The sequence below is a fragment of the Macaca mulatta genome, chromosome 5, assembly GCF_049350105.2.
Source record: "Macaca mulatta isolate MMU2019108-1 chromosome 5, T2T-MMU8v2.0, whole genome shotgun sequence".
NCBI lineage: Eukaryota > Metazoa > Chordata > Mammalia > Primates > Cercopithecidae > Macaca > Macaca mulatta.
The window spans coordinates 51516124-51588212 of record NC_133410.1 but is presented as its reverse complement, the minus strand read 5'-3'; the positions used below and the strand labels follow the sequence as shown (position 1 = coordinate 51588212).

General features: G+C 40.3%; 1 long non-coding RNA gene across 1 annotated transcript; it reads right to left on the bottom strand.

The window, feature by feature from the left end:
• Window positions 1-27272: 27272 nt before the first annotated feature.
• Window positions 27273-65195, bottom strand: LOC114678303 (uncharacterized). The gene is made up of 4 exons (XR_003729640.2): window positions 65065-65195; window positions 41970-42072; window positions 40313-40404; window positions 27273-28482 (listed from the first exon to the last, which is right to left on the bottom strand). It is a non-coding gene; the product is annotated as an uncharacterized LOC114678303 (long non-coding RNA).
• Between the last annotated feature and the right edge of the window lie 6894 nt (window positions 65196-72089).

The window sequence follows — 72089 nt, the reverse complement described above, 5'->3', positions numbered from 1 at the left end:
TGGAACTTCCTAGAGACTTGCTAAATGGTTGTGACCAGAATGCTGATAATGATATGGACAGTAAAGTCCAAGTTGAGGAGGTCTCAGATGGAAATGAGGAACTTACTGGAAAATGGAGTAAAGGTCACTTTCGCTATGCTTTAGCAAAGAGCCTGGCTGCATTGTGCCCCTGCTCTAGGGATCTGTGGAATTTTGAACTTGACAGTGATGATTTAAGGTATCTTGCAGAAGAAATTTCTAAGATACAAAGCATTCAAGATGTGACCCGGCTGCCTATAACAGCCTATGTTCATATGCATGAGCAAATAAATGACCTGAAACTGGAACTTACATTTAAAAGAGAGGCAAAGCATAAAAGTTTGGAAAATTTGCAGCCTGGCCATGTGGTAAAAAAGAAAGCTAATTTTCAGAGAAGGATTTCAAGCAGGCTGCAGAAATTTGCATCGCTAAAAGGAAGGCAAGTGCTGACAGCCAAGACAATGGGAAGAAGGCCTCAAAGGCATTCCAGAGACCTTCTTCTCTTTTCTTTTTTCTTTTTTTTTTTTTTTTTTTTTCTTGTAATAGATAGCATCTCGCTAATTTGACCAGGCTGATCTCAAACTCCTGGCCTCAAGTGATCCTCCCATCTCGGCCTCCCAAAGTGCTATGATTACAGGTGTGAGCCACCATGCCAGGACTTCAGAGACCTTTGTGGCAGCCCTTACCATCACAAGCCTAGAGGCCTAGGAGGACTGAATGGTTTCTTGGGCCAGGACCAGAGCCCCACTGCCCTGTGCAGCCTCAGGACACTATTCCTGGCATCCCAGTCACTTCAGCTCCAGCTGTGGCTCAAAGGGCCCCAGGTACAGCTCAGGCCACTGTTTCAGAGGCTGCAAACCATAAGCTTTAGCAGTTTCCATGTGGTGTTAAGCCTGCAGGTGCACAGAGTACAAGAGTTGAGGCTTGGGAGCCTCTGCCCAGATTTCAGAAGCTGTATGAAAAAGTTCCAATGTCTAGGCAGAAGCCTGCTGCTGCAGGGATGGAGCTCTCCTAGATAACCCCTACTAGGGCTGTATAGAAGGGAAATGTAGGATTGGAGCCCCCACACAGAGTCCTCACTGGGCCACTGCCTAATGTAGCTGTGACAAGCAGGCCATCACGCTATAGACCCCAGAATGGTAGAGTCAGTGGCAGCTTGCACCCTGAGCCTGGAAAAGTCACAGGCACTCACCACCACCCTGTGAGAGCGGCCCTGGGGGCTAAACCCTGCAAAGTCACAGGGGCAAAGCTGCCCATGGCTTTGGGAACCCACCCCTTGCATCAGTGTGCCCTGGATATGAGACGTGGAATCGAAAGAGATTATTTTGGAGCTTTGAGATTGACTTGCATGAGGCCTGTAGTCCCTTTCTTTTGGCTAATTTATCCCTTTTGGAATAGAAGTATTTACCCAATGCCTGTACCCCCATTGTATCTTAGGAGTAACTAATTTGCTTTTTAATTTTACAGGCTCATAGGCAGAAGGGACTAGCCTTGTCTCAGATGAGACTTTGGACTTTTTAGTAATGCTGGGATGAATTAAGACTTTGGCAAACTGTTGGGAAGGCATGATTGTATTTTGAACTAAGGCAGAGGTTAGAAAAGTTTGGAGGGCTCAGAAGAAGGCAGAAAGATGTGGGAAAGTTTGGAACTTCCTAGAGACTTGTTGAATAGTTTTGACCAAAATGCTTATAATGATGTGGACAATGAAGTCCAGGCTGAAGTGGTCTCAGATGTATATGAGGAACTTCTTGGGAACTGGAGAAAAAGCCACTCTTGCTACGCTTTAGCAAAGAGACTGACAGCATTTTGCCTCTGCCCTAGAGATCTGTGGACCTTTGAACTTGAGAAAAATTATCTGAAATTGGAACTTATGTTTAAAAAGGAAGTAGAGCATAAAAGTTTGAAAAATCTGCAGCCCAACAATGTGATAGAAAAGAAAAACCCAGTCTCAGGTATTTCTTTATAGCAGTGTGAGAACAGATTAATACACTACTGCTCCAACTAACACATCCCTGGGGACAGGGCAGTAAGAAAGAAGTAGCAGCATCTGTATCAGGAAAGCAAAGACTTCCTCCAACACCCTCAGCAGACCTCTGTTCACTTTTTATTGGCAAAATAGTGTCAGAAGGCCACATCTCTGCAAAGGTATCTGGGAAAATTAGCATTCCAAGCTCCATAACAAAGGAAGCAGATGTTGAAAGATTGCTGAATGTAACAATATAGATAATATCCTTCAAATACCTATTCCTGACCAATGAATTCCTATGGTCAGCCAGACTTGGGTCTTAATTTTTTATCTCAGTGTCAGGGGACAGTAGTGCTCTGTAATCAACTCAAGGACCACATGAAATAGAACTGCCACTCCCAAAAAGACTAATCTTACCAAAGAAAGGGTATAGAAAGGCACCCTGGAGAGAAACCATTAGCATTACCACAATAATTATAAAGATCAATAAAATACACACACATATGCACACAAACACACACACACATGCACACCCAAGCTGCAAAAAGTTGACAATTCTTTAAAAATCACACCATTAATTGTGTTTCTCTTGTAGGGCAGAGGTACAGAGAACAGGATCACTTTCATTTCTTTATGCAGCCCCCAAAAATTGTTGAACAGTTGCAGGTGATTTTTTTCTTTTCTTTGGGTTTTTTTTTTCAGTATCTTACAACTAACAAAGAAAATTTTATATTATTGATAGTAATATAACAAACCAAATTTTGTTAAAGGAAGAGATAGGATTAATCCAGATCTTTTAAAAATTATGATCCCACAAATTATCATCATGAGGCAATATTTATTAGGAAGGTTATCAAAGATAACAAAAACTGGATAAAGAAATAATCATGAATAATGAAAATTAATCTCTCCCATTTAATTTTCCCTACATCTGTCTGGATGAAATTACACCTACTAAATATTGACTTTGCTTCTAAGGCATGTGACATATTTTATTTGACACAGATCACTACATTTAACCTTCGGGGTAAGGATGGAGCCAGCACATCTCACTCAGTGACACAGAAGAAAGTGATGCATAAAGAGGTGAAGTGATGAATCTGGGCTCAATTTTCACATAGTAATTGCCTTATAGATCCCTCTGCCACCTCTGGGATGCCTGGGTGACTGAATTTGCTGTGGCTGCTTTGCAACCAGTTTATATTCCTACCCAAAGAGAAAGGGTTCTTCACCTAGGGCATTGTGAACCTGGATGAGAAAAAGATTCTTTTTTCACAAACCCCTAACTTAAGTTTCTTTCCATCATAATGCAGGACACAAGCCACAGTACTTTTAGCAGTGCCTATGAATTTGCCACCAATCAAAAGCCCAAATATTTCCATATCATATCACATTGTTTTTGGTTCCTCGCCATATCATTTACAAACATCTCTACTTCGAAATCACAGCGGCTATTAGACTAACTGTAATATAACCAGATTTCAATAAAATTGGTTTTCTTTGTAATCCTATATATTTCATTTGATACATTCAAAAACATTTTTCTGACTTCCAAAGGAATCCATGGCACCAAAAAAGGAAACAAATATTAAAATCCTCTACATAGAGGTATCTCAAGCACTGGGGCATATGTAGGGGCCTCTGAAGACCTTCCTAACACCTTCCTTAGTTCTTAGGGGAAAAAATACATTTTCGTTCCAGGCCTGCCCTGGTGTATGACCACAAAACATCAGACCTGTGGCTTGGTGTACAGGTTTGTCCCATGTTATAAACATGTCATCATGTTAAAAACGTGATGACTCAAGTCTCAAATCTTCATTTGGTGCTTTTCTTCTTCCAGGCATCTCTCAAGAGAAACTTCTACTCTCACTGCTATCAAGGAGCATCACACATTGACTGGGTTACACACAAAGCAACTGCCATTTCTCCAATGTAGCCACAGACACTGCAGCAGTACAGTAGCTCACAGTCAACATCCAAGACACAATCAATAAAACTAGAAGCCACGTAAAAATGTTAAAACCTATCAATGTTTCCTCTTTACCTGTTGAAATACTCCCTTCCTAGAGAGAAAATTACAGGTATTTCTCCTTTTTTCCCCCCAGAGATAAGGTCTCTGTCACCCAGGCTGGAGTGCAGTAGCACCATCATAGCTCACTGCAGCCTCAATGGCTCAGGCCATCCACCTCAACCTTTCAAGTAGCTGAGACCACAGGCATGCACAACATGCCTGATTAATTTTTTTGAGTTTTTGTAGATACAGGGTCTGGCTGAGTTGCCCAGGATGATCTTGAACTCCTGGCCTCAAGTAGTCCTCCCAGTTTGGCCTCCCAAGGGTATTTCTTCTACTACACAAATTAGTGGTCACTTTTGGTGTTTTCCTATGGGTTTTGATGTCAAACAGAACTGGTTTTGAATACTAGCTCTTCTACTATCTACTATGAATGATCTCAAGCAGCTGTCCTTCCTGAGCTTTGGATTTTTTCATCTGAACAATCTTCAACAGGTTACACATTCATTCATTCATGCACGCATTAGCCAATAAACACTTTTTCACCTTGTGCTATAAGCTGTCTCTATGAAGGTCCTTAACAGATAATACAGAAACAGAAGGAACGCAAATAAACCAGTATCACACTGTGTGAACCTGAACTCTCAAAACCTGAACCTTGAACTCTCAAGACAAAAATCCACAAATCATTCAGAAATAGTGGGCCCATTTCATTATGTCTCAAAACTTGGTATAAGACAAAACAGGGTTTCATAGCAGCACAGAGCAGATAGGGAGGAAGGAGATTAAAGATTCAGCAGATAGGCCAGGCACAGTGGCTCATGCCTGTAATCCCAGCACTTTGGGAGGCTGAGGCAGGCGAATAGGTTAGGAGTTCGAAACCAGTCTGACCAATATGATGAAACCCCATCTCTACTAAAAATACAAAAATAAGCCGGGCACGGTGACTGGTGCCTGTAATCCCAGCTACTCAGGAGGCTGAGGCAGGAGAATCGCTTGAACCCAGGAGGCGGAGGTTGCAGTGAGCCGAGATCATACCACTGCACTTCAGCCTGGGTGACAAAGAAAGACTTCATCTCAAAAAAAAAAAAAAAAGAAATCAGCATATAGGTCTCAGAACCAGGTTATGACAGCCACTTGAAGAGAGACCCAGCCAACATAGGTGCATGGGCTGAGTACAATAAAAACAATGTCAGTTGTTGAAACAAATGTCCATCAAGGAAGTCCAAGAGAAGAGTGGAGGAGGGCTCTCAGCATGTGGGTAAAAATAGCGCTATAAATGCAGGGGAAAGAAAATAGTGACATTATAACATTTGTCCAGGATAAAAGCAGAGCCTTTGTGACCTAGCTCAGAAGCTGAGGCAGGGTCCTGGCTCTTGGGAAAAGGCTTGAAAAGAATAAGGCAAGTTAAGAGGCACCAGAGCTGACAACCAGAGCAGGTAGGTGACGCACACAGGAGTAGACATCATGAAGCACAGGGAGCAGAACTGGAGCCCAGTAGTCACTGGAGCATAAACCTGGGCTTAGAGTCAGCCAGTCTAACAGAAACCTAGAGGTGTATTCAAATTCCAGGTTTAGGAAAACAACTCATGCTAAGCAGAGAGTAAGGAACCCAAGACTATGACGTCCTGCCTCCATGACAACTGGCTTTGAACCTGGGTCAGGATGAGCTTGGTAGGTAAGAGGCTTCCGTGGTACCAGTTGTGAAACACCAGAAATGGCAAAGCAGAGGAAGTGATGATGGGAAGGGCTTGAGCCAACCAGTGGTTCAACTTTAAAATGTGGTCAAGAAAAGATGCACATGAGGCTCCCTTATCACTTTCCTAGTCCACTTACTCCCAATCAAGGTCCTTCCTATCTTGGAAATATCTAAGCACCCAAAGGTCTACTGTGCCAGGATTTGCCAAGAAAATGCATTAGCCTGATTACAGTGTGAAAGCTTTTAGAGAAGCTCTGTGTTAGCAACTAATAGACGTTGCCAAAGAATATCCTGTGAAAAATATTAACATATCAGAGATGAATCCATTTCAAAAAGCAGTTTCTCCTCAAAACTAGCACACAAAAATAATGAGAAGTAAAATAATCTGTTATGTCCAGTATTGATATGGTTTGGCTGTCTCCCCACCCAAATCTCATCTTGAATTGTAGCTCCCATAATTCCCACATGTTGTAGGAGGGAACCAGAAAGAGATAACTGAATCATGGGGGCAGTTTCCCCCATATTGTTCGTGGAGTAGTGAATAAGTCTCATGAGATCTGATGGTTTTATAAGGGGCTTCCTCTTTCATGTGCCTCTTTCTCTCTTTGCCTGCCGCCATGTAAGATGTGCCTTTCACCTTCCACCATGACTGTAAGGCCTCCCTACCCATGTGGGACTGTGAGTCCATTAAACCTCTTTCCTTTACAGTTACCCAGTCTTGGATATGTCTTTATTAGCAGCATGAGAACAGATTCATACATCTAGATGTAAACAATTTGGGTAAAATGTCTGCAAACCTGAATCATGAGTTTGTACTTTAAAAACTCCGTCTACCAGCTGGGCGCAGTGGCTCATGCCTGTAATCCCAGCACTTTGGGAAACCAAGGCGGGCCGATCACTTGATGTCAGGAGTTTGAGGCCAGCCTGGCCAACATGGTGAAATCCCGTCTCTACCGAAAATACAAAAAATTAGCCAAGCATGGTGGTGCATGCCTGTAATCCCCACTACTTGGGAGGCTGAGGCAGAAGAATAACTTGAACCCAGGAGGTGGAAGTTGCAGTGAACCACTGCACTCCACCTGGGCGAAAAGAGTGAAATTCTGTCTTAAAAAAAACAAACAAAAAAACTCAGCCTACAATCCTTCCCAAGGCCAACCAACATCCTCTGTTATGACAACCCAACCTTATACATCATGCCAAGCAATTCCTTAATATTTTTATTGTGATCTTTTTATATGACAGGCCAAAGTTGGAGATGCCTTTTAAAGTTGGGTGACCTTCATTTCAAAGAAGGAAACATGTTGAAGTTACAAAAATATGCATTATTTTATCATAAGGAAATTACCAACCTTAAAATGGTATGTCACTGTACTACAAAAAGAGTGGAAGGCAGTATGCAGAAACAAACATATTTGTATAAGGTTTCTGAGATTATGGTAATTTTAAATTTTTTCCCAAAAAATTTTTTCTAATTTTTCTTTAATGCTGTTATGTCATCTTTCCAAGAATATATATATTCAAACACTCTCCTTTCCTTGACTTAGTGTGAATTAGAAAATTGACCTGATCTCACCTATGAGGAACTATACCATGTGATACCAACACCATAACTTAATTTCAAGTTACTTGGCCACATTTGCTCTTCATTTTAGGCTGTTACATATCCACCACTAAGGAGTTCCTCAGACTTTGTTGTCTAAATGCTCCCCTAAAGTACTTTAAAATAAAATTTAAAAAATTTAGAGCAAAAATTCCTGGAAATTGTATAACATCCCCACACACACACTTCTTATGACACTAATACTGGAAGTCACTGAAGGTACTATGAGGGATCCCTCTGGGACTGCAGAGGGCACCTTTTCACCTGACCGTCACATCTGAGAGTCTAACAGCAATACTATTATTTTCCTTTAAAGGAACAATTTACCTTATGTTCGGAGAAATATAAACTTCTGTTTGATTAATACAGCAATCCCCAGAGGTTTCTCCTTCTAGCATGAAGTTTAGGCTGCTGGCCAAACATGTAAGCTTAAATTCTAGAATCCCATATAAAAATGTCTATTTGTTCTTTCAAAAATGAAAATCTTTCCAATCAAAAACTGATTTTGGGCAGTATCTGCACTTGTAATTGGCAAATAATAAAATGACTACAGTAAAAGTTGCTTTCTAATTTGTAATATATAACCAAGGATATTAAGCAAACATGTCTGTTATAGGTTAAATTATCTCCCCCAAAAAGATATGTTGAAGTCCTTACACCTGGTACCTGTGAATGTGACCTTCTTTGGAAACAGGGTCTTTGCAGATGTATTCAAGTTAAGATGAGGTCATTGGTGTGAGCCCTAACCCAATAGTCCCTAACCCACTGCTGTCCTTATAAAAAGAGGAAATGCCATATGAAAAGAGACACACAGGAAGCTTGCCATGTGACGACAGAGGCAGAGATTAAAGTGCTGTAGCTGCAAAACAAGGAATAGGAAGGATTATTTGCAAGCCACCAAGGGCCAGGAAATGCAAGTAAGGCTTCCCCTCCACGTTTCTGAGGGATCGGGACACTGCTGGCATCTTGATTTCAGACTTCAAGCTTCCACAACTATGACACAATAAATTTCTGTTATTTTTGAGCCGCCCAATTTGTGCTACTTTGTTTCAGCAGCCTTTGGAAACTGATACAATATTTCTTCATGCCATTTTTTTCATCTATGTGAGATTCTTGGTCCATTTTTCCTTCAAAGTATCTTATTCATTCAACTATACTACAGTTGAAGTGCTAAAGAAAGAACCTCATAATACATGCAATGAATGGGTTTAGTATTTAATATGTATAACAAATGGTCCCTGTTGCTAGGATTGCCAGATTAAAAACAGGATGCTTCATTAAATTTTAATTTCACATAAACAATGAACAATTTTATAGTACAAGAATGCCCCAAATCATGCATAGGGCAGACTTATATTAAAAATTATTCATTGTTTATCTGAAATTCAAATTTAACTGGGTGTCCCACATTTTATTTGTGAAATCTGGCAGCCCTACATACTACTTCATGGATGGAAGGCCTGCTTCTGGAACATTCACTTACTTGCCATTTGTTTCCAGTCCTTGAGCCAACAAGACAAGCTACCACATTTTGAATGCTACGCAGCCTATTTTTCCTCTTCAGATTCAAGTTCCTCCAGTTTAATTTGTGGACACTGTTAACAATTATAAATGGATGATGATTGCTACAGCGAGTTTGCTTTGGGTAAGCATCATGACATCCATACAGCTTTTATAAAATGCTACACAATCAATAAAAAGAAATTAGAACCATCAATTCTAGGTGTAAAGATGTAATCAGCTTGCAGGGGCATTTTTAATTCCTTATTTCAATATTGTGACCAGGTTTAGAACATAAAATGAGCATGAAAGGAATTTTTAAGCTTTTAACCATCACTAAATTAATTATTTTTTACAAAAATATAATATATCTCTCCATGGATAATGCTGTTATTATGAGACTTTGTAATCTGCTACTTCAATCTGATTTCTTATTCTCCCCAGACCACTGCTCCTTCATCTGTAAAATGAGAGAGGTAGAAGACACAATTCAGGGCCCCTGTCAGGATTCTGGAGTTTGCCGCAGGCTTAGTCCTCCTTCTTCTCTGTCTATTCCCTTTTGTCTTCCCTCAGAGGTGACCCCACCTCCCAGCAAAGTTCTTCTTCCCTAGGGTGGGAGAAGGCCTTTTCAAGCATAACAGAAACCACAGAAGAAACTTATTAAATTTGACTGTGCACATCAAAAGACTCCATGAATAAAATTAGAAGGCAAAGGACAAACTGGAAAAAAATATCTGCATTGTAAAATATAGAAAATTTTTAACACGCCAAAACAATATGGACAAAGGACATAATTTACATACTTAAGTGTGCATATACACACACAGAAACAATAAACATGAAAATATGTTTCATCTATTGGTAATTAAAGAAACATGAATTAAAGAAAGGACCATTTGCCTATCAAATTGACAAAATTATTTTAAGAAAACAACTCAACGTTAGAAAAGTGTACTCTTATACACTGCTGCTGTGTAAGATGATACAATCATTTTAGAAACCAATTTGGCAATTCATATCAAAGGTCTTAAAATATACAAATGTTTTGATTCATCAATTACACTTCCAGGAATTATGTTCGAAGATTTGGCTAAGACCTCATTCGCTATATTATTGGCGACAGCAGTAATTTGGAAACAACCTGAATTTATGTTTGATTCAATGAATCAAACATACAACCATATGGTGGAATACTATGCAGCTATTAAAAACTATGTGATACAATGAGATATCATCTAACACCAGTCAGAATGGCTATTATTAAAAAGAAAAAATAACAGATGCTGATGAGGTTGTGGAGAAAAAGGAATGCTTATACACTGCTGGTGGCAGCGTAAATTAGTTCAGCCATTGTGGAAGACAGTGTGGCAATTCCTCACAGACCTAAAGACAGAAATACCATTCGACCCAGCAATCCCATTATTGGGTATATACCCAAAGGAATATAAATCATCCTATTACAAAGATACATGCATGCGTAGGTTCACTGCAGCACTATTACAATAGCAAAGACATGGAATCAACCTAAATGTCCATCAATGATAGACTGGATAAAGAAAATGTGGTATATATACGCCATAAAACACTATGCAGCCATAAAAAATAATGAGATCATGTCTTTTGCAGGGACACAGATGGAGCTGGAGGCCATTATCCTTAGAAAACTAACACAGGAGCAGAAAACCAAATATTGCATATTCCCACTTATAAGTGAGAGCTAAATGATGAGAACACACGGACACACAAGGGGAACAACACAAAGGAGGGTAGGTCAAGGGAGAGGATCAGGCAAAATAACTAATGGGTACTAGGCTTAATACCTGGGTGATGAAATAATCTGTACAACAAACCCCCATGACACAACTTTAACAGAAACGACAAACATGCACTTGTACCCTTGAACTTAAAAAGTTGCATAAAAAAAAATGTGATAGAAGAGTACTTAATGACATGAAATATTTTCATAGTATATTAGAACATTTTAAAACAGCTCACCAACAGTATGATCCCATTGTTCTAAAAGTAAATATGTATACATAACACAAAACTCTAGATAAAAGAATAGAGGAATATACAAAATCATAACAGTTAAGTATTTCTAGGCAGTGGGATTATGAGCTTTTTCCCCCTACTTTCCAAGTTTTCCACAATAAGCTGTACTACATTTTATGTTAAGAAAAATAAATAACAAATACCGTATTTCCTAATTCATTTATCTTGTCTTAAAACCTGCCCTTTCTTGGGCTGCACTTGGTTAATCTAAAAAAACATGCCTGTTAATACACTGGTTTGTAAAATAACGCATTAACCTAGTGAACTACTTTCTAATGCTTCTTTGCAAAAAGCAGAAATCCCAGTTTGAACTAGATTAAGCCAAAAGAGGAATTATAAACAGTAAGGTCAAATAAGAATATTGAAGATCTTACAATAAATAATGTGACTGGTGGGGGGGTCACAGGGAATGAAAGTTTCCAAAAGAAGAGTAAGTTCCAGAAAAGAGAAGGCTTGCTAGGAAAAATATAATAGATACTCACCACACCAGTTAAAGCACAGGTTTCATTAGCAGGGCACTGAATAGTTTCTCTGGTGAACTTCTAGTCTTAGACTGGTTCCCAAATAGACTCTGAGGTGGAAAATTCAGTGTTTTCAGCAGCACTCTACTCTCCACCTCACCTGTAAGGAGGTGAAGAAGCTGCTTCACCTGTAAGGAGGTAAATAAGTTCCTTTACCTGTAAGGAGTTGAATAAGGCAGGAGGCAGCAGAGGGAGAAGCTGATAGCAAAGCAGCTGCAGCTGAGATGCCAGCCCATCTACAGGAGGCTCTGGGTTGGGATGGCCCTGCAGAAGTTGCTCCAAATTGAAGCAAGCAGGTAGATGCTTTTGTACAGCCACATTAGCCAACAGGAGGCATAAGCTCGGGTGAGGCAGTTACCTGCAGCCGAGGTAAATCACAGTGAAGGACACAGCTGTGAGCCTGGGTATCCCATCCTCTTAGCAGTCACAGAAGTGCCAGCCCTGAGGAGGGAACTGGGTTGGGGCACCACAGTGTGTCAATATAGTGGAGCAGAAGTGATCTCACTCCCACCTCCTTTCCAAAAGCGTAGTAACGAGAACCTTAAAATATTTCAAAGGTATACAGTGCTCAAAAATAAAACAAGTTCATCTGTGACCTAGGAAAGAAAATCTAGAGACAAGCAACAGCGGAAAACAAAGACCTACTTACTGGGCTTGGGGATCAAAAACAGGCAATGCGGCTGGGCGCGGTGGCTCACGCCTGTAATCCCAGCACTTTGGGAGGCCGGGGCCGGCGGATCATGAGGTCAGGAGATCGAGAGCACCCTGGCTGACACGGTGAAACCTCGTCTCTACTAAAAATACAAAAAATTATCCAGGCGTGGTGGCGGGCGCCTGTGGTCCCAGGTACTTGGGAGGCTGAGGCAGGAGAATGGCGTGAATTCAGGAGGTGGAGGTTGCAGTGAACTGAGATAGCACCACTGCACTCCAGCCTGGGCAACAGAGCGAGACTCCGTCTCAAAAAAAAAAAAAAAAAAAAAAACACAGGCAATGCTGGCCACAGCCATGGAGCTAGGGAGGAGTATATGTGGAACCAGGAGATGGTGGCTCCTAGCACCGCTATGCCCATTGGTAAAATATGAATAGAAGACTTAGACACTTAATGCATTCAGGACAACTAAAAGCTCACATGCAATAGAAATGGGAGTTTGGGTCACCCACCAGGTAAAAAAATCACAACCTGCTCGCTGAGAGCAAAGGGAATATAGCATAAATGGTAGAAAAAAAGGGTTATGAATACCAACTACTCTTCCAGCCAGTTGCATAAATGAAGACTGTAGTAGCTATATATTGTATATTTTCTTCTTTACTTCTTAATCCATACATTTTTCCATCCACTTTTTCCCCATTTTATATAAGGTTAGTAGCTATATATTGTATATTTTCTTCCTTACTTCTTAATCCATACATTTTTCCATCCACTTTTTCCCCATTTTATATAAGGTATGTTGATGTGATTAACTTTATAATATAGTCCTTGAGATATAGGATATCTAGCTGGGATTCTAACCAAATTAAAATAGGTATGATCATCACTCAGAACCAATGATGAGAGTGCATCCTGAAGAGGAAGGATGATGAATGCAGTTCTGCCGCTGGATCTAAAGGGGTTGGGGGAAAAGCCAACATCCCGCAGAGGTGGAGACATTGACTGCTAGGATGCTAGCTTTCCCTGTTCTGGGGAGAAAATAGGTTTCCATTGGACCCAGAGTCAACTGTGAAACCTTAGGCAGGGACATGTTATTGTTGTGGAAACTGTAAATATGGGTAGAAGTGTGTAAATAAATGCTAACCACCTAACATTCCATCAGACGGATAAATCACAATTTACAATGTGAAACTGTACAATATGGTCCCCACCTTTTTAGGTTCACATTTAAGTTCTTTCCAGTTCTTGCCATTACAAATTATGTAGTGATAACACTTTCCATGTTCTGTCACTTTTTAATAGATGTATAGAATTGAGATCTGAGGACTAGTTTCTAATCTTCTCAGCCTTTCTCTCTGCAGATGAGTTCCTTTTTTCTGTCTGGCAGAGCGGCCAATGAAAAGCCCCAGGGTCAGGAAACCATCTGATAATGGCACTTCAGTGCCTCAGTCTCAACACTTGTTCACTGGAGCCTTCCCCGACTCTCCATGCTAAAATCTTCATACTCAAAAGAGGAAAGGAGAGAAGGAAGGAGCTTCTGCCCACAGGGGGTATTACTCTTAATCACTCATTCAACAGACTTTCATGGGAAACTATTGAACATCATTCTAAAGTGTTTCTTTTACCACAAAATAAAATTTTGGCTTTCTCCTAGAAAGTATACAAGATTTCATGATACACCTTTTATGCATTAACATCAGTCCTCACTCCATTTTCCTTTCTTTTTTTTTTTTTTTTTTTTTGCCTCTTTTTTCACCTATTTCAAATTTCTTTAACCATACTGCGTTGTGGCATACCTTAAATTCTTTCTAAGACAAAGAGGCAAAAAAGTAAATTAAGAGTGTACCTGTACACTGGGCACAGCGGCTCATGTCTATAATCCCAGCTACTCAGCCTAGGCAACAGAGTGAGACCCTGTCTCTTTAAAAATAAAATAAAATAAGAGAGGATATTTGTATACCTATGACTGCATTAAGGTAATACCAAACTTAGAGTGATTTAAGCAACAAAGACATCTAATTATTTCAAGTATGATGAAATCTGAAGGCACATAGCTCAAGAATTGGTCCAGCAACTTGTGATGTCATCCAGGACCTAGGCTCTTTCCATCTTTTTGCTCTGATATGCTCAGCACATTGGTATTGGGTTTTCATCCTTTGGCTGATTGTCTCACGGAAGTAAGATCACTGCAACAACTCCAAATACCATGTCCTCACACCACAGGGCACAGAACAGTAAGAGAAAAAAATGTCCTCCTCATATAAATCTAACAGGAAGAATGGTCCTCCCCAAAAACACCCTGGAAGAATTCTTTTTACATCTCGTTGGTCAAAACTGAATCATATAAATAAGATTCACTGTTGAGAAAAGGAGAATCTGTCATTTTCAGCTTCACTTAAGAGGTGTGTTTTCCGGAAGGGAAGAGGTAGTAGAAAATGTTTACCGAGTAGACAACCAAGCATCTGTTATGGATACAGGATAGATGGATGGGTTGGGGTGGGTAGACAGGTGAATACATACATACATACATACATACATACCTATATATAGATAAAGTCTTTTTCTAAAACTCTAAGACCCGAATTTCTACCTTTGAGATTTCTATCAACTATGTATCACATGGCTCATAACATTCACAGGCATTCTGCCTCACCCACTCCCTTCTCTCTCACACACAGGCAGCCTCAAACTTCCTGCAATATATTTCCTAATATTTTTATTTCAACATTGTCATTGATGCAATACGTAATTGTTCTTTGTTGGGTATGGTTGACACTCCCCAGACATATTTACAAAATCTCATTCCTCAGTAATACTCCCTTTGTTAAATAACTACCAAATTGTCTGGAAGTCTAATGAGTCACTGTGAATAAGTTTCTATATGTAATTCAGTAACAAAAAAAAAAATCCAGTGAGAACTTTAATATTTAAACAGAATTATAAAATACCTATTTATTAATATATAATACTCTACCATCTGCTAGCCACTTCCATATTCATTTTCCTATTTAATCTCCACAATGACCCTGTTCAGTTAGCATCATTATTAGCATTTTACAGATGGAAAAATAACTGCTTGTTAAAATTAAGTGACCTTGGCCGGTCACAAATAACAAAAGACAGATCAAGACTTTAACCCACTTGTCCAGAGACATTATACCAATTACTTTTTGGTTCTACATTAAGTAGGAAAGAATTCAGTGATTTCTCATATTTTGCTATATGCCTGCATTTTTAAGAACTGTGAGACTTTAGGCAGATCACTTAAAAGTCTCTGTGGTCCTTAGTATTTTGTTCTGTAAAATTAAGGATGTAAACAGGTACCCAGCCACTAGGATAGCAACCAGAAGACAAGGATCTTCAACAAATCTCTGAGCCTTACCCAAACAATGTTGAACAATTACCACTGCCACAATTCCTTTTCTTCCAACCCCTATGCCCAACATGATTTTACTCATTCATACATTCATTCAGAACATATTTATGAAGCACCTGCCATGGGCCAAGAATTTTCAGGGGAAAAGGTAAAGCAACAGGAATAGAGTTCTTCCCTTATGCCAAAGACTTCACTGCCAATAACTTCACCCCTGCCCAGATTATTGCAATTTCATGGAGAGATTTAAAGTGGTAGATTTCTGAGGATTCTTTGTGTCCTAAAAGGCCACGAATCTATGACTTCAGACCTGATAAATCAAATTAAGAGAGTGATCATAGGAAAGACAGACCCGTAGAGAAAGAAATAATGAGGGAAAGGGAGAGACCAAAGCCAAAAGTAAGAGCTCACTCTGTTTCCCATTAACACTTCCTCGGATAACACAGAGCATGTGAACAGGGTCCAGGTAAAGCCAGCACTTTCACAGACCCAAAAGTGGTCCCAGCTTGTCAGTCACAAGTCCCCACTGGCCTATTGTGCCTTGCTCACTAGCTTAATTCCAGAGCCTTATGGTCCGGTCACAGCTTGGATTACAGGATCTGCTTAGGACTTTGGGGACAGCCCTGCACCAAGGCTTTAAAATCCCAGATTTCCCAGTGGCAAAGATGGGTGGTGATGAACGTTTATGACTCCAAAGGACCACCGTGAAGATTAATGACTTGTGTTTTGCAAAGTGTTTTTAAAAACCCCAGATGAGAGCTGCTCATACAGCTGGCTTCTGCATGATTAGTATTTGCTTCCTTTAAATTGGTTACTATTGCCATATTTCAAGACTCAAAAAAGACCCAGATTAAAGGCAATGCCCAGGAGCCCACTGATGGCTTTTAGATTGTACTTCTCCAGAGGCTGATGAGCTGACAGAGATAGAACACTCCTATTCAGCACCACCTTTTGAGAGAGACATTGCATCTTTACTTTCAGACGTGGGATCAAGAGCATAAAAGTCAAATTTGAACTAACATCTGATGTTTCCCTTGATACCATGCTGCAGACTGCCACCACACTGTTAGGTTTTTGGAACATTTCCAGGCTAATAGGAAAATGATTTCTTATGGGACCATCAGAGGGGAAAAGACTGAGTAGAGATTTATCTTCCTATTTAGAAAAATAATTAGTAAATAAGTTTGAGTGATAATCACAGAAAATCCAAACTGGTTTAAAATATGTGGCTTCTAACGATCTGTAAATTAATTAGAAACTGTATTTAGAATCGGATTATCCAAAAAAGACAGAAAAAAAATAAAGGAAGGAAGGAAGGAAGGAAGGAAGGAAAGAAAAGAAAAGAAAAGAAAAGAAAAGAAAAGAAAAGAAAAGAAAAAAAAGAAAAGAACTGGAGCAAAGCCTACTTTGGCAATTCTGTATTGTTGTCTACTTCAAGACTGACTTTTGTTGATTGGTTGGCAATTTGAGTTACTTACACTTTAAACGACTAAAATAAATTACAGGTTGGATGCAGTGGCTCACACCTGTAAACCCAAAATTTGGGAGGCTGAGGCGAGAGTATCCCTTGAATCTGGAAGTTTGAGACCAGCCTGGGCAACATAGTGAAACTCAACCTCTACAAAAAAATGTAAAAATTAGGCAGGCATGGTTGTGCATACCTGTAGTCCCAGCTACTCAGGAGATTGAGGAGGGCGGCATTAATTGACCCCAGGAGGTTAAGGCTGCAGTGAGCAATGATCATGCCACTGCACTCCAGTCTGGCCAACAGAGCATGACCCTGTCTCAAAAAAAAAAAAAAAAAAAAAAGACATGTTTTAAAAATGTTTAAATAAAGCAAATAAAGAATAATTAAAATAAATTGACATTGATTCAATGAAGAGAAAATAAAATTACTATATTGCTTTTCCCTGTGAAGTATTTCCTTGCCCTTTCAAGCTTTTTTAAGAATATCAAAATTATCAAAATGAGCAAGAGGTTATAATTTATAATTATATGACCCATGCACAACACTAAAAGGTTTCCATGTTACGACTAGGACAGATTTGGAAGCCAGCATTGAAGTGGTTACAAGTGCACTGAAAATCTGTATTTGAAAAGTTCTAATGGTTTCCAGAATCAGAGTTTTCACAAGTAAACCCTTGCCCTATAGATAAATTAGATTTTAAATGAATAACTAGTAATAATACACGAAGTAGTCACATGAATATTATCAAACACTATTGACTATACACATCAAATGTAGAAGTAAATGAGGAAAAATGGTGACTTCATCAAAGCTTATTGTGAATTTCAATTTTCTTCATATTTGGTTAAGGTGTAAGTGGCTTGAGGAATAACAATAAGTTCTACTTCAAGGTTATTCTCAGGACTTCTCCTTGAGTCTGTATTGAGAAAGAAAAATACAAACCCATGAAGGTCACCCTCTGGCAACATCTCCCTAACTTCTTAAATAAATTTCACCAGTGACTAGAAGTAATATTGAATGGCTTGGTCTTAATAAGAAATTCAAAGAATATTCTTCTTTTGATTAACTAAAGAGGAACAAGGAATTTTCTGCCATAGTGATATTCACCATGCAACATCTAGAAGCAGCCACATTCACCAAGACACAGGAGCCTGGAGAATGAGGGTCAAGGCTGTACCTGTTGCAATGTCTACTTGACTTCCTACTCCCATTTAGGGCGCTGGCCCATAAAATGGTAGTTGCTATGGGACTGACAGATAGGAGCAGAGTAATCCACGAGGTACATGGATAGTCTTAACTAAGAATGTGACTATTAGGAGCTTAGTGGTAGGGCTTGGATACCTAAAAATCAAGTTGCTACTAGGCTAGATGCCCTGGGAAATGGTCAAGTCAACTACAGTAATAATTGGGGTGTCTAACATCTGTAAGACTCTTTGTAAACATTACTAATACAACAACTCCACAAGATCAGAATGATTGTTCCCATCTTGCAAATTAGAAAACTGAAGGCCAAGAAATTAAGTCATTTACCAAATACATGTAGTTAGTACAGTGCAGAAAAAGCATAATCCAAACAGGTCAGTCTGACATCCAAGTCCACGTACCAGACTTCCTCACAAACCCACTTACCTGAAGCATAGAGCTGCAAACGTATCTTTATGCATCCATGCGAACTTTTTATACACTTGGATCTGTTTTACGTGTACAGTCTTTAGAAACAAAAACACAGAAATCATCTAAGATGGTGGTCACATTTTACATAGTACATATCAAGACATTATCTGAGAAATTATTTTGTGTCACTTTCTGGATGTAATATCCAATCTGTATGATATAATGTAGATTACACCACAATGGAATTTTTGATGTTGTTCATAGAACAACAAGAAGGAAATTTTAAATCATTCCAGAAAATAAAGGATAGATAAATAAATAACTATGAGGCAGAGTCCCTACTTATAAGATACTTTCACACAGAGGGGGCAAGGCATTTAAAAAATTAAATTAAAAAAATACTAAATAGCATATAAGTCAGCTAGCTTTCAACTGCACTTAACATAAGAGCCAATTAAATGTAGCAATTAACATAAGAGCCAATTAAACTAAGGTGTTGCATTTACAATTCTAGCAACATGGATGACTAAGTACTATGGCTAACACTACCATGGTAAACAATAGACAATACCGAATAAAATATTTTTAGTCTTCTAAATGACAAGCTGAGAATTCCAGTTAGTAATAAATATTCAGAGCAAAACCACTGGGTGGAAACGGTCCCCAGAGAGGAAGAACACAGAAGCTGCCTTTCACCTTGAGGGATTCACTGAACTGTATGAAGTTGAGCCATGAGAGTTTCACAGGCTGATTTGGCTCGGCTTTGTGTCCCCACGCAAATCTCATGTCGAATTGGAGGAGGGGTCTGGTGGGAAGTGATTGAATCATGGGGGTGGATTTCCCCTTTGCTGTTCTCATGATAGTGAGTGAGTTCTCACAAGATCCGATGGTTTAAAAGTGTGTGACACTTTCCCCCTTGTTCTCTCTCTCTCTCTCCTGCCACCATGTGAAGAAGGTTCTTGCTTCCCCTTCACCTTCCGCCATGATTGTAAGTCTTCTGAGGCCTCCCAGTCATGCTTTCTGTAAACCTGTGGAACTGCGAGTCAATTAAACCTCTTTTCTTCATAAATTACCCAGTCCCCCATAATTCTTTATAGCAGTGTGAGAATGGACTAACACACAGGACATAGAGGATAGAAGTCAAAGCCATCCCAAGAGGTGAGGCACATAGAAGATGGTCCCACACAGAGCAGGAACTGCCTATCCCCAAAGAAACTACACCCTCGAAATTCATGTGGATTAAAAAACAAAAACAGATATCTGAAAGGGAAATTTCAATCCTGGTGTTAAATATCAACCCTGAGAATTTTTGTATCTACCAGTTGGCCCTCAAAGCAGCCCAAATTCCTACCTAAAAAATTCAACTTCACTCAGAATTTAAAATAGCCCCAGGTTGGTGATACCTGCAGTTACCTGATACAAGGGCAAATCCTCCCTGATGTAAGCTACCTTTGGCCTAAGCTAAAAGGAATGATCACAGATAAGTTCAAAAAAAATATGAGTTCATAATACAAACAAAAGAGACACAGACCACATATGGGAACAACGTATGCTAGAGGCAGAAATAGCAGTTGGCAGAATCAGACCTGCAAGACTTCAGCTATTAGAATACCCTGATGCATCTTGCTATAGGTGTAATACACCACAGTATAATATAACATAAAGAATAAATGAAGGTATCGAAAATATGAGTAAGAGCACCACACTATAAAAATTTCCAAGTAGATTTGAAAAAAAAAATATCATAGTTGACAAAAGAATTAGTGAACTAGAAGATGAATCTGAAAAAAAGTATCCAGAATAGAAAACAGAGTCAAAAAGATGAAAAATACAAAATAAAATTGAGTCATGGAAGAAAGAATGAAAGGGACTAAAAATAAACCTCTAATAGGTGGGCTTTTTTAAGGTAGAGAAGAGAGAGTAGAGGCAATATTTGAAGATATAATAGCTAAGAATTTTCCAGAACTGATAAAAAGATACCAATCCATAGATTCAAGAATTCCAATGAATTTCAAACAAGATATATAAAACACAGCTAAACAAATTATATTGAAACTGTAGAACAGAAAAGAAAAAGAAGTTTTTTTAAAAAAACACCCTAATGAAAGGCAGAGAAATGGCAATTAGACTGTGAGCTGACTGCTCAACAGCAATAATGTGGACAAGAAGATAATGGATTGATAACCAAAGTGGCAAATGCATGCTTAAATCTAAACAAATGCAGACTATAAGCACAATAATAAAAAGGGCTTGTGTGGTAAAGAAAAACAGCAATGATATCATATAAGTTAAGGGGACAGAAAGCAGTGAAATGTTCTAACATCATTATGTTGTCTAAAGGAAAGTAAAGATACTGGCTAATTTTAGACTTAGGTGACTTAAATATACATATTTATGTTATGGGTTGAATTGTGTCCACCAAAAAGATATGTTCAAGTCCTAACTTCTGATACCCATGAATGTGACCTTATTTGGAAATACGGTCTTTGCAGATGTTGAGATGAGGTCGTACTGAGTTGCAGTGGGCTCTAATCCAGTGACTGGTACCTTTAAAAGAAGAGAGAAATTTGGTGATGGAGGCAGAGATTGGAGTGATACATCTACTCATTTTATCAAATGAGTTGATAAAATGTATCAACTCATTCTATTATGGGTATAGCAAAACCTTGATTCCAAAACTTGTCGAGGGCAGAAGGACGAAAGAAATTACGGCCCAGTATTTCTCAGGGACACAGATGCAAATATCCTAAGGAAAATATTGGTGAACAATAAAACAATGCATAAAAAAGAAAATATATTACAAACAAGTTGGTTTTACCCCAGGAATGAAAACTTAGTCTAACATTAGAAAATCAGAAAATACAGTTTACCACATTAAAAATTAATGGAAAGAATTATACAATTACCTCAACAGATGCAGAAAAAGTATTTGATAAATCTCATAACAACAACTTTTAGCAAACTAGAAATTCTTAACCTAGTAGAGAATATCTATAAAAATTTGACCCCAGCAATACCATTACCCGATATATACCCAAAGGAATATAAATCATTCTATTACAAAGATAATGCACACACATGTTCATTCTGGCACTATTTACGCTAGCAAAGACATGGAATCAACCCAAATGCCCAACAATGACAGACTGGATAAAGAAAATGTGGCACACATACACCATGGAATACTATGCAGCCATAAAAAGGAACAAGATCATGTCCTTTGCAAGGACATGGATGGAGCTGGAAGCCATTATCCTCAGCAAACTAACACAGTAACAGAAAACCAAACACCACGTGTTGTCGCTTATAAGTGGGAGCTGAACAATGAGAACACATGGACACAGGGAGGGGAACAACACACACTGGGACCTGTGGGGGATGAGGTAAAGGGAGAGAGAGCATTAGGAAAAATAGTTAATGTATGCTAGGCTTAATACCTAGGTGACGGGTTGATGGGTGCAGCAAACCACCATGGCACATGTTTACCTATGTAACAAATCTACACATCCTGCACATGTACCCTGGAACTTAAAAATAAAAATAAAGAATATCTATAAAAACCTATAGCAAACTTTACACTTAATGATAAAACACTGAAAGTGGCCAAGCATAATGGCTCATGCCTGTAATCCCAGCACTTTGGGAGGCTGAGGTGGGCGGATCACTTGAGGTCAGGAGTTTGAGACCAGCCTGGCCAACATGGTGAAACCCTGTCTCTACTAAAAATACAAAAATTAGCCAGGCGTGGTGGCATGTGCCTATCAGTCCCAGCTATTCAGAAGGCTGAGACACGAGAATCATTTGAACCCAGGAGACAGCAGTTGCAGTGAACCAAGATTACGCCACTGCATTCCAGCCTAGGCAACAGAGCAATACTGCCTAAAAAAAAAAAAAAAAAAAAAAAAAAAAAAAAAAAAAAAAAACACCAAAAGCATTCACTGTAAGGTTCGGAACAAGACAAGAGCGCCTGTACTTCTACTCTTATTCAACATTGGTTGGGTATCCTAACCAGTGCAGTAATGCAAGAAAAACAAATAAAGAATCAAAAGGAAGAAACAAACAGTCCTGTTTACAGATGATGTAACTGTCTATGTAAAAGACTGAATAACCTGTAAGAGAGTTAATAAAAGAGTTAATAATAATTAATAAGAGAGTTTAGCAAAGTTGAACAATACAAAATCAAGGTATAAAAATCTATTGCATTTCCATTCACTATCAACAAAAAGGAAATATTTAATGAATACATACCATATATAATAGCACCAAAACATATAAAGTCCCTAATAATAAACCTATTAGAAGATGAGTAATACCTTTCTGATAAAACTATAAAACTTCATTTTAAAAAAAGAAGGCTAAATATCATAATGACCGATTAGAAAATGTTAATTCTCAGGCTGGGCACAGTGGTTTACACCTGTAATCCCAGCACTTTGGGAAGCCAAGATGGGCAGATCACAAGGTCAGGAGTTCAAGACCAGCCTGACCAACATGGTGAAACCCCATCTCTACTAAAAATACAAAAATTACCCCGACGTGGTGGTGTGCACCTGTAATCCCAGCTACTAGGGAGGCTGAGGCAGAAGAATCGCTTGAACCCAGGAGGCAGAGGTTGCAGGGAGCTGAGATCACACCACTGCATTCCAGCCTGGGTAACAGAGTGAGACTCTGTCTCAGGGGGAAAAAAAAAAAAAAAAAAAAAGTTAATTCTCATCACACCAATCCACGGTTTGAATGTAATGCTAATCAAATTCCCAAAAGACACTGTTTTTTAGATCTTCACAACATGATTCTAAAAAAATATGGAAGAGCAAAGGGCTAAGAATAGCCAAGAAAGCAATAAAGAAGAACAAGTTGGAGGTGAAGGGGCTTATCTTACCAGATATCAAAAATTATTACAAGGCTTTAAGATACTGGTATTGGTGCAGGGATAGACAGTTCTCACACATATGGAAACCTGATATGATGGAGCTGGTACAACAGATCACTGAAGAGGACAGACACCAATAAATACTCCTAGGATAACTGGTTAACGGTATCAAAAAAATAGTAAAAGCTGCACAAGGTGGTGTGCACCTGTAGTCACAGCTACTCAAGAGACTGAGGCAGGAAGATCACTTGAGTCCAGGAGTTCAAAGGCAGCCTGGGCAATGTAACAAGACCTCGCCTCAAATAATAATCACAGTAATAATAATAAATTGGACCTCTTTCCTCATACCAATTCCAGGTAGATTATAGATTTAACTGTGAAAGGCAAAATTATAAAATTGTTAGAAGATAATGTGTATTCAAAGTAAGGATTTGTTTAACAAGACACAAAAAGCAGAAGCCATAAAGGAAAATAATAAATTTGAGTAACTTAAAATTAAGAAATTCAATCAACAAAAGGCAAAATAAAATGAGTCAAAAATTAAGTCTTCACTGAAAGATCTGTGTAAGTCATATAATTATTAAAGAATTCACATCTAAAATACATAAAGAACTTCTAAAAATAAATAAGTAAAATTCACAGAATCCAATAGAAAAAAAATAGGAAAAAAAACAGGCAGAAAAATTGAGTAAGTATTTCAGAGAAGGAAGCCAAATAGCTAATGAACATACAAAAATATAATCATATAAATACAAATTAAAATCTCAGTGAAATAATTCACAACAACATATTGTCAAAAATTTTAAAGTCAGATAGCAAGGATTCTCAAGGATGTAGAACAAGAGAACACTTATTTCCATGGAAAGACGATAAATAAATACAAGCATTTTGGGAATCATCCTTAGCAGGGTTGAAAAGTACCTTCCTGAAGCCCAGCAATTCCATCTTTAGAGAAGGCTTCCTTGCTCTGAACCAGAGTTGACTGGGCCAGGGGGTGACAGGCTCCAGGGCTATCACTGCTCAGGCCCTGCCCAGTCACCCCAAGGGACAGAGGAAATCAGTATCTCCACACCCCTGTAACCCATTTGCAGCGCAGCAATGTGCAAAGCACATCACTTGAGAAATGCTGCCCTAGAAAAACACTCTCACATGTTCAACACAGGAAATAAGAGACTGCCAGTCACAGTGGTGCAAGCCTGTCATCCCAGCACTTTAGGAGATCAAGATAGGAGGATCGCTTCAGCTCAGCAGTTTGAGATCAGTCTAGGCAATGTGGCAAAACCTATCTCTATGAAAAATACAAAAATTAGCTGGGCACAGTGGTGTGTGCCTGTAGTCCCAGCTGCCTGGAAGGCTCAGGTGGGAGGACTGCTTGAGCCCGGCAAGTTGAGGCTGCAGTGAGCCGACATCACATGGGTAACCAGACCCTGGAAAGAAGAGAGGGAGGGAGGGAGACAGAGAGAGAGAGAGAGAGGAGAGAGAGAGAGAAAGAAAGGGAGGAAGGGAGAGAGGGCAAAGGAAGGAAGGGAGGAAGAGAAAAGAGAAAGAAAGAGAGGAAGGAAAGAGGAGAAAAAGAAAGAAAGGAAAGGAAAGGAAGAGAGAGAGAGAAAGAAAGAAAGAAAGAAAGAAAGAGAGAGAGAAAGAAAGAAAGAAAGAAAGAAAGAAAGAAAGAAAGAAAGAAAGAAAGAAAGAAAAGAAAGAAAGCAAGCAAGCAAGCAAGCGAACAAACAGTAGTTCATGCGTGTAATCCCAGCACTTTGGGAGGCCAAAGCAGGAGAATCACTTGACCCAGGAGTTTGAGAGCAGCCTGGGCAACATAGCAAGATTCTGTCTCTATTTTTTTTAATTTGAAAAATAAAAATAATAATAATTTAATATTAAAAAAGAATAGTCAGGAGTCGTGGTGCTCTCCTGTAGCTACTTAGGAGGCTGAGATGGGAGGATCGGCTTGAACTCAAGAGTTTGATGCTGCAGTGAGCTATGATCATGCCATTGCACCTTAGTCTGGGCAACAGAGCAAGATCCTGACTCTAAAAAAAAACAGAGAGAAAGAGAGGGAGAAATACAGAAAGAATAGAAAACTCTAGAAACAGTCAAAATATTCATTAACAGTAGAATAGTCACGTAGCAGCATATAGCAGTAAAAGCAAATAAATTGCAATAACAACATGAATGGATCTGAGGAATATAATGTCCTGCATAAACAAGTTTAAAAAGAAATATGCAATATGAAACCATGTGTACAATATTGAAGACCAGGCAAAAGTAAGTAATAAACTTTTAAGAATACAAATACATGTGGTTAAAAAAATTAAAAAACTAACAAACTGAAAACACACACACACACAAAGCCAGAGAATGGTGTATACAAATTTTACAGGGATGGAAATTTTGTTAGGGGAAGCAGGAGCTTCCATCCCCTTATTACCTTCAATACCCATTATTGCCTTTGGGAGACCACAAGGGCAATGGCAATATTATTTTCTTATGCTAGGCTTTGTGTGAATGAGTGTTCATATATTGTTATTATCTGTATTTTATAGATTTAATGTTATTTAATGCTTAATACAAATTATTAATAAAACTCCACAAAGTATTTATGATGGCTCTACTAAAAAGCTCAGGGTTAGGCTGGATCCAGAGCTGGTTCTTCAGTGGCACAATTACATCCTCCAGGACCAAGATCCTCTCCACTCTTCTCACTTTGCAATCCTCAATTTATGAAAGTCTTTCCTTCTGCTCACAAATTGAACACAGAACTTCCAAATGTTACAAAAACCCAGGAATATACCCAGCAAAGGAGGAGAGTCTCCATCCATGCATTTATTAGTGAGACAACCCTTCTACAGAAGACGTCCCCTCAGTGCCATGGACCAGGATTTGGGGCACGCGTCCATTCCTAAATGAATCCTGGGCAGACAATACTGGATCATCGTGACTGGCTTAGACCACTGATTCTCAAAGTTTGGTCCCTGGGCCATCAGCATCAGCATTCCCTCAAAACTTGATAGAAATGCCCTACCCAAGACCTATGGAATTAGATATTCTGGGGGTGCAGATCAGCAGCCTGTGTTTTAATACATTCCCCAAGTGAATCTCATGCATGCTAGAGTTTGAGAACACTGGCTTAGGCTTAGACTAATTCAAACTTAAACTCTGAAGCTAGATATATAATCACATTCCTGAGGACACAGGATGGAAAGTGAACACCTAATCAAATGTGGGGCTGTCACGGGAAAGAAAGACGTTTGCCACAGAGTCTCCCTGATGAATCCTTCAGGACATCAGAGAAGGGTTAGAAGCCTCAAGCAAAGGGAAATGTGACTTGGCTCAGCAGGATGAGAGGAGTTCATAGGAATGGGAAGGAAGGGCATATCAAAAAGTAGAAAGAAAATGACAAAGAAAGTCGCTATAGTTCCTTTAGCCCAGAGCCACTTAACTAATTGGGATTCATTTGTTGCAGATAAAGTAAAAACTCATTTCCCCAAATGTCAATCTAATAATATAAAAGCCCCCAACACCTTCTTTTTCAATTATAAATATGCCTGAAGGGGAATTGTAATGTTAAAGTACTACAGTGTGAACAAAGCAACTAATTCCCCTGTGGTTATTTTTCATATTTAGATGAACTTAGTGAGACTCTGCATTACCCACATCAGAATTTATCTGTACACCTAAATCATCACTATTTTCCTCAAATATGTTCTAACAACAATATCTGGGGTCATATTTTTAACTACTTTGAGGGTTTTCTAATGTGAATAAGAAATGAATATCAAAAGGTGGCAAATAAATGAGTTAAAGACAAATAACAGACCAGAGGGAATATCTGCAACATGTAGAATAGGAAAGTTAACATTCATAATATATACAAAGATCCTACAAATAAGAAAGAAAAAGAAACAAAATTCAATTAAAAAATAAGAAAAGATGTAAACAGGTCATCAATTTATTCATTCACTCAACTACTCATTTTTTAAAATTCCATATCATTTGCATCCTGGCTCCACCCTTCCGAGTTGTGTGACCTGGGACAGTCTGTTTAATTTCTCTATGGCTCAGTTTTCCCACCAACCATAAGCAGGTAATAATAGTACCAACTTCATAGGGTCTTTGTAAGTATCAAAACAGTAAATATATGCAAAGCACAAGAAGCCTCAGAAATGCTAGCTATCAAGTTATTATCTTGTATATTATAAGACCAGCACTCTTCTAGGCATGGCAATTCTCAAAAGAAAAAAAATAAACAGTCAGAAAATAGCAAACAATGCCTACTATCAACACTATGCACAGGTTTGTGGGGATATAGCATTCCCATGCTTCATCAGTGTAAACTCAGAGCAAAGATTGTGGAACAAGTAAATAGCATCAACTTTAAATGCACATACAACATGATGCCAGAATGCTACCTATAGGACTTTACTTGAGGGTACTCAAAATATGTGTTTATCACCACATATTTATAACAGAAAAGAATACTGGAAATATCCTAAATGTCCATATATGGGGACTGGTAAAAGAAATATGGTACATTTAAATTATGGGAAATCTATTTTAAAAATAAGATAGATGTATATATACTGATATGAAGACATCTTCAATATATAATATTTTTTCAAGTGAGTGTAACATGATCCTTTTGTGAACATCTTAAAGAGTTTACACATATATTGCATACATATATTGCATATGCATGAACATGTCTTGGGAAAGAAAATGTCACTGTGGGAAAAAGAACTAAAGATCGGGGATGGTGGGGAGTTATTTCCATTTTTATTTTTTATACTACTGGAATTTTTCTATAGCTATTCTTTTTAATGTGGTGAGATTATGAGTTGTCTTTTTTCTTCTTTATTTTTTCAGCATTTTTTAAACCTAATACTTAAAAAAAGCACAGGTGCTTATTATCTCACAATTTTTAAGGGTCAGAAATTCAAGTGGCTTATTAGGATGGCAGGATGCTTCTAGCTCAGGATCTTTCATGAGGCTGCAGTCTCAGCTGAAGGCTTGGTTGGGGCCAGAAGACTTGATTGCAAGGTCACCCATGTGTCCATCAGTCAGAGGCCTCAGTTCTTCACCAAGTGGGCCTTTTCATAGGTCTGCTCACAATATGACAGCTGGCTTTCCCCAGAGCAAGTGATCTAAGAGAGAGAGCAAGAGAACAAGTAGGAAGCCACAGTGGCTTTTAGGAAATGGCCTCTGAAGTTATATTCCATCACTTCTGCTTTATTCTATTCAGTAGAAGTAAACAGTATCCATGAGTTTGCAGACATTTCAAAACCACAAATGACAGAAGAGGAATATTTATGAGTTAAATACAGAAAGAAAGAGAAGTAGGACTTGATGTATTGAAGATTTGTGAAAAGAACACTAGCCTTCAATCAGGAGAGCTGGGGTTTATTTCACCATATACAGCAAGTACTTAATAGATGTTTGGGGCTAGGCACAGTGGCTCATGCCTGTAATCCTAGCACTTTGGGAGGCAGAGGCAGGCAGGTCACTTGAGGTCAGGAGTTCGAGACCAGCCTGGCCAACATGGTGAAACCCTGTCTCCACTAAAAGTACAAAAATTTGTCAGGTGTGGTGGTGCACACCTGTAGTTCCAACTACTTGGGAGGCTGAGGCAGGAGAATCGCTTGAACCTGGGAGGCAGAGGTTGTAGTGAGCCGAGATCATGCCACTGCACTCCAGCCTGGGCAACAGACTGAGACTCTGCCTCAAAAATAAACAAATAAAATAAAAATAAAGAAATAAGTGTTTAGTAACTGTTCATTAAATGAATGAATGTAGAAATTACAGCTTTTCTGAGACTGTTTTCAAGTCTTTGGCTATGTGCATAGGAGCAGTTACCACATTACAAAGGCTCTCCAGAGGGTTGGGTGGGATAATGGGTATCAGAGGTCTTTGTAAATTTAACATCTGTAGCCAAATTTTGCAAGGACACAAATTTGGCCTGAGAAAGGAGGAAGAGGCTCTGGCATACTGGAGTCCTTGCCCATGCCAAGTGTCTTTTCTGCCTGGCAGGGTCACGGGACCTGGGGCAGCACTCTGATTCCAGCTCCCCGTCTGAACTCTATCTCAGCCCAGTCCTGAGTCCTTGCAATGTCTTACTTCCAGTTGTTACTAAAAATCTGATACATTTTATTTTATGACAGCACCAAACTCATTGGTCTTCCCTATCTTGATAAATAGCAACTCAATTTTTCCCATCACTCAGGCCAAAACTTGGAGTCATTCCCAATATCTCTCTCTATATCACTCCTCACATCCAATTGATCAGTTAATCCTTCTAACTATATCCAGCATCCAGCTTGTCACCACTTCTATCACTACCATGCTATCCAAGCAGTTCCCCACCCTCCCCACAACCAAACATGTTACCTGGTACACCAACATGATTTCTCTCTAAAGAGAAATCTCTTTTCAACAAGTCATTTGCCTGGATCTAACATCCAAGTCTGGATATAGTTTCTGACCCTTCCACTAGCATCATTTTGCAACATTTTCCACAGATTATATAATCTAATATCATACAATGAGTAGGTGTGATGCATGCCTGGTGGCACCACACTGCAACCATTTCATGACAACCAGTGAGCATATTTGTTTCCTGTGTCACAAGACCCAGGCCTGACTAGGGTCTACCATGGCAAGCAACATCTGGAACTACTGAGCTGTATGTGACAGGAAGGGGAGACTCCGTCAAATGCTGAAGTGTATAAAACAGAAAAAGTGAGTATACATGATCCTCTATGATATCACACCATTGAATTAACCTATCCTGGAACGGCCAGACTTCTTGTATCCGATAATAAAACTCTTATTGCTTAAACCATTTATTAGTTTTTTCTGTTGCAGCTAAAAACATCCTTCATCCTTATCAATACATCTGCTATTGGTAAGTGTTCATTAAACGAACAGCTAAAATTAGAAAGGATTATGGCAATTTTTAAAAAATCAAATACAATCGGTCAGTTAAAATACAAAAATAAAACTATTCCAGAAACACAATAGAGAAATAGGATACATGATGCTACTAAAAATCTCAGATTAGATAGTTATTAATATTAAATCTAAAGTTCCTGACTCCAGAGGAAAAGAAAAAGAATACCAACATTTTAGGAGAGAAAAATCTTTTCCTGATACTAATCCTACGCAAAATCTACCATGAGAAGATAAGGGATACAGAATAACATAATAGAGGTAGTGTTTCTGTGGCAAAGATTGTTCATGCTTGCCAAATATCCACGTATTCCATATCCCAGACCCCATGAATCCCAGTGGGATCATGTCACTAATTCTTAACAGTGGAATGTGAGCAAAAGTGATGTATCGTTTGTGATCCAGGAAGGATGCACTTCTCCACACCTTCTGTATCTCCTGTCCATACAGCTGGAAACAAAATGCTCTCAAGATGAGTTTCCAAATAAAAGCAACTTGGATCCCTGAGTTGTCGCTTGATGGAAAGCCAAGCAGGAGACCAACCCAATCTATATCAGACTGTGATATTAAAAAGAAACAAATCTTGTTGTGTTAAGCCACTAAAATTTTCAGGTTTATCTGTTCCACTGAATAGCTCAGCTTAGCCTGGCTACTACAGTATCCATCAATAACTTTACACTCTACTTAAGATTTTGGAATCAAGAATGCCATTTGAAAGAGACATATGGTTGAGGTTTAATTCTTCTAAGTTGAACACATCCTTCATTTTCATAACAACCCTCAGTTCCTCTTCCAAACACAACACAGAAATGCACACCATGATTTGGTATCTTCTTGAGTCTAGTAAGCATCCTCTCTCTCTAAGAGCTATCCTTTCTCAGGGAACTCTTGTTCATACCCATTCTGTTTCATCCTCTCAATGCAGCATTTAAGAAGCTGAAAACAAAGGAAGACAAGGATAAGTTTAAAACACCAACTTAGTGATGGTAACAAAAAGAACATCACTGAAAGGTTATATATATATTGGGACAGTCGTCTTTTTTCAGCACTAAAAATCCTATCAATTGTGTCATTTCAAATGCTCTGGAATTCAGTAATCCACTACTATAAAAAGTGTGCCAAACCAAAAATATCTGAGATCTCCAAATGAGCGCTTTCTTGACTAGAAAATCCTGGGCACCGACATCATCTCAAATGTATAAAAATAAACTGTGAAAGAGTAAAACACTCAGGGAGGAAGGCAAATACTTGTATTTTATCATTTCAGGTGCCAATCCGTAGATTTTTCTACCTCTGTCTTTCTGAGTATAATGCATGGACTGATCCGAGTTTCCCTGAGCTGCTCCAGCACTCAACCTAGGGATGTTTCACACTGAGTCATCCTTCCTATTAGGCTGCTTAGGGAGGGAATTACTGAGATTCCCACTGTAATCTGAGCACCCTTTACTGCCACTTATACCAAAGATGCTACATCCCAAAATGATAACTAATTTCCTGTGCGGACCCTGAATCTCTCCCCCTACCCTAAGTTTTCATCATTAAGTTCCTGCTTTTGACTTTATAGGATCTATTCTCTGGTCCCTATTTCAAGCTATTGTTCCTAAGATTATTCTTACTAGTCCTGCCCCCCTCCAAAATACCCTGGTCCCTAAAGTTGGTGCCTATGACCAAGTATGTTTAATAATACTGAGTATTTGTCATATATCAATAATAAATACATGACGTTTTGTCATTTAAGGTAGTGGTCACCAACCTCCAGGCCACAGACCAGTACCAGTCCGTGGCCTGTTAGGAACCGGGCTGCTCAGCAGGAGGTGAGTGGCAGGTGAGTGAGCAAAGCTTCATCTGTATTTACAGCTGCTCCCCATGGCTCCCATTACTGCCTGAGCTCCGTCTCCTGTCAGAGCAGCAGCAGCATTAGATTCTCATAGGAGCACAAGCCTTATTGTGAACTGCGCATGCGAGGGATCTAGGTTGCACACTCCTTACGAGAATCTAATACCTGATGGTCTGTCACCGTCTCCCATCACCCCTAGATGGGACCGTCTAGTTACAGGAAACAAGCTCAGGGCTCCTACTGATTCTACATTATGGTGAGTGGTATAATTACATCATTTTATATTACAATGTAATAATAATAGAAATAAAGTGCATGATAAATATAATGCACTTGAATCATCCCAAAACCATCTCCCTGCACCCCACCTCCCCAGTCCATGGAAAAATTGTCTTCCACAAAACCAGTCTCTGGTACCAAAAAAACAGTGATCTTTGGACCACTGATTTAAGGAATCAAAGAAAAAATGATTTCTAAAAGTTAATAAACTGTTTTGTTCAAGACTGAAGCCACAAAGTATAAAGTCAGTTCTTTTAAAGGATATTCTAGACATAGTGATCAGGCCATAAGCTAATTGGTTTTCCTACAGAATCTTTAAATTGTCACAACCACACTTTAAGGTAGGTACTATTAGCCCTACTCTGTAAAAGAGGAAACTGAAAACTAAAGAAGTTAGGTAACTTGTCCAGAGTTTCCAGCCTAGGAAGTGGCAGTCACTGCTGTCTGACACTATTTAATTTAAGGAATCCAATGTTCCAAGTTATAATGGGTTTCAATAAATTATTATATTGTCCAGAGGGAAGCCAATGAAAGTGCTTAATGGGTTGACAGAGCACAGGATGTTCCTTTACTATCTAGAGCCTCCCAGGATTAGGGGGTGGAAAAGCACCTGCTCGAGAGAGAGGGGTGTGTGTGTGTGTGTGTGTGTATGTGTGTGTGTGTCTATGTGAGTGTGAGTGTGTGTGTGTGAGTGTGTGTGTGTGACGGTGGAAGCGGGGAAGAAGGTCCAGCCAGGAAGGCATTACCCGTGTCAGTCCATAAATGAGCAGCTAGGACATAAAAGCAGAACCTAAAGGTAATTTTTTCCACCAGTAAATCAAGAAGGACAAATCTACACTTCAGAACTTTTGTCGTCAGCCAAAAGTTTAGGGAAGCTAATCTAAGAGCTGAGGGCATGCACAAAGGAATCCTACTTACGTGATGCCTGGACTGCTAGGACTGGGGTTGGGAGAAGAGGGTCAGAAGGGCTTTTTAAAGGAGTTTCCTCAGCTGCTGACCATCCTCAGTGCTGGACAGATCCAGCCTCCCTTCCCGTATTCCCATACTCTCCCTCCAGAATCAGAGTTAAATCAATCTGATCTTTGGAAGGTTCTTTATTGTTTTAAATCCACACTGCGGTGTCTTCAGAATAAGGGGGGAAAGTTGAGATTCCAGTTCTTTGCACAGGTAAGAAAAGGGGGGAAGATCTAAACTAAAATACTCTATTTGGTCCAAGATAAATATACTCACACACTCATTTACTTAAGCAATATGTGATGTTATAAACTAGATTGAACATCAATTCTCAAATCATACATTGAATAAGAGCACCCTCATCAGGCCACAACTAATTTATTGAGTTATAGTAACTGTGCTAAAGTACCATTTGACTTCCAAAACGAGAAAGTGATGCAATAATAAGCAAAAATTGCAGAGGCATATGCCAACTGTCTCAAAATTGTCCCCCAAAGTCATCTTACCCAATTATCATTTAATAAAGGCAATTGCTAGACAATGTTATGTGTATTCACAGGGAAAAGAACATTAAGGTCAAAATGTTTTTGTTGAAGCTCTACCACTAACGGTGGGACCTTCACAAGTTGATGAACCTCTGTTAGCCTCTATTTACTCATCTCTAAAATGGGCATAACCTTATTAAATCTGCCTTACTAGGATCAAATAAGATACATTTCAAAGTCCTATGAAGTAAAATATAAAGCACTTAATAAAACAATTATAAATTCAGGTATTATCAGTATTATTTTTACTGAATATGATATAGCATAAAGAATCACCTCATTTTGTTCACATCACAAAAATAACCCTTGACAAAAAAGACATTTGTTATTTCTTTGTTATAGGTATCCACATTCTTTAAAAAGTGAATAAAGTATTTAATTACCAAAAAAAAAAAAAAAAAGCACTGGCTGTGCAGAGGATCTTACAAAGATGTGCAGTTCAGACTCATGTCTTAAATGATCTACTTTTTAACTCCTTGGCAAGGCTCTGAATCATTTAAATTAGAGGAGAGTATCAACAAAGATTGATTTCAGTACCACGGGTAGGGCACTGTGCTAGGCTTTCAAAGAAATACACTAATTTTATATGTAGATCTTAGATCCTAGGAGACACCTCAAGAAGTCATCTACTACACAGAGTAAGTTTCCCTTACAGCTCCTGTCTCAGAGAAAGATCTCAAAGGATAAAATATGTTAATTACAGTGACCCCTAGAAAGTGTAGTTAAAGGTAGAACCATCATGTCCGTATTGTTAGAAAGTTTTAAATAAATACATGGTGTTTTGAGGAATCAAACAAAAATGACTTGTAATGCTAACAGACATATTTTAAAGAATGAAGTCAGAAAGTATAAAGTCAAAGGCTTAGGTTCCAAGAACATTCTGGAGACAATCATGTGCAGCCTGAAGCAAGCCTTCAGACTCTTGCACGTGCATTTCACCTCTCAGAAATTTGCAAAACTATTTATCTTGCCATTATGACTTTAGTGCTCTTCTGCATAGTTTTAAGTGAAACATCTAAATTTTTATTGTAAATATAATTAGTTTAAAAGGATAATTTTTGGTGTGCTGTAAGTATTGGTGTCTTAACATGTATACACTTGAATCTAAATGTAGCCATTTGAGACTCATTATCACTCATTAAAAAAACAAGCTCTTGGCCAGGCGCAGTGGCTCACACCTATAATCCCAGCACTTTGGGAGGCTGAAGCGGGCAGATCACTTGAGGCTGGGAGTTCAAGACCAGCCTGGCCAACGTGGTGAAACCCAATCTCTACTAAAAATACAAAAATTAGGCTGGGCACGGTGGCTCACGCCTGTAATCCCAGCACTTTGGGAGGCTGAGGTGGGTGGATCACAAGGTCAGGTGTTCGAGACCAGCCTGATCAACACGGTGAAACCCCGTCTTTACTAAAAATACAAAAATTAGCTGGGCTTCATGGCACATGCCTATAATCCCAGCTACTCAGGAAGCTGAGGCAGGAAAATAGCTTGAACCTGGGAGGTGAAGGTTGCAGTGAGCCAAGATCACACCACTGCACTCCAGTCTGGGCGACAGAGGGAGACTCCATCTCAAAAATAAATAAATAAATAAATAAATATTAGCTGGGAGTGGTGGCACATGCCTGTAATCCCAGCTACTCAGGAGGATGAGGCAGGATAATCACTTCAACCCAGGAAGCAGAGGTTGCAGTGAGCCAAGATCATGCCACTGCACTCCAGCCTGGGCAACAGAGCAAGACTCCCTCTCGAAGAAAAAAAACAAAAACATAGCTCTTCTTTAAAAGTTGAAAATTCTTCGTTTTTCTCCTTTAACTCTGAACCAGTTAGGGTTCAGTACAAGAAACAGAAACCGCTCAAGGCATTTTAAGCAAAAACAGATTTAATATAGAGAATTGGGTTTTTACAAAATCACCAGAGTGAGTTCTAAGTAGGTTTCCAAAAGTCCAGCATAGGCAAATCCACAGAGACAGAAAGTAGATAAGTGGTTGCCTAGGGATGGGGGCAGAGGATGGGAGATGGGGGTTATGAGTGTGATGAGGGAGATGAGGAGTGACTGCTAAAAGAGTATGTAGTTTTATTGGAACACAGGCCTGTTCGTTCATTTATGTATTGCCTGTGGCCGCATTCAAACTGCAATGGGAGAGCTGATTAATTACAACAGAGACTGTATGACCCTCAAAGCCTAAAGTGTGTACTATTTTGTCCTTTAAGAAAAAGTTTGCCAGCCGAGTGCAGTGGCTTACACCTGTAATCCCAGCACTTTGTGAGGCAGAGGCAGGCAGATCATCTGAGGTCAGGAGTTTGAGACCAGCCTGGCCAACATGGTGAAACCCCGTCTCTACTAAAAATACAAAAAAATTAGCCGGGTGTGGTGGCAGGCACCTGTAATCCTAGCTACTCGGGAGGCTGAGGCAGGAGAATCGCTTGAACCTGACAGGCGGAGGTTGCAGTAAGCTGAGATCGCGCCATTGCACTCCAGCCTGGGTGACAAAAGCGAGACTCCTCCTCAAAAAAATAGAAGAGTTCGCCAACCCCAGCTTTTATTCAAAGATGCAATGTTGAACTGTCAGGAATAAATATGTAACTTTTCACCTTCTCTTCCTTGAAATAAAGCTATAGGAGCACCCAGGCACAGAATGAGATGCTGGGGAAAGCAAGTCCTCACCAAGCTGTTTCTCACTAAGAACTGTAAAATTTCATAATGGTCCACCTTGTAGATGAGTACCCAGGGTGCTTCTTACTTTAAATATTCTAATCTATGATAGATAAACAATAGTTTTATTTTCAAATGGTAATATTTATATTATGCCAGAAATCACATCCTTTGCAAAAACTTATGATGACAAATTTTAGATGTCAACTTTAAGATGTATGTGGAATACATAGCTATTTTTGTGTTTGTTTTTTTCAAAATGCTTGAAGAGAGCTTGCAAGCAAAAATGTTGAAAGATCACTGGCTGAAAGAAGAAAGTCCAACTTTCATTTTGGCAAGAGTTTCAGGTGGATGTATAACCTCCCTCCACACCAACTAGAATTGCTCTAACGATTAGTTATGCTTTTTTTTGTAATTTATTAAGGTACCTGGTGTCTTTGTTCATTTGCTGCATCACCTTATAGAAGTTTGCAGAAGTAAAGCTCTACATACAAGCTATTTGGGTATGGACACACAAGTGAAAAGGAAACTAACATCTACTGAGCATCAACCACTTGTGAGACCCTCTACATAAATTCTCTTATTAATTCCTTGCAATTTTACTTGGAAGTACATGTTATTATTATGTTAATCTCATGTTATAGCCTAAAAAAAGATACTACATGATTTTAGGTAATGTACTCAAAACCATATAACTAGCAAACAACAGAACTAGCATAGAAACCCAAGACTGACACTAAAGCCTATGTACCTTCCATTCTCTGCTCTGCCTAATTCAACTTTCTGATACCTCAGTTCTACATAGACATGTATCTGAGTCCAAGACAAGCAAGTACTCTAGAACCTATGATGGTACTACTTAGTCCCTAACAGTCCCTGACACTTAGCTCCGCTATAATTATTTTTTAAATTTAGAAAAAAAGATGTTTTTAGACAGAGCCTCGCTGTCGCCCAGGCTGATGTGCAGTGGCATGATCACAGCTCACTGCAGCCTCAACCTCCCAGGCTTAAGCAATCCCCTCATTTCAGCCTCCCGAGTTGCTGGGTTTACAGACACATGCCATCACACCTGCCTAATTTTTGTGTTTTTAGTGGAGATGGGATTTCACCATGTTGCCCAGGCTGATCTCAAACTCCTGGGCTCAAGTGATTTGCCCACCTCAGCCTCCCAAAGGGCTGAAATTACAAGTGTGAGCCACTGCACCAAGCCTGAAAAAATTTTTTTGATAGAGACAGAGTCTTGCTATGTTTCCCAGGCTGGTCTCAAACTTCAGGGCTCAAACAGTCCTCCCATCTTGGCCTCCCAAAGTGCTAGGCTTACAGGCAGAGCCACTGCACCTGGAAAGTTCCCCTATAATCATTGTTTGGAAAAATATTCAAACCACCTAACTACCAGTAGGTCACCGGCACCAGCCACTCCAAACAAAACCCAATCTAAAGATGGGGACAGGGCCATCTGTGTTTACCCGTTGACTATCAACTCTGCCTAAAAGCATAGCATCTTCCAAAAAGCTGAAAGGGATGAACTTGCCCAACCATCTCATTGCTTCCAGATAAGGATGCTAAAGACTTAGAGATTAATGCCCTATCAAATGTCACACCATCAGTGGCTGGCTAGGCCAAAACAGAATCTCCTGTATTTTGATGATTGATTGATAAGTTGATGAATTAGTGACACACTCTGCCTTCTTTCTTTTAGAATCTAAAAGAACTACAGGTGGCTTCTTAAACACAATCTCCAGTGCTGGAGCATGGGCGATTGAAAGTTCAGAACAGATCCATGAATACCTGTTAAATGGTTCCAGTCCTGATATCTGTCCCACTTTTCTTCCCTTTGTACCTCATCATCCACTGTTTGCATTCCACCAGTGGAGAACAGTGCATGTAAAACTATACTCGAATCACCTGGGGATCATCCTTGTTAAATTTCAGTCTGTTTCAGTAGGTGTGGAGTGAAGGCCAAGATTCCCCATGTTTTTAACAAGCTCCCAAGTGATACCAATGTTGCTGACCACACTTTGTTTTTTGTTTTTTGTTTTGGAGGTTTTGTTGAGACAGGGTCTTGTTCTGTCGCCCAGGCTGGAGTGCAATGGCATGATCATGGCTCACTACAGCCTCGACCTCCCAGGCTCAATCAATCCTCCTGCCTCAGGTGTGCACCACCATGCCTGGCTAATTTATTTTTTTATTTTTTTTTTTTTGTAGAGACAGGGTTTCGCCATATTGCCCAGGCTGATCTTGAACTCCCAGCATACTTTGAGTGCGAAGGACTTATATAACGTTGTAAGAGTAGTGTTATTTCATACAAGAACTTTTCTAATTTTAAAAGGAGAAAAAAAAGATTAAATAGTGCTAAGGAATACCCAAATTAAGATAATCTCTAAAATCTATATTTCTGAGCACTGAACTCTAACCAGTAAGCAAGTAGATTCATTTGATGTGTTGGGAAATAGAATTATCACTACTCCTTAAAAAAAATTAAACACATTTAAAACTTATTACATAAACACACCTACCCTGGATTACACTATCTTTTGTACTTTAGTAAAAGTAATAATGCTGATTAGAATACCTATTTAAAACACACGCTGCATTTTTCTCCTGGCTTAGAATTCATAAAATTCTATTTCTCTTTTACTTGGCTCATTACTCTTCACACTATCTGAAAACAATTCTACCACCAAGTGGACAATACAAAAATTAGCTTATATGATGTTCAACTTTCTCCATTTCTATTCTCCAGCTTCACAGGTTAGCGAAGGGTTCTTGATTTGGCCTAGTTAATAGACCCCAGCAAGACTCACTATTTGAAGACTGAGAGCCTCAAAAGATAAGCCAGATTAAAAAACCATTTTCCAGTACCATTTAAACCATGGTATCTAACACTGCTGATAAAGATGTGTAACAGTAGATAAATATTTCCTCCATGGACACTAATGACTAGAACACAACACTAAAGCAGTTTTCTGACATATGAACTCATGGCATGTGTTAATTCACAGCCACAGACCTCGTAAAATGAAAGCAACATGATATTCACCGCTTTTATCTTGGGTTTTTTTAATTCTATACCTAATTCAAAAACAGAAACAAGCAACATTACAGAGAAGAATAACACAGTGAGAACACCAGTGCCCTCCCACTATGGAGAGTGTGTTTGCCCACCCCTTAACTCTAGCCCAGTCATGTAATTTACTTTGGCCAATAGGATGTTAGCAGATGTGACATCAGCACACACTTGGAAAGAGCTTGCTGATTGAGCTTATTTGGTCTTGCATCTCTGTTATCACCATGAGAACATGCCCTGCATAGTCTTCTGGAGGATGACAGGCACATGGAACAAAACTATGCTGCCCCAGTAGCCCCAGCCAACAGCCAACTGACCCCCAAATATATAAGCAAACTCAGGCAAGATCAGATGAGCTGCTTAACTGACCCTCCACTGAACTCAAGCACTTGAGCAATAAACTTTATTTTTTATGCACTAAGGCTTTCTGGTTGTTTGTTATACAGTATCATTGTGGCAACAGATAGCTGACACAAGGTTAGATATAACGTTTCATTGGTGAAATGAGTGATATTCTTGATGTGTAGTTAGCTTAACAAATTGTGCAGACACTTCTGCCCTTTGATGAATGGGATATAAGAATCAGCCAAGACTAGCAGCTTAACATCTTTAGAGTTGACTCTAGAAATAGAAGTGCATTCAATGCTATGATTCCCCCTACCTACATCAAAACAAAGAATTTGATTGCCTTACCCAACTGGAAGCCTAGCTGATCCTGCTGCTTTCACAATATTTTTGCATTGGCATTAGATTGAATCTTTCATGCAAGCATCTTGCTCAGAAACCTAAAAGGAGAGAGAATGAGGACTTCACTGTGTTTATATGTACTGGCTATATAATTGTTTTTGTGCTTGCGGAACAATAGATATTTGTATCTGAGGCAAAAATTTGATTCAAAGCTAGGTTTTATCAAAAAATAGCTCTGGGTAGCAAGGTTGTAGCAAAGGAGATACAGCTTCCATCCACCCCTAATGATCACAGGTACCAACACTTACTGAGAGAATCTGTCTGTTGACAATAGCCAAATTGGCTTAGGTCAGTTTGCAAAACAGAATAATTTCACATCTGACACAACAGGAATTATATCTTCTTAATGGTAGGAACTTGCAAATGCTAAATTTGTTGAAATAGATTTTATTGAATCCATATGAATCACTTTAATTTTAAAGATAAGGAAGTGAAACCTAAGAAGGTTAAGGGAAATTCTCAAACTCACATCAGAAATGTAGTAGCAGATTTAGGTCTCAAATCCAGTTTCCCAAATACACAAATAATTATTTGGTCAGGTACAGTGGCTCACACCTATAATACCAGCACTTTGGGAGGCTGAAGCATGAGGACTGCTGAAGATCTGGAGTTCGAGACTAGCCTGGACAACATAGCAAGACCCAATCTCTACTAAAAACTTAAAAATTAGCCAAGTGTGGTGATACACACCTATAGTCCCAGGTATTCAGGAAGCTGAGGTGGGAGGATCATTTGAGCCCAGGAGTTCAAGGCTGCAGTGAACTATGATTGCACAATTGCACTCCAGTCTAAGCAATAAAATAAGACCATGTCTCTAAAGAATAATAATTCTTATTATTCTTATTTGACTTCCTATCAGTTACTTTTTCATTCAATTTTGTTGGTATTTTCTAAGAACCAGCATCTAGTTTTGTTGATTTTTTTTTTTTTTTTTTTTTTTGAGATGGAGTCTTGCTCTGTTGCCAGGCTGGAGTGCAGTGCCACGATCTCGGCTCACTGCAACCTCTGTCTCCCGGGTCCAAACTATTCCCACCTCAGCCTCTCGAGTAGCTGGGACTACAGGCGTGCACCACCATGCCCAGCTAATTTTTTTTTTTTTTTTTTTTTTTTTTTGTATTTTAGTAGAGATGGGGTTTTACCGTGTTGTTCAGGATGGTCTCAATCTCCTGACCTTGTGATCCATCCGCCTCAGCCTCCCAAAGTGCTGGGATTACAGGTGCGAGCCACCGTGCCTGAGCTTTGTTGATTTTCTTTACGGTTTTTCTATTCTCTATTTCATTATCGCCACTCTAGTTTTTTTCTTTCTGTTTATGTTGGGTTTCATTTGTTCTTCTTTTTCTTTTTTCTTTTTTTTTTTTTTTTTTTTTTTGGAAATGGAGTCTCACACTGTCACCCAGGCTGGAGTGCAGTGGAGATCTTGGCTTTCTGCAACTTCTGCCTCCCTCCTGGGTTCAAGCAATTCTCCTGCCTCAGCCTCCCAAGCAGCTGGGATTACAGGAGTGCACCACCACACCTGGCTAATTTTTGTACATTTAGTAGAGAAGGGGTTTCACCATGTTGGCCAGGCTGGTCTCAAACTCCTGACCTCAAGTGATCCACCCACCTCAGCCTCCCAAAGTGCTGGGATTACAAGCGTGAGCCATCGCACCCGGCCTTGTTCTTCTTTTTCTACTTTAAGATGGAAGATGAGATTGTAGATTTGATATCTTAAAAAAAAAAAAAAACAAAAACAGCTTTACTGAGCTATAACTTAATATCATACAATTCACCTATTTAGAGTATACAACAGATTTAATTCACAGATATGTGCAACCATCACCAATTTTAGAACAGTTTCATCACTTCAAAAAAGGTGACATGTCTTTTAGTTATAACCCTCCCTTGGGGCTGCTATCTCTCCTGCAGCCCAAAGCAATCACTATTCTGCATTCTGTCTTCATATATTTCCCTATTCTGGACTTTCTTATAAATAAAATCATGTAATATGTAGACTTTTGTGACTGGATTCTTTCACTTAGCATATTTTCAAGGTTTACGCAAGTTGTAGCATTTATCTGTACTTTATTTCTTTTTATGGTTTAATAATGTTCCATTATAGTATGTAGTACATTTTATTTATCCATTTGTCAGCTGATAGACATTTGAGTTGTTTCTATCTTTCAGCTATTATGAATAATGCTGCTATAAAAATTCACATACAAGAACATACAATCTTAAAATTTATATGGAACCACCAAGGACCCTGAATAGCTAAACCACTCCTGAGCAAAAAGAACAAAGCTGGAGGCATCATACTACCTGACTTCAAGATATGGTACAAAACTATAATAATCAAAATGGCATGGTACTGACATAAAAACAGACACACAGACCAATGGAACAGAATAGAGAGCCCAGAAATAAATCCAAATATTTACAGCCAACTGATTTTCAACAAAAGCAACAGAAACATACTTTGGGGAAAGAACAGTCTCTTTAACAAATAGTGCTGAGAAAACTAGATATCCAGATGCAGAGAAATGAAACTAGACCCCTATCTCTCACTATATACAAAAAGCAACTCAAAATGGATTAAAGACTTTAATGTAAGATCAAAACTAAGAAACTACCAGAAGATAACGGAAAATGTTTCAGGACCTTCATCTGGGCAAAGATTTTATGGATAAGACCTCAAAAGTACAGACAACAAAAGTAAAAATAGATAAATGAAATTCTGTCAAACTAAAAAGCTTCTGCACAGCAAAGGAAACCATCAACAGAATGAATAGTCCATCTACAGAATAGGAGAAATTATCTGCAAACTATTCATCCAACAAAGAATTAATATGCAGAATACACAAGGAATTCAAACAACTCAACAAAAAAATAATAGTAATCTGATTTTTTAAAGGATCTGAACATTTCTCAAAAAAGACATACAAATGGGCCGGGCGCGGTGGCTCAAGCCTGTAATCCCAGCACTTTGGGAGGCCGAGACGGGTGGATCAAGAGGTCAGGAGATCGAGACCATCCTGGCTGACACGGTGAAACCCCGTCTCTACTAAAAAATACAAAAAACTAGCCGGGCGAGGTGGCGGGCGCCTGTAGTCCCAGCTACTCGGGAGGCTGAGGCAGGAGAATGGCGTGAACCCGGGAGGCGGAGCTTGCAGTGAGCTGAGATCCAGCCACTGCACTCCAGCCTGGGCGGCAGAGCGAGACTCCGTCTCAAAAAAAAAAAAAAGAAAAGAAAAAAAAAAAAGACATACAAATGGTCAAGAAGCATATGAAAAAATGCTCAACATCACTTATCAGGGAAATGCAAATCAAAACCGCAATGAGATATCATCTCACCCTAGTTAGAATGGCAATTATCAAAAAGACAAAAAATAGCAAATGCCAGAAAGGATGTGGAGAAAGGGAGTTCTTATACACTGTTGGTGGGAACATAAATTAGTATAGCCACGATTATGTTAGTAAGTGAAATAAACCAGGCAAAAAAGATAAGTCACACATATTGTCACTCATATGGAATCTTAATTTTTTTTGTTTGTTTGTTTTTCCTCATTTCCAATGGGGTTGGATGGAATCTTTAAAAAGTTCATATAGAAATAAGGAGTACAATAGTGATTACTCAGGCTAAAAATGTGGGAAGAGAGGGGAATAAGGAGAGATTGGTTAATGGATACGAAAGTACGGCAACATAGGAGGAATAGGTTTTAGTGTCCTATAGCACTGTAGGGTGACTATAGTTCACAATACTTTGTTGCTTATTTTCAAATAGCTAGAAGAGAGGATTTTGAATGTTTCCAAAACAAAGAAATAATAAATGTTTGAGGTGATGGACACGCTAATTACCCTGATTTGATCATTGCACATATATTGTATACATGTATTGAAATCTCGCACTACCCCATAAATATGTACAATTATTATGTGTCAACTAAAAATAATGTAAAATTTTATGTACAAGTTTTTATGTGGATATGTGTTTTCATTTCTCTTGGGTGGAGCTCCTGGGTCACCTGGTAACTCTATGTTTAATCATCTGAGGAACTGCCAGCAGTTGTACCATTTTACATTCCCAACAGCAGTATATAAAGGTTCTGATTTCTCCACAACCTCAAAGATACTTGTTATTATCTGGCTTTTTGATTCAAGCCATCCTACCGGGTTTAAAGTGATATCTCAAAAAGATTTTGGTTTGAATTTCTCTGATAACTAATAATGCTGAGCATCTTTTCATGTGTTTATTGGACATTTGTAGATCTTCTTTGGAGAGATGCCTATTTAGGTCCGATTTCTTAATTGAGTTACTTGTCTTTTATTACTGAGTTGTAAGAGTTCTTTATATATTCTAGGTACATGTCCCTTATCAGATATACGACTTGCAAATATTTCCCCCATTCTGTGGGTTGCCTTTCACTTCCTAGTTGGTGTCCTTTGAGGAACAAAAGTTTTTAATTTTGATTAAGTCCAATTTATCTATCTTTCCTTTTGTTACTTATGCTTTTGGTATCGTGTCTAAGAATGCTTTGCCAAATCCAAGGTCATGAAGATTTACCTACCAGCTGTGTTTTCTTCTAAGAGTCTTATAGTTGTAACTATTACATTTAGGTCTTTCATCTATTTTAAGTTAGTTTTTTACACAGTGTAAACTTCATTCTTTTGTTTGTAACTATCCGGGTGTCCCAGCAATATTTGTTGGAGGGACTCTTCTTTCCCCAATGGATAATCATGGCACTCTTGTCAAAACTCAGTGGACCATAAATGTAGGACCGATGTCTGTACTCTCGGTTCTACTCCATTGATCTACATGTCTATTCTTATGCCAGTACTATGCTGTCTTGATAACCATTGCTTTGTAGTAGGTTTTGAAATTGGGAAGTGTGAGCTATTGTACTTTGTTCTTCCTTTTCATGATTGTTTTGGCTATTAATATCTCTCGACATATTTTAGAATCAGCTTGACAGTTTCTATAAAGAAGTCAACTGGGATTCTAATAGGAATTGTATCATATCTGTAGATTAATTGGGGGCGTACTGTCATCTTAACAACGTTCAGTCTTCCAATCCATATACATAGGATTTCTTCTATTTAGATCTTCTTTAATTCCTTTCAAATATATTTTCTAGTTTTCAGACTATAAGGTTTGTACTTCTTTTGTTAAATTTATTCCTATTCTTTTAATTATTTTTGATAACATCATAAATGGAATTGTTTTTTAATTTTATTTTTGGATTGCTCATTGCAAGTGTCTAAAATTATAATCTTTGTATATTGACCTTTGTATGTTGATCTTGTATCCTGCAATCTTGCTGAAATAGTTTGCTAGTTCTAACAGATTTTTAGTGGATTCTTTAGGATTTTCTACTAAATCTAAAGAGTTATTGATTGTTTAATTGATAGAATTTGAATTTCAAATTTATATTTCTATAAATTCCCTCTAAGTACTATTTTAGCTGCATTCTATATTTTGGCATGTTGTGTTTTCATTTTTATTCGTTTCCAAGTGTGACTGAATTTCTCTTGTGATTTCTTCTTTGACTTCTCAGTTATTTAGGAGTATGTTTTTTAATTTTCACATATGTTGAATTTCCCGAAATTCCTTCTGCTACTGATTTCAAATGTCATTGAATTGTGGTTGGATAACACATTTTGTAATAATTTCAATCCCTTTAAATTTACTGAGGCTTCTTTTGTGGCCTAATATATGGTCTACCTCATAGGATATTCTATGGGTACATGAAAGTATTGTGCATTCTGCTGTTGGAATGTCCTATGGTTATTTATTAGGCATCATTGCTTTATAGTCTTCTATTTCTTTTGTTTATTTTTTGCCTGGTTGTTCTCTCTCCTTCTGAAAGTGGAGTCCCAACTACTGTTTTTTAATTTTTAATTTTTTTTATTCAACTCTGAGTTTTCACTTCTCATAATGGGGGACTCTGTTGTTAGGTGCATATATGTTTATAAATTTGTCTTCCTGACAGATTGACCTTTTAAGCACAACAAAATGTCTTGTTTGTCTCTAGTGACTTTTTTTGTCTTAAAATCTATTTGTCTCATATTGGTATAGCTACTCCATCTCTTTGGTTACTATTTGCATGGCACATCTTTTTCCGTCCTTTACTTTCAATTTACTTGTGTCTTGGAATCTAAAGTGAGTCTTTTGTAGATGGCATACAGTTGGATCATTTTTTTATTCATTCTGCCAGTCTCTGCTTTTAAACAGAGAGCATAAACCATTTATATTTAATTTAATTACTGATAAGGTGGGATATATGTCAGCCATTTTGCTGTTTTCTACCTGTCTTTTTTGTTCCTCAAGTCCCCTAATATTGCCTTCTTTTGTGTTAAATATTTTCTCATGTACCATTTTAATTCCTTGTCAATTCTTTTATTATATATTTTTGAGTTATTTTCTTACTGGCTGCCCTGGGAGTTGCCATTAACATCTTAGTTTATAATGATCTAGTTCTGATTAATACCAACTTAATTTCAATGGTATACATATATATATAATTTTTTTTGAGATGGACTCTAACTCTGTCACCCAGGCTGGAGTGCAGTGGTGCAGTCTCGGCTCACTACAACCTCTGCCTCCTGGGCTCAAGTGATTCTCCTGCCTCAGCCTCCCAAGTAGCTGGGACTACAGGTGCCTACCACCACACTCGGCTACTTTTTGTATTTTTAGTAGAGGTGGGTTTCACCATGTTGGCCAGGCAGGTCTCAGACTCCTGACCTCAAATGACCCACCCACCTTGGCCTACCAAAGTGCTGGAATTACAGGCATAAGCCACCGCACCTGGCCCAGTGGTTTAACTTTTAAATGCTCTAAATAGTTCAACTCCTCTATGCTATTACTATTATGTGCTCATCAATACAGATTTATAGTTATTGCCCCATGTAATTGTCTTCTAAGTCAGATATAAGAAAAAAAGATCAATAATAAACAACAAATACATTTATATGCCTTTAATATTTACCTACATGATTACTTTACTGGTGTTATTTCTTCATATAGATTTGAGTTACTGTGTAGGGTTCTTTCAATTCAACCTAAAGGACTCTTTTTTAGTTCCAGCTGCTATAACAAAAATACTATAGCCTAGGTGGCTTAAACAACAAACGTGTATTTCTTACAGTTCTGGGAGCTGGGAAGTCCAAGATTAAAGTACCAGCAGATCCAGTGTCTGGAAAGGGGCTCTTCCTGGTTTGTAGACCACCGTCTACTCATTGTATCCTAATACAGTAGAGGGGGAAGAAGTAAATTCCCTTATGTCTCTTCTTATAAGAGCATTTTGGTCAGGCGCGGTGGCTCACGCCTGTAATCCCAGCACTTTGGGAGGCCGAGGCAGGTGGATCACGAGGTCAGGAGATCGAGACAATCCTGGTTAACACGGTAAAGCCCCATCTCTACTAAAAAATACAAAAAATTAGCCAGGCGTGGTGGCGGGCACCTGTAGTCCCAGGTACTCGGGAGGCTGAGGCAGGAGAATGGTGTGAACCCAGGAGGTGGAGTTTGCAGTGAGCCGAGATTATGCACTGTACTCCAGCCTGGGCGACAGAGCGAGACTCCATCTCAAAAAAAAAAGAGCATTTTAATCTCAGCATGAGGGCACCAACCTCATGACCTGCTCACCTCCCAAAGGCTTATCTCCAAATACCATAATATTGGGGAATAGGGTTTCAACATATGAAATTTTGTGGGGATACATATATTCAATCCACAGCATTTTACTCCAGGCCCCCCAAAATTCATGTCCTTCTCACATGCCAAATACATTCATTCTATTTCAACAGTCCCCAAAATCATAACTCATTTCAGCATCAACTCTAAAGTCTAAGGTCCAACGTCTCACTTAAATATTTAAATCAGGCCAGGTGCAGTGGCTTATGCCTGTAATCTCAGCACTTTGGGAGATTGAGGCAGGAGGATTCCTTGAGCACAGGAGTTTGAGACCAGCCTGGGCAACATGGCAAAACCCCATCTCTACAAAAACTACAAAAATTAGCCATGTGTGGTGGCACATGCCTGTACTCCCAGCTATTCAGGAGGCTGAGACAGGAGGATCGATTGAGCCCAGGAAGTCGAGGCTGCAGTAAGCTGTGATCATGCAACTGTACTCCAGCCTGGGTGACAGAGTGAGACTGTCTCAAAAAAAAAAAAAAAATTTAAAGCAGATATGGGTGAGACAAGTGTCAAGTCTTCCTGATGCAAAATTCCTCTCCAGCTATGAACCTGTAAAACTAAAAACGTTATGCGCTTCCAAAATACAATGATAGGACAGGCATAGGACAGACATTCCCATACCAAAAGGGAAAAACAGGAAATAAGAAAGAGTAATGGACCCCAAGTAAGTTCAAAACTTAGTAAAGCACACTCATCACACTCATTTTTTGTTGAAAACTGGACATTTAAAATAATATACTGTTGGCCAGGCACAGTGGCTCATGCCTGTAATCCCAGCACTTTGGGAGGCCAAGCAGGGCAGATCACCTGAGGTCAGGAGTTCAAGACCAGCCTGGCCAACATGGTGAAACCCCATCTCTACAAAAATACAAAAATTAGCTGGGCATAATGGCGAGTGCCTGTAATCCCAGCTACTCAGGAGGATGAGGCAGGAGAATCACTTGAATCCAGGAGATGGAGGTTGCAGTGAGCCAAGATCACATCATTGCACTCCAGCCTGGGCAACAGAGACTCCATCTCAAAAAAAAAAAATTAAATTAAAAATAAAAAAAATAATAATATAATGTTACAACTCTTACAATCAGATCCTTCCCTCATCATCTGCAGAATTTCTTGTTGTTTGTTTCAGTGACTATTCTGAACTAATTATGTAAAGTCTGTAATCATTGCCATGTTCCCGTCTCTACTTGGTTAACTTTTGACAAATTAATGATTAAACAGAGATTTCCTTACATCTGGAACCAATACATCTCCCAGAGTTTTCTGAGTGACTTTGTGTGGGTACTGAGGCATACCTTTAAAACTAGAGTATTTTATAACTCCACCTTAGCCTTCACTTCCTGCTTGTACAGAATCTCAAGATAAACCAGAGGTAAGAGCTTAGCTTAGAGCCTTCTCAGTTCTTTTCTAAGCATGCTTACAGCCCTTCCATGTAAATGACCTTCCAGATTACCAGGAATATATTAAAGCTTTGCAAAGCCCCTATGCATATTTCATTCTCCAGTTAGTCCTTTTAAGCTTTTCATGAATCTGTTTTGCCCCAACTATTGTCCATCACCTCAGGCAACTTTGTAGGCAAAGTTAAAACACTTGCCTACAATTGTTTTTTACAATGCCTCCCAGGGCAGAAAGGGACTTAACACTGAGTGAGTTCTGGGTCAGCCTTATAGGTGGAGTCTTCTAGGGAACCATCAGACAAGGTGGATGACAATTCTTGGAGAACAAGGCTTTGAAAGAGTTATAGATCCACTCTGGTGGCTGCCCCCAAAAATATGGATTGCTACTTTTTAAGGCTATTGCATAGCTGGAAAGTGGAAGGTGCGACTAGGGTTAGTTAAAAATGCCACAGACTTCACTGCTCTTACTGAGATGCAGCCAGTTTTCTTAAATAAATGATCCCTGGTTTGCTACAAGCTGTTGGTTAATTTCTGGAGTTCTGAAAATGTTAATTCTGAATAATTTTACCAGTTTTTTCATTGCTCTTATGGAAGGGAAATTTCTGAGAGGCCCTTACTCTGCTATTTTTGCTGACATTCTCCCACAATCTTTTTTAAGCCAAAAATAATCCAAATTGTGGCTAAGTACAAAAGCACTAGTAGCTAGATATCGGCATCATGGAAATGGAGGGCTATAGGTTGCAAAATAATGAAGACATAACAAAGAGCCCATGTCTTCTGTGAAATTGCCCCATAAGGCCCATTCAGAATATCCATGAATTTCCAATACCTCTTCATCCTCTTTTAATTAAACCTACTCTTCCTTAAAAACCAGCACCCCAAGATAAATGAGAATGAGCTAATTCAGTCTTATTGATTCCCTGTTTTGTTTAATTACTAGAGTTCTGATTTGTTTAATTGCTAGAGATTGCTTTCTACTATTTTTATTGCGAATGTGCCTTGATTTAGCTACAATATTGCTGCAGAGAAATGTGCTCTACATTTCAATCAACTTTATAAACTTTTGAAACCAAATAAATTTGATAACAAAGAATCAGCTGTATGCAATTAATGAAAGAAACCAATAATGTAAAAATTAGGTAATGTAGGCTAGTAGATTACCAGAGACCTCAGAAGGAAGTAAGACTTAAGCTAGATGTTGAAAGATGGAAAAAGAATTAGGAGAACATGGGAAAGATTGCATAACCAGAAGCTTCCAGTCTGTAACTGGCATAATATAATCTCACGTAAGTGAGTAAACTAAATTGGCTATGGTAGTGGTTAATGTGGGGAGGAGAAGAAGGTTAAAGTAAGGAAGACACTGGAGTTGGAGAATACAATAGAAAACCTTAAACGACATATAGAGAATTTGGGTTTGTTGTTTTTTGTTTTTTTTTTTTTTTTTTTTTGTTGAGACAGAGTCTCGCTTTGTCGCCCAGACTGGAGTGCAGTGGCCAGATCTCAGCTCACTGCAAGCTCCGCCTCCCGGGTTCACGCCATTCTCCTGCCTCAGCCTCCCGAGTAGCTGGGACTACAGATGCCCGCCACCTCGCCCGGCTAGGTTTTTGTATTTTTTAGTAGAGACGGGGTTTCACCGTGTTAGCCAGGATGGTCTCGATCTCCTGACCTTGTGATCCGCCCGTCTCGGCCTCCCAAAGTGCTGGGATTACAGGCTTGAGCCACCCCGCCCGGCTTGTTTTGTTTTTTGAGATGGGATCTCATTATGTTGCCCAGGCTGATCTTGAACTCCTGGGCTCAAGCGATCCTCCCAACTCAGCCTCCCGAAGTGCTGGGATTATAGGCATGAGCCACCATGCCCAGCCATGTAGAGAATTTTTGACTCAACTTGCAGAACAATGGTTTGTACCTGCTTTCTCTCCTCCAACACACCTGAGAGATGCAATCATTTCCAATAATAGCAGTGGCTCACTATTCAAAAGGTCCTCAAATGTAGGGAAGAGATAGTAAGAATGTTATTGAAATAACTGAGGGGGAGAGATTTCAAAAAGCCCCACTCAGGATTCTGATATGCCTCTCTTCACCACCCTACCCTTCCACACCTCCCGGGGAATGAAAAGCCACAGGAGACATTAGAAAACAGTGCCGTTTTGAAAGTGTTATGGCTGTATTTCACGGTTTAATTACCTAATTTCCTAAACATCAGGCAAATCTGTTTCAACACTTTCCAAAATGTAATTCATAGAATACTTATCTCATAAAAATTAAGCCAGACATGATGGGATGCACCTACAGTCCAAACTACTCAAAAAACTAAGGTGGGAGAATTGCTTGAGCACTGGAGTTCAAGTGTGGGCAAGACAGCGAGACCTTGTCTCTAAAATAAAATAAATTCAGTCCACATAAGTTGGGAAGGCCCACATAGCATAGCCCCTTCTATCAGAAATTCACAAACTATATTAATGTGCCCAATAAAGGATCTAAGAACTCCCACAGTAGAGAAAACTGTTTAATTTTTTTAATCCACACACATATTTGATTATAAATCTTATTCTTACACAATACCTATTAACACTCTAATATTGCACAGGAAAAGTTGAGAAACTCCAGCCTACATTGGCTTCTTTGTGGCTGGGGATATGTCACGTGTGGTTCTGTGCCCTGCCATAGATCTGCTTATGCGAGACAGTATAACAGGAAGTGGTATTCCTTCCTCTCTCCAGAAACCCCACTCCCTACAACACTCCCCTGGCCAGCCTTCGTTTGCCTCTTTAAATCCTAGTGCAGAGATGAGCTAAGCCCAGTCCTCTCTCCCATCCTTCAGGTCCCCACATGGCTTTATTCAGTACAGATGTGTAATCAAGGCTCCTCGGTTCCTCAGTGTTTTTCTGAGATTTCACCAATACTCACCCGCTGCATCTGAGCTAAGTAACTGAGATGGCCCAAAGAGAAACCGGCATGGAAAACATGATGGCACTTGTGGGTCTTCTTGTGTAATTAACTAAAGGACAGGGATGTGCTGTGGAAAGTTGCAGTGCAGGGGACAAAAGATAAGGACAGGCCTGTCTGAGCCTGAATGAGATACAAAAGAGAGCAAGGCAGACAAGAATGAAGATGAGAAATGACCTTCTTCCCAGCTCTCATTTCCTTCCCCTGTAAAAGACCTGAGTGGCCTTTTCGATTCTTCCCTAGCACAACTGTAGGCTGCTTTCTCCCTCAAAGCTGTGCTCTGTGCTCCCTCTGCTGGCTCTCATGTGCCAACTACATTAAGCACCAACTACAGGATAGTACAATGCCCACATTTGGGTGGCCTTCAGTGGTGTTTGCCACTTGTACGTGCTGTCTTAAATACGGCTATACTTCTTAGCAAAAAATGAGAATTCAACCTCTTTTGTATTATTTTTTAAAAGTGGCGATAGGAGGGGAATGATTAAAAATTATTGTATTTCATACTATGAAATGCAGCCACTTAATTTGTTTCCACAACTGTGTGGTACTGAGGATTAAAAAGATTTGGTAATATATGGTCCCCACTTTCTGGAAATGTACAAGCTAGCGAGGGGAGACTGACACATAACACATTTTTCAAAAGCAAGAATTTTAGAAAATTTCTGTAACATACACCTTAAATGATGACTCAAACATGTCCTCTAAATGTATAAAGAGGCACCTCACATAGTCCAGGCTGTACTTCCTTAAACATTCGTCTTGGGCTCGGCTCAGTGGCTCACACCTATAATCCCAGCACTGGAGGCTGAGACGGGAGGATAGCTTGAGCTGAGGAGTTTGAGACCAGTCTGGGCAACATGGTGAAACCCCATCTCTACAAAAATAATAATAATAGTAATACCCCCAAAATTAGCCAGGCATGGTGGCGCATGCCTGTAGTCCCAGCTACTCAGGAGGCTGAGGCAGGAGAATCGCTTGAACCAGGGAGGCAGAGGTTGCAGTGAGCTGAGATCGCACCACTGCACTCCAGCCTGGGTGACAGAGACCTCATCGAAAGAAACAGAGACAGAGAGAACTAATGGCTTTATGTGAATGTTTTCACCGTGAGTTTGGCAAAGAACAGAAGTCCATTATATTGTTTCACAATTGGTAGCTGGTGCAGAAGGTTCAGGTAGCAAATGACTGTTTTCGGATCTGGGATATATGGTATTTCTGAAGATCAAAGGAAATATTGGACACATCCACTCTGTAATCACAGGTTTGTAGTGTTCCTGACCAGCCCATCTCACACGCGCCCTTCCCCACACACACACCCAACACTTTAAATAATTCTCTTTATAGATTTTTTTATTATTTACATTAATATGCCTTCTATAAAGTTTTGTAAATATAGACCCACGTGTGGGTCGGGCGCCATGGCTCATGCTTGTCATCCCAGCACTCTGAGAGGCTGAGGCAGGAGGACTGCTTGAGCCCAGGAGATCGAGGCCAGCCTAGGCACCATGATGAAATCCTATCTCTAGAAAAAGAATTCAAAAATTAGCCAGGCATGGTGGTGCACGCCTGTAATCCCAGCAATTTGGGAGGCCGAGGCAGGCACATTACTTGAGGTCAGGAGTTTGAGACAAGCCTGGCCAACATGGCAAAACCCCATCTCTACTAAAAATACAAAAAATCATCCTGGTGTGATGGCGCATTCCTGTAATCCCAGCTACTTGGGAGAGAGACTGAGGTGAGAGGATCACTTGAGCCCAAGAGGAGAAGTTGCAGTGAGCCAAGATCATGCCACTGCACTTCAGCCCGGGTGATAGAGTGAGATTTACAGCCCCCCTTTGCCAAAAAAAAGGAAGAAATTTAAAAAAAAATGAATGTGCATCTCAATGGATAGATTTGGTTACAGGACAATATGAAACCATCATGATCATAACTGCCGTCTGTTACGGCTACCCCCATTATGGACACCTACTAGGGGCCAGTCACTATACGCTTTATGCTTTATATGCCTTAGCTCATTTTATGAATTAGGCACAGAGATGAGTCTAAGGAACAAACTGTAATTCAGAGACACAAAGCAAGGATTCAAATCCAGGTCTGCCTGATGCCAAAGTCCCTTCAGTGTCTTCTTACTACGCTACCTTGAATCATTATCCAGTTTCCACAAATGTTGTTACCTGAGGTTTCCTCCACTGGTTGCTAAGCATAGCGGAAAAGTCTAATATGACAGTCAGCAATAGTATCCTATGTCATGTTCATGCTGAGCAAAGCTCTTTGTGCTCTGTGGGAAGCCCCTGGCCTTAAGGAAATTAAAATATAATAGAGCAGGGACTATATGCAAATAATTAAATATAGCTAATAGATTTTCTACATGCCAAAATTAGCCAGTTTGAAAACATTATGGAGAACAAATTCCATTAACAAGAACAGCCAAAATATCCCAGAATAAACGTAACAAAAATTTGTCAAGCCTTTATGAAAAAGTTCATAGGAAGTCGGTAGAATAAACAGAAAGACAACTCATGTTTCTAGATGGGGAGACTCAATGACTGAATATTGTAAATGTATTAATTCTCTCCAAATTGTTAAATGTAAAGTCATTTAAGCTACAATTACTGAATCATTGTGATATTAGCACAGAAATCAGCATAGAAATCAACCCTAAAGTCCAATGAACTATATATATATATTGAACAATACACAAAATATATAAAGTCCCATATGTGTGTGTATATATATATATGGGACTTTAACCTATAGTAAAAGTGGCATTTCAAATTACTGTGGAAGCCAGGTGCAGTGGTTCATGCCTATAATTTCAGCTACTCGGGAGGCTGAGATGGAAGGATGGAGCCAGGAGTTCGAGGCTGCAGTGAGTGATGATAACCCCACTGCACTCCAGCCTGGGCGACAGAGTGAGATCCCATCCCTCAAAAAAAAAAAAAAAAGAGTAGGGAAGGAATATTCCTGTGTTATAAAATATTTTATTTATAGGATTCTGTGGCAAGATGGCCAAATAGGAACAGCTCTGGTCTACAGCTCCCAGCGAGATCGACACAGAAGGCGGGTGATTTCTGCGTCTCCAACTGAGGGACCTGGTTCATCTCACTGGGACTGGTTGGACAGTGGGTGCAGCCCACAGAGGGCAAGCCGAAGCAGGGCAGGGCATCACTTCACCCAGGAAGTGCAAGGGTTCAGGGAATTTTCTCCCCCACCTAACGGAAGCCGTGAGAGACTGAGCCTGAGGAACTCCGGCACAGATACTGTGCTTGTCCCACAGTTTTCACAACCCACAAACCAGGAGATTCCCTCTGGCACCTACCTCACGAGGGCCCTGGGTTTCAAGCATAAAACTGGGTGGCCATTCGGGCAAACACCGAACTAGCTACAGGAATTCTTTTTTTCCATACCCCAGTGTCACCTGGAATGCCAGCAAGACAGAACCGTTCACTCCACTGGAAAGGGGTGCTGAAGCCAGGGAGCCAAGTGGTCTGGCTCGGCGGGCCCCACCTCCACGGAGCCCAGCAAACTAAGATCCAGTGGCTTGAAAGTCTCACTGCTAACACCGCAGCAGTCCGTGATCAACCTGGGATGCTCCAGCTTGGTGAGGGGAGGAGTGCCTGCCATGGCTGAGGCTTGAGTAGGCAGTTTTACGCTCACAGTGTAAACAAAGCTACTGGGAAGTTCAAACTGGGTAGAGCCCACGGCAGCTCAGCAAGGCTGCTGTGGCCAGACTGCCAGATTTCCCTTCTCTGGGCAGGGCATCTCTGAAAAAAGGGCAGCAGCCCCAGTCAGGGACTTACAGATAAAACCCCTATCTCCCTGGGACAGAGCACCTGGGGAAAGGGGCAGCTGTGAGCAAAGCTTCAGCAGACTTAAACATCCCTGTCTGATGGCTCTGAAGAGAGAAGCGGACCTCCCAGCACAGCGTTCCAGCTCTGCTAAGGGTCAGACTGCCTCCTCAAGTGGGTCCCTGACCCCCGTGTATCCTGACTGGGAGACATCTCCCAGTAGGGGCCAATAGACACCTCATACAGGAGAGCTCTGGCTGGCATCTGACAGGTGCCCCTCTGGAACAAAGCTTCCAGAGGAAAGATCATGCAGCAATCTTTGCTGCTCTGCAACCTTCGCTGTTGATACCCAGGCAAACAGGGTTGGGAGTGGACCTCCAGCAAAGTCCAGCAGATGGGCAGCAAGGGGCACTGTCAGAAGGAAAACTAACAAATAGAAATACCAGGTCCACTCAAAGACCCCACCCAAAGGTCACCAACATCAAAGATCAAAGGTAGACAAATCCACAAAGATGGGGAGAAGCCAATGCAAAAAGGCTGAAAATTCCAAAAACCAGAATGCCTCCTCTCCTCCAAAGGATCACATCTCCTTGCCAGCAAGGGAACAAAACTGGATGGAGAATGAGTTTGACAGAAGTAGGCTTCAGAAGGTGGGTAATAACAAACTCCTCTGAGCTAAAGGAGAATGTTCTAACCCAATGCAAGGATGCTAAGAACCTTGAATAAAGGTTAGATGAATGGCTAACTAGAATAATCAGTGTAGAGAAGAACACAAATGACCTGAAGGAGCTAAAAAACACAGCACAAGAACTTCATGAAGCATACATAAGTTTCAATAGCTGAATCAACCAAATGGAAGAAAGGATATCAGAGACTGAAGATCAACTTAATGAAATAAAGAGAGAAGACAAGATTAGAGAAAAAAGAATAAAAAGGAACGAACACAGCCTCCAAAAAATATGGGACTATGTGAAAAAGATCACATCTACATTTGATTGGTGTACCTGAAAGTGACGAGGAGAATGGAACCAAGCTGGAAAACACTCTTCAGGATATTATCCAGGAGAACCTCCCCAACCTAGCAAGACAGACCAACATTCAAATTCAGGAAATACAGAGAACACCACAAAGATACTCCCCAAGAAGAGCAACCCCAAGACACCTAATCATCAGATTCACCAAGGTTGAAATGAAGGAAAAAATGTTAAGGGCAGCCAGAGAGAAAGGTAGAGTTATCTACACAGGGAAGCCCGTCAGATCTCTCTGGAGAAACTCTACAGGCCAGAAGAGAGTAGGGGCCAATATTCAACATTCTTAAAGAAAAGAATTTTCAACCCAGAATTTCATATTCAGCCAAACTAAGCTTCATAAGCGAAGTAGAAATAAAATCCTTTACAGACAAGCAAATGCTGAGAGATTTTGTTACCTCCAGGCCTGCTTTACAAGAGCTCCTAAAGGAAGCACTAAACACGGAAAGGAACAACCGATACCAGCCACTGCAAAAACATATCAAATTGTAAAGAACATTGACACTGCATCAATTAATGGGCAAAACAACCAGCTAGCATCATAATGACAGGATCAAATTCACATATAACAATATTAACCTTAAATGTAAACAGGCTAAATGCCCCAATTAAAAGACACGGACTGGCAAATTGGATAAACAGTCAAGACCCATCAGTGTGCTGTATTCAGGAGACCCAGCTCACATGCAAAGACACATATAGGCTCAAAATAAAGGGATGGAGGCATATTTACCAAGCAAATGGAAAGCAAAAAAAAAGCAGGAGTTGCAATCCTAATCTCTGATAAAACAGACTTTAAACCAACAAAGATCAAAAGAGACAAAGAAGGCCACTACATAATGGTAAAGGAATCAATGCAGCAAGAATAGCTAACTATCCTCAATATATATACACCCAATACAGGAGCACGCAGATTCATAAAGCAAGTTCTTAGACACCTACAAAGAGACTTAGACTCCCACACAATAATAGTGGGAGACGTTAACATCCCACTGTCAATATCACACAGATCAACGAGACAAAATTAACAAGGTTATTCAGGACTTGAACTCAGCTTCGTCCCTCTAAGGTGGCATGGGCAAAAACTTCCTGTCTAAAAACATCAAAAGCAATGGCAACAAAAGCCAAAACTGACAAATGGGATCTAATTAAACTAAAGAGCTTCTGCACAGCAAAAGAAACTACCATCAGAGTGAAAAGAAAACCTACAGAATGGGAGAAAATTTTTGCAATCTATCCAACTGACCAAGGGCTAATATCCAGAATCTACAAAGAACTTAAACAAATTTACAAGAAAAAAACAAACAACCCCATCAAAAAGTGGGCAAAGGATATGAACCGACACTTCTCAAAAGAAGACATTTATGCAGCCAACAGACATATAAAAAATGTTCATCATCACGGTCAACAGAGAAATGCAAATCAAAACCCCAATGAGATACCATCTCACGCCAGTTAGAATGGTGATCATTAAAAAGTCAGGAAACAACAGATGGAGAGGTTGTGGAAAAATAAGAATGCTTTTACACTGTTGGTGGGAGTGTAAATTAGTTCAACCATTGCGGAAGACAGTGTGGCGATTCCTCAAGGATCTAGAACTAGAAATACTATTTGACCTAGCAATCCCATTACTGGGTATATACACAAAGGATTATAAATCATTCTACTATAAAGACACATGCAGACGTATGTTTATTGCAGCACTATTCACAATAGCAAAGACTTGGAACCAACCCAAATGTCCATCAATAATAGACTGGATAAAGAAAATGTGGCACATGTATACCATGGAATACTATGCAGCCATAAAAAAGGATCAGTTCATGTCCTTTACAAGAATGTGGATGAAGCTGGAAACCATCATTCTCAGCAAACTAACACAAGAACAGAAAACCAAACACCACATGTTCTCACTCATAAATGGGAGTTGAACAATGAGAACACATGGACACAGGAAGGGGAACATCACACACCAGGGCCTGTTGGGGTGTGGGTGGCTAGGGGAGGGATAACATTAGGAGAAATACCTAATGTAGGTGATGGGTTGATGGGTGCAGCAAACCACCATGGCACGTGTATACCTGTGTTACAAAACTGCACATTCTGCACATGTACCCCAGAACTTAAAGTGTAATTTAAAACAAAAATAGCTGGCTGTCCATTTGGGAAGATGCAAATTCCTACCTCACAAAGGGCACAAAAACAAATTCCAGGTGGATTAAAGATTTAAACATTAAAACAAACATATAAAAGTAACAGAAAAAAATAAAATATTTACATTTAGGGATGGGGATAGAAAAAGAGGCCTTGCCTAGCATGACACTAAAGTCCAACAAAAATGTCTAAAAAAAAAAAAAGACACCAAAAAGAAAAAAAAAATCAAATGACAAACCTCAGAAGAAACACCTGAAATATATATCATAGTCAAAGAAAACACTGTTAATTTAAAAAACAGGCCAGGCACGGTGGCTGACGCCTGTAATCCTAGCACTTTGGGAGGCCAAGGCAGGCAGATCACCTGAGATCAGGAGTTGGAGACCAGCCTGGCAAACATGGTGAAACCCCGTCTCACCAAAAATACAAAAATTAGCCAGGCATGGTGGCACACACCTGTAATCCCAGCTGCTTCGGTGGCTGAGGCAGGAGAATCGTTTGAACCCAGGAGGTGGAGGTTGCAGTGTACAGAGACCGCACCACTGCACTCCAGCCTGGTCAACAAGAGGGAGGGAAGAGAAAGAAGAAAGAAAGAAAGGAGGAAAGGAAGGAAAGGAAGGAAAGGAAGGAAAAGAAGGAAAAGAAGGAAAGAAGGAAAGAAAGAGAGAGAGAAAGAAAAGAAAGAACAAGCTGGGCATGGTGACTCACGCCTGTAATCCCAGCACTTTGGGAGGCCAAGGCCGACGGATCTTTTGAGTCCAGGAGTTCAAGACCAGCCTGGGCCACATGGTGAAACCTAGTCTCTACAAAAAATACAAAAATTAGCCAGGCATGGTGGCATGTGCCTGTATTCTCAGCTGCTCAGGAGACTGAGGTAGCAGGATAGCTTGATTCTGAGAAGTCAAGGCTGCAGTGAGCCGAGGTTGCGCTACTGCACTCCAGCCAAAAAGAACAAAATTAGCAGAGCATGGCAGCACATGTCTGTACTCCCATCTACTCAGAAGGTGAAGGCAGGAAGATCACTTTGGCCTCCCAAAGGAAGACCAAGAGTTGGAGGCTGCAGTCAGCTATGATCCCACCACTGCACTCTAGCCTGGAAAACAGAGTAAGACTCAGTCTCCAAAAAAAAAAAAAAAAGATTTCAGGCCGGGCGCGGTGGCTCAAGCCTGTAATCCCAGCACTTTGGGAGGCCGAGACGGGCAGATCATGAGGTCAGGAGATCGAGACCATCCTGGCTAACATGGTGAAACCCCGTCTCTACTAAAAAATACAAAAAACTAGCCGGGCGAGGTGGCGGACGCCTGTAGTCCCAGCTACTCCTCAGGAGGCTGAGGCAGGAGAATGGCGTGAACCCGGGAGGTGGAGCTTGCAGTGAGCTGAGATCCGGCCACTACACTCCAGCCCAGGCGACAGAGCGAGACTCCGTCTCAAAAAAAAAAAAATTTTTCAGAAAAATGTATATAAAATGCACAAAAATGCAAAGACAAATGTAAATTAGATTATTCCAGTGGTTCTTTTATCGGATGGTAAAAATAAGACAGGCTTTTACTCTAGTATTGTTTAATTTTTTTTTTTTTTTCCGAGACAGGGTCTCACTCTATTGCCTACACTGGAGTGCAGTGGTGCGATCAGGACTCACTGCAGCCTTGACTTCTCAGACTCAAACAATTCTCCCAATTCAGCCTCCCAAGTAGCTGGGACCACAGGTGTGTACCACCATGTCCAGCTAATTTTTGTATTTTTTGTAGCGATGGGGTTTCACCATGTTGCCCAGGCTGGTCTTGAACTCCTGGGCTAAGATGGTTCTCCCACCTGGGCCTCCCAAAGTGCTGGGATTACAGGCTTCAGCCACTGTGCCCGGCCTGAATTTTTACAGTGATCATGTACTTAAAGAAAAAAATTATAAAAATGTTCCATTTTTAAGAACAATAAGTTAAAAAAAACAGTCCTTTATGAGAGAACTTCAATACTTAATAAGACACATCTTGAATTAGTAAGTGCTTGAAAGTCTCCAACTGACAAAATACTTACAAACTCTCTAGTGACCTAAGAAGTCAGATGACTAAAAAATGAGTGGCTCTTCCTTCTGAGAAGCTAACCTCTAAAAACCAATAATAATCCAGGCACAGTGGTTCCTGCAGGTAATCCCAGCACTTTCGGAGGCTGAGGAGGTCGGATCACTTAAGGTCAGGGGTTCGAGACCAGCCTGACCAACATGGTGAAATCCTGTCTCTACTAAAAATACAAAATTAGCCAGGCGTGGTGGTACACACTTGTAATCCCAGCTACTCAGGAGGCTGATGCAGGAGAATCACTTTAACCCAGGAGGCAGAGGTTGCAGTGAGCCAAGATCATGATACTGCACTCCAGCCTAGGCAACAGAGTAAGACTCTGTCTCATAAATAAATAAATAAATAAATAAGCAATGACAGTAGTATTCACCAAAGTAGTGATGAGTCTAAAAGCATGTTGTGAAAGAAATTAACAACGGTGAAATGTCCCATTTCACCTTCCCAGGATCCTAGCTTCTCACCACTCTTTCTGGTGCATCCTCAAGATTTTATCAAACTATCAAGGGAAAGGTAGAAATGTCTGTGATATTTTATATCACGTGCCGTGGTTTTCATTCTCAGTTATTCTCTTTGGCACAAAAATGGAGAAGGAAGAAAATGGAGGAGGAGGAAGGAGAGATGGAGGAAGAAGAGGGTAAGACAGAAAAACTTCTCATTCTAAAAAGTTTCAAAATGATTTTGGGAACTCTCTGAAAACAGAGTATATGGGGAAAAAATGTTTCAGACAACCAATGTTCATGGCATAAATTGGGAGGGTGCCTAGGGTGGTCAGAGATTCCCTACCTAGACTTGCTGGAATGTCCACTGTCAAAGAAGGACAGAATGAGAATGAAGCACTCCAACTAGGTAGAGTCCTCTCTAGGAAGTGAGGGGTGATGGAGTGTGGTGATGAGAAGACTCCTGGTAAATTGGGGATCCCAGGGCTTGCTTTCCAAATGAGGTAAGATCTAAAAGCCGCTCCCCACATGACAGCAGTGACACAGCACCACAGGAGAGCGCGACAGGAGGGCATGTTGTGACACAACCTCTGGAGCCTCCTGCAGCCTCAGAATGGCCTGTGGGAGCAGTGAGAATTTTTCTTCACCCCCAAGAGGACCATAAAAGTGGCTAAAAGAGAACCAGAGCACCTAAAGGGACCTTGAGATTCCAAGTGGAGTGTGTGACTGGTGATCAGAGACAGAGAGAAAAAAACCATTAGCTGCAGATGCCACCTTAGAGGGACGAAGGTCACTCATCGGAAGACCTTCCCCTCCACCAAGTTTCCCACCCTCAGAGATGCCACCCCCTGAGGAAAGAAGGAAAGGGAGAAATCCTGAGTTAAGTGAGGAAACCTGGCATTGACTAGAGTAAGCCTTGGCTACCAGGTAGAATACAGCATACAGGAAACATACAGGAAGAAAAGAAAGCACAAGAGACAGTATGCAATTGGAGGGGAGGATTAAAGGCTTAAAATGACTGCTGTGCTGAAAGCTCACCAGGGAGAAGGGGCTCAAAAAAGATTTGTGGTGAGGTTTATTCGGCTTGTTATTACTGTAAGCAAGACTCTGGGGTAAGCAAAAGCATTACCCCAGAGTTGACAAATTTCCTCTCCCCGGGTATAAGTAATGTGACCAGGGCTTTTAATCAGTTACCCTGCCTGTAACACAGACACACTTACCAAGCTGATAAGACACACTGATTGGAGAATTCCATATATAGGATACATGATTCAACAAGGCATTTTTCTCAGGAGCTATAGTGCAGAGCAGTTTTGCTCCTTCCTTGTCAAATCCAATTTGATTACACTGTGTTAAAGGAAACGGAATTGACTACCTGCCTTCACTGCCTGCCAGGCACTCAGAAGGATATTGATTGTCATTCTTTAAGGTTACACCATTGGGTTCAGGTGCAGTGACACACCTGTAATCCCAGCACTTTGGGAGGCCAAGGAGAGTAGATCACTTGAGGTGGAGAGTCCAAGACCAATCTGGCCAACATGGTGAAACCCCATCTCTACTAAAAGTACAAAAATTAGTCAGGTGTGGTGGCACACACCTGTGGTCCCAGCTACTCAGGAGGCTGAAGTGGCAGGATCGCTTGAACCCAGGAGGTGGAGCTTGCAGTGAGCCGTGATCATGCCACTGCACTCTAGCCTGAGCCACAGAGTGAGACCCTGTCTCAAAAAAAAAAAAAAGAAAAAAAAAAGGTTACGCCATTGGGAGCAGGAAAGTAATATGTACTCGTCACAAACTATTGCAATTGCGTAACTACTGTATGCTAATATTTTTGCATAATTACTTCATTTAAACTTGACAATTACCCCCATTTTATGAACTAGGAAACGGACTCTCAGAAAGATTAAGTTACATAAACGCATAGAGTACATGGGCAATGCCCAAATATGAATCTAAGTTTGTCTGACTTCAAAGGCAAACTCTTTTTCCACTCTATCATAATACCTTGGTGATGAAAATATATAAGGTCACACTTTTAAAAAATTCTTGTCAAGGCACCCAAGGTCTAAGACAACAAAAGTCATGCTACCACTCCTTCCACTCTACCCTCCTACCCATTCTCTTATACACCTTTTCTCTGCCACACTCATTCCCCAAACCCACCTGCCTTCTTTCAAGCCTTTACAGAAGCTATTCCCTCTGCCTAGACTCTCGGTCTTTCTTTCCTCCCCACTCAGAGAATGCCAATCCATCCTCTAAGTCAGGGACTTTGAAAGCTTTGCTAGCTCTCCACCCAGCTTCTGCAGCTTTGTTCATCTTTCCCTGATAGCACACACGTATCACTTGAGACTGGCGTTTGTCCTCATGTGCCTCTGTAACCACTACTAGAATATGAACTCCTCAACTTCAATATCGGAGCCGACCTATTTGCATACCCAGGAATCTAAGGCAGTTAGCGCACAGCCGGAGTTCAATAAATGCTTGGATTAATGAATGAACTTTATTTAAAATCAAGGTCTATATTTCACATGCTCTAGATTGTGAATGAATCATAAGGAGGTAAACACTATGAAGTACACTGGCGCTCGACAAAAGATTTTTGTTTTGTTTTTTTTTGTTTTTTTTGAGACGGAGTCTCGCTCTGTCGCCCAGGCTGGAATGCAGTGATGCGATCTCGGCTCACTGCAAGCTCCGCCTCCCAGGTTCATGCCATTCTCCTGCCTCAGCCTCCCGAGTAGCTGGGACTACAGGTGCCCGCTACCACGCCCGGCTAATTTTTTGTATTTTTAGTAGAGACAGGGTTTCACCGTGTTAGCCAGGATGGTCTCGATCTGCTGACCTTGTGATCCGCCCGTCTCGGCCTCCTAAAGTGCTGGGATTTCAGGCGTGAGCCACCGCGCCCGGCCGACAAATGATTTTAAGGAGAAAGGCTACCACCTAAAGCTGGTTTCTCCAGAGATCCGGTCCGTGTCTGGTCAAACGCGCCACTAGGGCTCGAGACGGCCCCGCCTCTCTCCCTGCCAATCAGTCCCTCTTCGCGCCTGCGCACGCACCGCCCACTCCCGAAGCCCCGCCCCTCTCACCGCCCCGAGCCGAACGTTTAGGTCCAGAGGAGCCTTTCAGTCACTACCAGCCGGCTATGACAATCATCTACAGCTGCATTGCTAATGGCCGAGCGGTCCTAGCAGAGCTGACCTGACTGGAGGGTCTTACCAGGTACTTCCGGATCGACGCCTCCGCCCCCGCGGGTTCCGCCCCTCGAGGGTGGTGCCCCCTGAGCCCGCCCCTAAGGACGCGGCGCCGCGAGATGGTGCGGAACCGGCTCGGAGGACGCAAGCTCCCGCCCCCGCGAGAGACCCCGCCCCCGCGAGAGACCCCGCCCCCGCGAGAGACCCCGCCCCCGCGAGACCCCGCCCCTGAGAGACCCCGCCCCCGAGAGACCCCGCCCCCGCGAGACCCCGCCCCCGCGAGAGGCTGGCGTCCCCGCGGCGGCCGCACGTGCGCCACCTAGGGTCAGAGCTAGCGCTGCACGTGCTGGGTTTGGCGGCTATTTGAACCCAGGTTCAACGTTGATAGACCTTAAAATTTTTATTTCTCCTGCGGAGAAATGACCTGCAGTTCAGCACACATTTATTGAACATATTTCTGTTGCAAATTCCCAGAGTAAAGAATATCAGGGATTCAGCAGTGAACATGAGCCTGGCGTTGTCCCTTTATGTCCAAGGGCTATAGACAATTGTCCTAGAGTGTGGAAAGTATTTCAACGGAGGTAGGTTGCGATTGTTCCTGTAGCATTAAGATGGGTGTTTGGCTTATAAACTTCGTAAGAATTAGTTCTAGCCTGGCACAGGAAAGAGGAATGAGAACTCCGTGCAAAGGAAAGAACGTGGTGTGTTTGGGGATTCCCATGAACCTCAGTGTGGCTGGAGATAAGGCCAGGAAAGTGAGCGGAAGACAGCAAATGAAGGGTCCTACATACAGCTCTTTTCTCATCCCAGAGAACCTGGGGAGCAACTGAGATTTATAAACAGAGGAATAGCAAGATCTGATTTACCTTCTGGTAAGTTTGGTCTGGGTACAATATGGAAGGTAGGTTGGGAGGGTGACATCCATTTAGAATGGTATTGTTGTAGTTTATAGCAAGAGATGTATGGGCCTTCACTAAGACAATGATGGTGCAAATGGAAAGGAGGGGCAGATCCTAAGGAGACTTTCTTTTTTTTTTTTTTTTTTTGAGACGGAGTTTCACTCTTGTTGCTCAGGCTGGAGTGCAATGGCGCAATCTCAGCTCACTGCAACCTCCGCCTCCCGGACTCAAGCAATTCACTTGTCTCCGCCTCCCAAGTAGCTAGGATTACAGGCATGAGCCACCACACCCGGCTAATTTTGTATTTTTAGTAGAGGCGGGGTTTCTCCATGTTGATCAGGCTGGTCTAGAACTCCTGACCTCAGGTGATCTGCCTGCCTTGGCCTTCCAAAGTGCTGGGATTACAGGCATGAGCCACCGAGCCCGGTCCCTAAGGAGACTTTCTAAACTTCATTCTCAGGAGTTGATAACAGGTTGAATATGTCATATGCTGTACAAGGTAATGCATAGGATGAGTCTCACAATTTTTTTGTAGATGGCATTGAACTACAAAGAGAACGTAGAAAGAGGAGCGAAATGGTGGGAGGGAATGTATGGGGAAAAGAATAGAGTTTGGAAAATGTTGAATTTTGTTGCCTGTTGAAAATGGCCAATCTATTTGTGTATTTTTCCACCTGTTTCCCAAAGGTTTTAAGTCAGAAAAATGTCTAGTAGGTAATGAATATATTGCTCTAGCACTCAGAGAATCAAGACTGACCATTAAAAGGAGTAGAAATAAGTAAGACTGCCCAAGAAATGTATAGAAAGTGAGAAAAGAGGAGGACCAGAAGGCAGAACATAGTTTAAGAAGAGAATAGAGAGATGGGTCACCAGATGTGAGCTGTGGTGTCCTACAAGCTAAAAGAAGAAATTTACAAGAATTTCCCCTATCCCCAGTAAGTTGAGCATGTCCCTAATAAGTTCATGTCTAGTCCAGTCAACACCTTGAGCAAGAACTAAAAGGTGTTCATTGGACTCTACAATGGGAAGATGATTGGTGATTGTACTGTAAGCAGTTTGGGAGAAGAGCAGAGGCAGAAGCCCAGTAGCTTTAGGCTAATTGAGTGAGAGATAGGAAAGTAGGGAGAATTAGGTTAGACTGTTCCTTCAAAAATTACAAAACGAATAAGATGGAGTGAAAGCTAGATGCAGCATGATCCAGGAAGGCACCTCATTTTTTTTAATATAAGGAAAACTTTCACATGTATGTTAAGCTAATGGAAAGAAAAGGTTGAAGATATAAGAGACGAGGGGGCTATTGGTGGAGTAAGGCTTGAAGGGGCACAAAAGGATGGAATCCAATTTGGCAGTAGAGATGTGAGCCTTGGATTCGGGGAATACCCTCTTTCTCTTCAGGAAAGGAGAATGTGGATATAGACATATGACTCAGTCTCCTCCTGGGTCTCTCTTCTTTACCAATCCCTTATATGCCATGTTCCTTAAGGTTCTCATTGTAGTCCTCTTTTAACTTGACACACTCATTCACATCCATAGACACCTTTCTTCTGATTACAGCCAAACCCACTTCCAAAGTTCTCTCTCTCCTGAGTTAGATTGCCTAATAGAACATGTCATGTCCAGAACTAAATTAATTGTCTTTCCTAACACATTCCTCCTCGCATACAGTCATGTACTGCCTAATGATGATTTGGTCAATGACAGGCCATATATATGAGAGTGGTCCCATAAGATTGTAATACCACATTTTTACTGTACCTGTTCTATGTTTATGACACTTATATACACAAATACCATTGTGTCTGAATTGCCTACAATATTCAGTGCAGTAACATACTGTATAGGTTTGTAGCCTAGGAGCAATAGGCAATACCATATAGCTTAGCTGTGTAGTAGGCTAGACCATCTAGGTTTGTGTAAGTGAACTCTATGATGTTTGCACACAAGCAAATCGGCTAATGACTCGTTTCTCAGAACGTATCTCCATAGTTAAGTGACACATGACTGGATTTCTGATCTTGCTTAGTAGCTCTACTGAGCTATTCAAGCTGGAAACTGGGAGTCACCTCCACTTGTTTCCCTTCTTCCCCTTCATATCTGTTCATTCATCACCCAGTTCTATCCGTTTTGTATCTCCTGAGTATATCTCAAATCTATCTCCTTGTTTCTGAACTATGTCTTCATCCCAGCCCTTCTTACCAGGCTTATTGAAAACACCTCCTAACTAATCTCCCAGACTTCAGCCTTGTCCTACTAAAAAACAACTTCCACACTGCTGCTCCAGTGATAGTTCCTAAAAGCAAATAGGATCATATCACTCCCCTGCTTAAAATAATTTGGTGGCTACTGATTACATTACCCACACTCCTTAGCCTGGCACTCAAGACCCTCTCTGATTATCTCCCTCCTTTCCCCACATAGCCATGTGCTCCAACTATCCCGAACTTCATGCCATTCTCCAATCTCACCATGGTCTCCCTTTACATCTCCTGTTCCCTCTACCTGGAAATTACTTTTCTCCACTTTGGGGCAGTATAACATCTATACTTTGAGACTCTTAGGTTTTTCTCCTTGAAGCCTCCTCTACACACAGGTTAATTTACATTCCTCTACCAAACTACTTACCGCGCTGATTTAGAATCTTCTTTTACTTGTCTGTCTCTGCCATCGAACTCAAGGACAGGGACAGTCTTCATCTCTGTCTTTCCAGTGTACAATGCCTAATACATAATAGGCAGTAAGTTCTCAGTAAATGTTTGTTTAATTTGTTAATTAAGAAAGGAAAGAGAAAACTAAAATCTTTCGTAAGTCCCAAGTGGCCTCCCTTGGTGAAGCATACAGGAAGGGAAGAAAGTAGAGGGATAGGGCAGTATATAATTGGAGGAGCAAAGGCCTGGAATGACTGCTGTGCAGAAAGCTGACAAGGGAGGGGAAAAAGAATAGCAAGGAGCTTCAAGGAATAGTTCAGGTTAAAAGGAAAGAAAAAAGTATCACGTCTTCCCTCAATGCCAAGGATATAAAAATTTTTATATGCATTTGAAAAATATGAGTACCAAAGTTTTTATATCCTTGGCATTGAGGGAGGACGTGATACCTTTTTCTTTCCTTTTAACCTGAACTATTCCTTGAAGCTCCTTGCTATTATAGAATCCTGGCACTGAACAGGATCCTGGGGATCATCTGTCCAATCTCTTCATTCTTCCCACGGGTAAACAGACCCAGACAAGTCACTAAGTCACGCAACACATTAATTCTAGAAACACAACTAGAACCCACTTTGCCATTCATTTTACCGCCTCATATTGCCATTTGTTTTGTTTCAAATTTTGCTAAGATACCAATGTTTACACTATACACTAAAAGAGGCACTTGGGGGAAAACATGGGGATATGTTGCATTGCTAATAACTGAGAGTTTGTGTGTCCCTTTAATTTTTCAAGTTTTTTAGGAAGTCCTTTCCTAGAAAATATCACCAGGATTTTTCAGGCAATATCAAGAGTTTCAGGTTTTACTTTCTACCATTAATAATAACTTTTACCCTTCCATAAAAGTTTTTATTTCATGTTATTTTGTGAAAATGGAAAAGTTAATCGGGATTATGGCCATTTAAGGCTTCTTGGATAACTTTCAGATTTCTTTCACATTTCTAAAGTAAATTAATGGGACTTCATATAATTGACTATATTTAAGGTATTCTGCATAGTCATAGTATCTTGCAAATTTTTCCCCAAAGAATGAGCCTTATAAGAAACAGGTATGAGAGTTCTTAGCAATTGTTTGTTTTTTAGAAAGAGATCAGTGAACAATAGTGAATAAAAATTTTTATCTTAAAAAATAAGGTAAGAGGACTGCTTAGGGTATTCAGAAAATAAAAGCTGAATATCCTTAACTATTAACATTTTATTTATAGTTTCAGTAGCTAGTGGTTACTGAAAAGCTGTTTGATTAGATAGTGCTTCCCAGTCTTGAAACCATGTATAAGGTATGATTGTAAAAATAAGATTATGGATCCAGATGGCCTGAAGCAACTGCAGTATCACAAAAGAAGTGAAAATGGGGCTGGGCGCGGTGGCCTGTAATCCCAGCACTTTGGGAGGCCAAGGTGGGCGGATCACAAGGTCAGGAGATCAAGACCATCCTGGCTAACACGGTGAAACCCCATCTCTACTAAAAATATAAAAAATTAGCCGGGTGTGGGGCGGGCGCCTGTAGTCCCAGCTACTCGGGAGGCTGAGGCAGGAGAATGGCGTGAACCCGGGAGGCGGAGCTTGCAGTGAGCTGAGATTGCGCCACTGCATTCCAGCCTGGGCGACAGAGCAAGACTCCGTCTCAAAAAAAATAAAATAAAATAAGATTATGTAGTGCAACCTATATTTGCACACATGTATGTATATATTATATGTATATGTATATGGTTTTAATATTTTTCTTCATTCATATGAATATTTCAGGATCACTTGACTGTTGCCATGCATTATGAATCCCCACTCATTAGTTCTCCTAGTGAACTGGTTTTCCTTAATAAACTAATTAGAACATTGGTAAATTTAGGAGAAGAATAACGAAAGACTCTACAATCTTCTGCAAAGTAAATGCTGACAATTTATTTTTAGGAAGCAGTGGCAAAAGTGCTTAGATTAGCGCTTCTTAGAGCTGAACCAAAGACCATAATTTAAATGGGAAGGTAAGGTAATTTCTAATACAAATCTGTTTTTGAACAATTACCAGAAAATAATTCCGACGATGACGTAAATACTAGTTACACATACTCTTGACTGAACCCTCAGAAAGGAGAACTTCTGTATGTAAAAGTATAAAATCATGAATGGGGATGATAAACACCAAATTCAGATAGTGTTTACCTCTTCAAATGGAAAAGAGAAAATAAATTTGAGGAAGGGTATAAAGGGGATATATTAACTGTATCTGTAACTGGTCTAGCACTTTTAGACATGTCTAAAAGTGTTCTTGTTATCTTATTCTCCATTCTTTTGGGTATACCCAAAACATCTCATTAATAAAAAAGGAAACATCTACCTTAAAATATCTTTAATAAGAACAAGAACAGTGGCGGCTGGGCATGGTGGCTCACACCTGTAATCCCAAAACTTTGGGAGGCTGAGGCGGGCAGATCCCTTAAGCCCAGGAGTTTCAGACAAACCTAGGCACCGTGGTGAAACCCCGTCTCTACAAAAAAATTAGCTGTGTGTGGTGGCAAGCACCTGTATAGTCCCAGCTACTCAGAAAGCTGAGGTGGGAGGATCGACTGTGCTAGGGAGGTCGAGGCTACAGTGAGCTGTGATCGCACCACTGCACTCCAGCCTGGGCAATTGAGCAAGACCTTGTCTCAAAACAAAACAAAACAACAACAACAAAACAGTGGACATCACTCTTAAGCTTCATTTAGGACATTACACGGTATGGCCTAAATCAGTCTTGAAAACAGTTGCTAGTAAAGGAAGAAGTGAGGGAAAGGAAAGCTTCTATTATTTTAAGACACTTCATTTTTATAGAGTAGGTTTGTTTTAACCTTTCTATCGTAAGTAAAATGGAGATACAAAGAAATCACATCTAATGAATGTGAAGCTTTGTGAAGTGTTGCAAGGGACTCTCCCCAGCAGCAGTTATCACCTAGGCCAAAGAAAACAGAATACTGCCAGCCACCCCCACCGTATGTCCTGTCCCATTCACTGCTTCCTCTGTGCCCGCAAAATGAAACACCATCCTTGCAAAATCAAGCAGCATCCCTGCCAAATCAAACAGCATCCCTGCCAAATCAAACAGCATCCCTGCAAAATCAAACAGCATCCCAGCTTCCATAGTAGTCATTTCCGTTTTTTCATTGCGTCAGCACCCAAATACACATCCTCAGATGAGAGCCCAATCCTGCCCATTTTTTAATTTGATATCCTTAAATCTCTTTAAATCCACTTATTCCCCCTCCATTTCTTTTTTTTCCCCCTTGCAGTTTATTGTCGAAGAACTGACAGTTTCCCACAGTGTAGGTTTGCTGATTGCATATGCAAAATTCAGTTCACCGTTTACCAAGTAGCCAACCCAGAGGCTCAACCCCTTCAGCAGGACTATAATACAAGTATTTTTCCATCAGATGGTATATGGTATCTGATTATAACTCCTTTTGAGATGTTAGCAG